At 47.4% G+C, this 69661-nt stretch overlaps 4 protein-coding genes and 1 pseudogene across 10 annotated transcripts; 2 read left to right on the forward strand and 3 right to left on the reverse strand.

Annotated features, from left to right (window-relative positions):
• Nucleotides 1-16587: 16587 nt before the first annotated feature.
• On the reverse strand, nt 16588-23466 carry LOC136505998 (uncharacterized). 7 transcript variants are annotated; one of them, XR_010771371.1, is made up of 3 exons: nt 21094-23466; nt 19481-20088; nt 16588-16956 (listed from the first exon to the last, which is right to left on the reverse strand). XR_010771371.1 is itself a non-coding variant. In XM_066501122.1 (2 exons), exons 1-2 carry the CDS (start codon nt 21859-21861, stop codon nt 19993-19995), a joined length of 864 nt encoding a protein of 287 aa, XP_066357219.1. In that variant the 5' UTR covers nt 21862-23466; the 3' UTR covers nt 17266-19992. The 7 variants fall into 7 exon arrangements, 2 of the variants coding, with proteins under 2 accessions (XP_066357219.1, XP_066357220.1); XR_010771373.1 differs by having other exon boundaries at nt 16588-16959; XR_010771372.1 differs by having other exon boundaries at nt 16588-16987.
• LOC136505999 (uncharacterized) lies at nt 20225-20718 on the reverse strand. Its single transcript, XM_066501124.1, has one exon. It carries the CDS (start codon nt 20713-20715, stop codon nt 20365-20367), a length of 351 nt encoding a protein of 116 aa, XP_066357221.1. The 5' UTR covers nt 20716-20718; the 3' UTR covers nt 20225-20364.
• Nucleotides 22431-23156, forward strand: LOC136503180 (secreted RxLR effector protein 161-like). The gene has a single exon (XM_066498338.1). The coding sequence runs from the start codon at nt 22431-22433 to the stop codon at nt 23154-23156; it is 726 nt and encodes a 241-aa protein (XP_066354435.1).
• Nucleotides 23467-24532: 1066 nt separating the features above from the next.
• LOC136503181 (uncharacterized) lies at nt 24533-26313 on the reverse strand (annotated as a pseudogene).
• An 18215-nt stretch (nt 26314-44528) lies between these two features.
• Nucleotides 44529-49591, forward strand: LOC136503285 (DEAD-box ATP-dependent RNA helicase 27-like). Its single transcript, XM_066498413.1, has 12 exons — nt 44529-45111; nt 45347-45532; nt 45822-46007; nt 47217-47300; nt 47406-47447; nt 47530-47619; nt 47905-48216; nt 48367-48405; nt 48488-48592; nt 48792-48860; nt 48928-49053; nt 49254-49591. Exons 1-12 carry the CDS (start codon nt 44677-44679, stop codon nt 49431-49433), a joined length of 1854 nt encoding a protein of 617 aa, XP_066354510.1. The 5' UTR covers nt 44529-44676; the 3' UTR covers nt 49434-49591.
• Nucleotides 49592-69661: the final 20070 nt, after the last annotated feature.

The following is a 69661-nucleotide window of genomic DNA, read 5'->3' on the forward strand; positions in this document are numbered from 1 at the left end:
TAATTTTTAGAGTCTTTTGTTGAAAAAATAGTTTTAGATTTTAGGGGAAAATTATAATTTTCACACATAAGTTTTAAGTTTTATTTTACCGTATTTTGACACAAAATTCTAGTGTTTTCAATCTATAATTCACCGTATTTCGTCTCACGCGGCACAAAGAAAAATGTAATAATAAAAATAATTATTAGAAAAACCTAAGATCTTGTGCGGGCCCATATTTTGGGGGTAAATGACTGCCAAAAAATTTTCAAGCCATTTCGACATAGGCGGAGTCGACGTGCTTCACAGAGGTATATAGAATCTTTCGTCGAACCCTATCTATACACCTAGGTTCTCTAGGATTTTGAGGTCCATGTGCTTTCCAGCGTTGGATTGGTCTCAAACTTTTTCTCAATACTGTAAATGCCCTGTGTGGGGCCATCACCAAGTTTGAGATTTTTCTGAGCTGCTTCGGTGCTTTTTGCACTTTAATTGAATTTCCGCGCTAATTCACCGATTAATTATACATTGAACTGAGTCCACCCCCGAAAAGATCCGGAATGATGCCAAACTTTGCCAAATGGTCTCTTATGCCCTAGGTGACAAATCTCTGTGGAGGTCGATGCAAAATTCTAGTGTTTTCAATCTATAATTCACCGTATTTCGTCTCACGCGTCACAAAGAAAAATGTAATAATAAAAATAATTATTAGAAAAACCTAAGATCTTGTGTGGGCCCATATTTTGGGGGTAAATGACTGCCAAAAAAATTTCAAGCCATTTCGACATAGGCGGAGTCGACATGCTTCGCAGAGGTATATAGAACCTTTTGTCGAACCCTATCTATACACCTAGGTTCTCTGGGATTCTGAGGTCCATGTGCTTTCCAGTGCTAGATTAGTTTCAAACTTTTTCTCAAGACTGCAAATGCCCTGTGTGAGGCCACCGCCAAGTTTGAGATTTTTCTGAGCTGGTTTGATGCTTTTTGCACTTTAATTGAATTTCCGCGCGAATTCACCGATTAATTATACGTTGAACTAAGTCCACCCCCGAAAAGATCCAGAATGGTGCCAAACTTTGTCAAATGGTCTCTTGTGCCCTAGGTGACAAATCTCTGTGGAGGTCGACGCAAAATTCTAGTGTTTTCAATCTATAATTCACCGTATTTTGTCTCACGTGGCACAAAGAAAAATGTAATAATAAAAATAATTATTAGAAAAACCTAAGATCTTTTGTGGGCCCATATTTTGGGGGTAAATGACTTCCAAAAAATTTTCAAGCCATTTTGACATAGGCGGAGTCGACGTGCTTCACAGAGGTATATAGAACCTTTCGTCAAACCCTATCTATACACCTAGGTTCTCTGGGATTCTGAGGTCCATATGCTTTCCAGTGCCGAATTGGTCTCAAACTTTTTCTCAAGAATGCAAATGCCCTGTGTGGGGCCACCGCCAAGTTTGAGATTTTTCTGAGCTGGTTTGGTGTTTTTTGCACTTTAATTGAATTTCCGTGCGAAGTCACCGATTAATTATACGTTGAACTGAGTCCACCCCCGAAAAGATCCAGAATGGTGCCAAACTTTGCCAAATGGTCTCTTGTGCCCTAGGTGACAAATCTCTGTGGAGGTCGACGCAAAATTCTAGTGTTTTCAATCTATAATTCACCGTAATTCGTCTCACGCGGCACAAAGAAAAATGTAATAATAAAAATAATTATCAGAAAAACCTAAGATCTTGTGTGGGCCCATATTTTGGGGGTAAATGACTACCAAAAAAATTTCAAGCCATTTCGACATAGGCGGAGTCGACGTGCTTCACAGAGGTATATAGAATCTTTCGTCGAACCCTATCTATACACCGAGGTTCTCTGGGATTCTGAGGTCCATGTGCTTTCCAGTGCCGGATTGGTCTCAAACTTTTTCTCAAGACTGCAAATGCCCTGTGTGAGGCCACCGCCAAGTTTGAGATTTTTCTGAGCTGGTTTGGTGCTTTTAGCACTTTAATTGAATTTCCGCGCGAATTCATCGATTAATTATACAATTATTGATGAAGAACTTAAAGATTTACGTTAAAATGATGTGAAAACAAATTTTCTGTCGAAAACCAATAGATTTAATGATTTTAATTAAAGTCTATATTTTTGCATTAACAAAAATAGTGATTATTAGTTGCATTATGTTCAATATTTATAATTAAAAAGACAATAGTTTAGGTCACATATTTTTCTTGTGTGCAGAAAATCAAAATAAATTTTATTACTTTTTTTAAAAAAATATTATGCCTAGTATTTAATTTACTAAGCAAATAATAAGAATTTAACATTTAAATAAAAAGAAATATATATAATACACTAACCAACCAAAAAAGTGGCGCGAAGTGAATTTTCCAGCCCCCTTTAGTCCCGGCTTCGATCACGGCCCGGGACAAAAGGTGGGCTGCATTTGTCGGCCTGCCAAAAATTATCTTTAGTCCCGACTGGTGGTTGGAGCCAGGATTAAAGGACCTTTAGTCTCGGCTAGTTATTGGAGCCGGGACTAAAGATGGACCTTTAGTCCCGGCTGGTGGTTGGAGCCAGAACTAAAGGTGACCTTTAGTCCCGGGCAGTGTTAGGAGCCGGGACTAAAGGTCCCTCTCCTGTATACGCCAGCTCCCTTCTCTTCCTCCTCTCACTTCTCGTCTTCGACTTCATCGTCATCAGCGAGCCGCGCCACCGCCAACCACCGCCGATTCGGCTCCCCGTCACCAGATCGTGGATCCCGGCCACCCCGACGCCACCCTCCTCGCCAGAGGAGCCCCCGACACCGCGCCCGTCACCGGAGGAGCCCCTGAGAGACGCCCCACGCGCGCCGCCTCTCGCCGCGGCACCCATGCCGGCCTGCACGCGCCACCGGCCTCCCCACCGACGGCGCCCCCCCCCCCCCGCAGGCACTCCACGACGCCGGCACGCGCCTCCCCACCGACGACGCCCCCCCACGGGCACTCCACGACGCCCGCGCGCCGCCTCTCGCCAGCATCTGCACGACGCCCCGTGCGCGCCGCCTCTCGTCGCGGCCCACGCCGGCCTCCACGCGCCACCGGCCTCCCCACCGATGGTGGCCCCCCGCGGGCACACTCCACGCGACGCCCGCACTCGCCTCCCCGCCACCGATGCTGGCCGGCCGCCCCGCACAGGCACCACCGCCCCCGATCATCAATAAGTATATAATTATTTATAAATTTTATTTTTTATATATCTATGAAATGTGTATGAAATTATATGGCTAAACCCTAAACCACCCTATATATATGTAATCCATTAAAATTATATATATGACATGTATAATTTTTACTTAGGAAAAAATCTATTGTGGAGTATGAAAAAAATTATATATCTATGAAATGTCTATGAAACCCTAATTGCATAATTATTGTTTTATAATTGTTTAGGCTCTCTATGGCCGACCCGAGAGACGATGACCTGGAGGCGGAAATGATGGATATTAGCAACGCCGGCACTGAACATTATGCCGATGTTGATAATGACCAGCAGGAAGACAACGAGAGTCAATACTTGAATCTCGATCATATTGTTGAGGAAGTTATTCATGAAGATAATTCCAGCGAGGTATATATTTCTCAATATCTAGCTCTCATTTATTTATTATGCATACATGTAGCCCACTGGATCGACCTTCGTTTTATAATACTTTTTGTGTTTCTATGCGTACATAGCCGTCTGGATCGACGACGACGACGGGGAACACAAAGAATGTTCGAGGGGCCAAAAAGCCATTGGAAGGCCGCTACATCATCTCAGAATTCAACGTGGCTATAGGCGAACCACTAGGACAATATGCACAGAAATTCATGTACCACTGTGGGTACCTTGTAAGGGACAAGCTTCCGATCAATGCCCGTGAATGGAAAAAATAACAATGCTCCTCATATTAGTTATGTCTCTGATAAGGACAAGGAGCTGATTTGGCAAGATGTTCTTGCACATTTCACGCTCCAAATAGATGATTATCATGAAGACGTCACCCATGAAAGGTTGACAGAACGAGTTAGGCACTGGACAATGAAGAAGATGGCCACCCAATTCCAATCTTGGAAGAAGCAGCTGTACAAATCATACGTCAAGAAGAACAAGACTCCAAATTGGAATGATAAGGGCCCAATCGCGAAGGCAAGGCCCTACTGGGAGGAATTTGTATAGTACAAGACATCAGAAGAGGGTGTGGAACGGGCGAGAAGGAGCCAAGAGAATTCCAGACAAAAGCAATACCACCATAACATGGGATCAGGTGACTACACGACTTCCGTTCCCAAGTGGCAAAAAATGGAAGCAGACCTTTTTGCCAAGGGGGTCATACCTAAATCAGCACCGTGGCCTGAACGCACAAAGCGTTGGTTTTTAGGTCTTGGGGGAGGATTGGACCCAGTCACTGGGAAGCTCATCCATGGCACAAAACTCAAAAGAGCAACAGAAAGGTTGATTCAAATTCTAAAAGCTAGAGATAGTGGACTGTTCCGACCCAACAGAGAGAAAGATGAACTGACATATTCCATCGGGACTGCTGAGCATTGTGGACGAACTAGAGGCAAAGGGGTCGTTCCGTGGGTGCAAGGTTTCCCTAAATGGATCGATTTGTACAGAAGCCGCCAAAGATGGAAGGATGAGGAGGCAGAGAGGATCCACATCTTGCAGCAATATGTTATTAAGTCACGGGAAGCGGTGCTTGAATCACAAATGCGAGAAAAAGAAATGCAAGCGAAAATGCAAGAGGAAGTCACAAGGCAAGTGCAAATACGAGTGCCCACGGGATTACAACAGCTCTGGGAATCAACATTAGCTCCGATCAGTTGAGAAGCAGTTGTGCTTCTACGGAGCTACCTGATGCCATAAAAGATGCAGAGCTACGCTTCCCCGTGGATGACGTTACTGAACCTTTTACATCATGTGAGCTGCACATTCCAAAAGATAATGACACAGTGAAGGTGGCTATTGGTGTTGTAAACCCTATCGACAGTACCAAGACACCAAGAATCCATGGGGCAGTAGTACCAGCTGGATATGCTACCGTCTCGGTGGATAAAGCTATTGAAGGTTTTAGCGATGTGCCTCTTGACATTCATGGAGGTGATGGGGAGAAGACCGTGGGAGAAGCAGAGAAGTCATTCATTGCATGGCGCAAGCGCTACATCAATATTCACGGGAAGCCGTTGCCGCATAATAGGTACAGATGAAAGTGAACGAAACAATTTTTTTATTAATTTTATATTGCCTCTTAAATAACAATTGACTCATTGTCTTCTATACGCACACAGCAGGGCCTCCCCCAACCTAAGTCCAATAGTACAATCACCAGACCAACATAGTGCTCTGGGTGGCGGTTACGACAGGGTAGAAGACAGGACTGCATCCCCACCATCTCCAAGACGGTCTCCACCGCCGCTGCCACCACCTCCAAGGTGTTCCCCAACGCCGCCTCGAAGGTCTCCAACGCCTATTCCCCCACCATCTCTAAGACGGTCTCCACCACCACCACCACCGCCTCCAAGGCGTTCCCCAACGCCACCTCAAAGGTCTCCAATGCCTGTTCCACCACCTCCTCCCATGAACCAGGGAAGACGGCTGCAAACAAATAAGCCATCTGCCCCGCCAGCGTAGACGACCAAGAAGGCCCCCATGAAACCAAGGCCAATTCCATAGAAATTGCTTGGTGAAATGAGTAAAGAGGAGTTACATGATGCGGTTAAAAAAACCGTTGAAGCATTCTTCTCAGGCACAGGGAAGAGGAAGCAGCAGGAGCAGAAGCACTTCCACCTACCTCCAGCTAAACTAAGGCGGATGGTGGAAGGTGAGCAAAAAAAGAGGCGGCAAGCTCGTAAGCCCTCGCCACCATCAGACTTTGACCGCACTCTTAGCAAGATAATCAAGAAAGCTGCTAAAGCAGGGAAAACTGTTGCACAACTCGGAGAACAAGAATTACAATCAGTCCCTCCTCTAGTTATTGCTAATGAATATGGTTCAAACATAGATATGCTGGATATGATGGAAATACCTGCTGATAAAGAAGTGGATATGGCAGAACTTGCTAACTTTTATGCTATGAGAGGTATCGACCTTGGCGATTTCCTCTTCGAAAGTGTGCTGGTAGCGGATGAATGGCAGAAATATGAGCATGGCAGGAGTCTATGGAATTCTAAGACCATCAATGAACTAGGTACACAATTGTTCAAGCTAAACACCTTGTACCTCGACGCGTGTCACCGGAAAGAGTTCTATATTTCTATCAGAATCAAAGACGACCATTGGTTCCGTGGCGATGACGTTATGTACATTGAGTTAGCTGAATTACACCAACTAGTCCACTGGAACTCTCTTGATAAGACTCTCATCAGCTGCTATTGTAAGTGATTCTTTCTACTAATTAATAATAAGTCGCTACGTACATACATGTCTGTGTTTATTATCCTCACTCTATATATGATGTAGGTTTGAGATGGGAGAGTGCAAAAAGAGAGGGTGTACTGATATTGGTTTCATTGATCCACAAATTGTATTAAAAAACCCTAAACCCCAACCAACATGGAAAGCAGAAACGGAGGCCAATATCAAGATGTTCTTAGAGAAGCAACGTGACAAGAAATGTATACTCTTCCCCTACAACTTCAGGTAAGTGTTCATAATGTCGACGATCGTGTATCCATATATATATATGTTCACTGTACCTGTGAGCTAATTAATGAGTGTTAATGGATATGGCAGTGAACACTGGATATTGATGGAACTCGATCTGGAGAAAGGTCTTCTAGGCATCTGGGACTCGATGAGAAAAGAGCAAAAAGAGTTCCAAGAGATGATAGATATTATTCAGAGATAATTGCAGTCTCACTAGCAAAACTATTCTAGTCTCTCTGCATATAAATTAATGGTCCAAATATTTTTTATGTTATTTGGTAGTTGTTGAGAAAAGGTCTGTCAGGATCACCATATGAAACGCAAAGTGCCACTGAAAGTAGTGCTATACAAAGTAAGTACTATATACCTACCTTAGTTCAATTTTCCTATGCTCGGATGATGATAAATCTTTTTCTTGTAAAGTGGGTTCTGCTGCAGCCCCAGGGGACCAATCTCTGTGGATACTATGTTTGCAAGTTCATGAGAGTGTGCTAAAAAAGAACTAGTCTAGAGGAAAAAAGGGTAAGTGTACACATATATATATATTCTTCATACATATATTTATATATATATATATTCATGATAGATACAATTTATTTATCATTATTCTTGATACATATATATATATACTAATATACTTTTTCTTTATCTCATATCTCAAATTGAAGACTCGTTGGTTGAAGAAAAAAATCCTGGACACACACCATCTCAAAGCAATCCAAGAGACAATAGGTGGATTTCTGAATGATCAGGTCTTAACTCCCGGTGGCGAGTTTTACTATGACCCAAATATGTGATGATGAAAGCCAAATTTCATATTGATCCAAAGAACATGTGATGATGAAATGTACAATTAATGCAAACTTTACATGTGACGATGAAATGTAATATTATGTTTTAGTTTACTTTTACTTGTGTTGCTTGCGTGCATTGATCGAGCGAAAACTTTACAGTATGCGTGTGTATATGTATATTACTTTGCAACAAATAATGCGTATTCGAAAACCAAATTAAAACAAAAAAGAATCATTAATTGAAATAAGCAGGAAAAGAAAAAAAAGACCCTTTAGTCCCGGTTGGTAATACCAACCGGGAATAAAGGGGCCAGCCCAGGCGCTGGAGTGGCTACCTTTTTAGTCCTAGTTGGTATCACCAACCGGGAGTAAAGGTCCACTTCTATTCCTGGCTAGTAACCCTTTATTCCTGAACTCCTATTCCCGGCTGCGTAACCGGGAATAAAGGGGGTTGGCAGCCGAGAATAGAAGCCCTTTTTTACTAGTGTGAAGTCCCATGTATAATTTGTAGCTGGCCAGCATGTGATCTTATGTGGGTATATGGCTTCCTCAGATCTAGAGACAGAGCTCGGCTGAGCACACCAGGAGATCTCCCAGCTTCGCAAGGAGAGGGATAAGGCGGCTCAGCAGGCAACAAAGTTAATGGAGGAGCTGGAGGGCAAGTCCAGAGACTCAAATTTTGTTGTTGGAGTTTGATGATGTGCCAATGCGTTTGTTCTGGTCACTGCAGACTATCGCTGGGAGGCCCAGGCATAATTCCAGGAGTATGGAGCACAAATAGAGGCGTAGAAACGCAAGTTCGAAGCAGTGGTGGTCGAGGTCAAACCCATGCTCGACTGCATCGACGACGAGCTGCCGGAGCCCTCAGTGATGCTGCCAGGAGATAGGCCTCCCCACCTGGATGCCTTTATGGAGCAATGTCGCAAAGCTTGGGAGAACTTCAAAGGCTTCAACCGGGATGTCGTCTGATCTGTCGCCAATCATGTTCTAGCTGTAGTTCGCTCACACTACCCCGTGATCAACTTGGATGTGGTGGGATCAGGGTTTGCGAGGGGAGCCAGCTTGGAGAAGAAAGAGCAGCTGGCGGACGTCGTGGAAGAGGCGACATCCAAGTTGGTGAGCAACGTCGACTTGTTCGGCGAGATGGGCGATGAGGCCAGATAGACTGTGCCTGTAAAAACAAAATGGCGACCAGTAAAAGTGCTTAAGTGCAATAGAAAAAAACTTATGATTTGTTGTGGTGATGTTGTATATAAGCGATGGTTGCTTATTTCATTATAAGTGTGTCAGATATTGTTAGGCGATCGAGTATCGATTTAATTGCTCTTAGTGCATTTATATATGATATAAGTTGCGGCTGGATAATTAGTTCCTTATCGAGTACTCAGCCTTGGCTAGCTCGTGACCCGTAATGTCGAGCGCTGGAGCCCATGCACATGTAGGGAGTACAAGCATGACCAAGCGGCCGCTGCCGACCACCCATGACGCAGAGCGCTGAGCTCATGCACGTGTAGGGAGAAGTTGGTGATAGGGCCTTCTCTAAAGAACATAGGCCAGAACGTGGCTATCGGTGACCTGGAGTTTAAGGCAGATGGTGAAATGTGGAGTTCGCATGGAGCATGTTTGGAGACCATTAAACCGTCGAGTAAAAAAGGAGAAATACGTGAAGAACAATCATGTGGAGAAATACCAGAGACACATTATGGCGACAAAAACTTTATTCATTATGGAGTGAAGAGTACATATCTAGAGCGTTTCAAGGATAGAAACGTATAAGGTGCTCGATGTGCCATGAATTGGGGATATCGACTCCCTCCATGTCACATAGCCGGTAAGAACCTAGTCGGGTAACCTCTTTGACCATGCAAGGCCCTTTCTAGGGGAAGGAGAGCTTGTGCATCCCTTTGGTTTTCTGCTTTCTACGAAGAATGAGGTCACCGACCGCAAATGAACGACCTTTGACATTGCGATTGTAATATCTTCGCAGGCCTTCTAGATATTTGGCCATGTGGATGCAGGTGATCAGGCATTCTTCTTTGGCTCTATTGACGTCCTGTGTCCGAGTTGCTGTGTCTTGCTCTTCATTATAATGCTCCACCTTAGGTGCTCGGAAAGCAATGTCCGCAGAAAGTATGGGTTCTAAGCCGTAGACCAAAAAATATGGGGATACACCGGTGTTGTGACTAGCTTGAGTTCACAGTCCCTAAACCATAGCTGGGAACTCTTTGAGCCATCTGTCCGGATGCTTTTCCTCTTTCTGGTATAGCCTCTTTTTGGGGGCATCGAGGATCATGTCATTCGCCCGTTCAACCTGGCTATTGGCTCTAGGATGGGCAACAGAGACGTATTTGATGGAGATGCATCGGTCTTCGCAGAAGTCCCAAAAATGGTGACCAGTGAATGTAGTTCTGAGGTCGGTGATGATGGTGTTCGATAGACCAAATCTATGGATGATATCTTTGAAGAGCTCGACTGCCTTCTTTGTAGTAGCCGAAACAAGCAGTTTGTATTCGATCCACTTGGAGAACTTGTCAATGGCAACATACATGTACCGAAAACCACCTGGCACAGGCTTGAAAGGCCCGATCATGTCGAGTCCCCAGCATGCAAAAGGCCAAGAAGCTAGGATGGTCTATAATTCCTGCGCTGGCACGTGTATTTGCTTGGCAAAAAATTGACATCCTTCACAATGTCAGACGAGGTCTTCTATGTCAGAGATGGTCGTGGGCCAGTAAAAACCAGCTCGGAAAGCTTTACCGACCATGTTTCTAGAGGTCACGTGATTGCCATAGGAGCCAGAGTGAATTTCGAGAAGTAATTTCACTCCTTCATCTTGGGAGATGCACTTCTGCAGTATCCCTTCCTTGGCGCTTTTCCTCATCAATTTCCCATCTACCAGCACATAATGCTTGCTGCGTCAGATGAGTCATTCAGTTTTAGTCTTGTCGGCGGGTACATTGGCGCTGGTTAGGTACTTGATGAACTGTTCCCTCTAATCTATGACCGGCAAAGGTACTGTAAGTACCAGTTGCTCGGTAGGGGGAACTTCTTGAACTTCCTTCTCTTACTTAATAGACGACATAAAGAGGTCTTGAACGAAGACCCCAGGTGGAATCGCGGCGCGAGAAGAGCCTATCTTAGATAGGTGGTCAGTGAGTTGATTTTGGTCTCGTACCACGTGGTGGTACTCGATACCGTAGAACTTTCCATCAAGTTTCCTGATCTCGGCATAGTATGCGTCCATCTTCTCACTAGAATAGGACCAATCTTTGTTGACTTGGTTTATGACTAGTGCGGAGTATTTGTATATCATGAGGCATTTGACACCAAGCTCGACGGCTATACGAAGTCTGTGGAGACATGCTTCATACTCCGCGGCGTTGTTGGAAGCTAGAAAATGAATTTAGAGGACGTAACAGAGCTTGTCCTTAGTGGGAGTAATAAACAAAACGCCAGCATCAGCACCATTGATGTTGAGGGCGCCATCGAAATACATTATCCAGTGCTCAGGGGAAGCAGCGGGGATGGGCTCTTGGATCTTAGTCCACTTAGCGGTGAAATCAGCCAACTCCTACAACTTAATGGTCGGCCTGCTTCTGAATTCTATGGAATAAGTGCCGAGCTTGGCTGCCCACTTGATGAAGCGTCCATTGGCCTCTTTGTTATGGAGGATGTCCCCTAGAGGGAACTCTATGACCACGACGATCTTGTAGTACTCAAAGTAATGGCGGAGCTTGCGCGACATGACCAGAATGACGTATAACAGCTTTTGAACCTAAGGGTAATGAGTTTTGGACTCATTAAAAACATCATCGATGAAGTAGACTGAACGTTGCACCTTATAGGCGTGTTCGACCTCCTCACGCTCGACGACGATAGCTGTGCTAACGACGCGAGAGGTAGTGGCAATGTAGATCAATAGGGTTTCATCTGGTTGAGGCGCTGTCATGATCGGAGGCTTCGTTAAAAACAACTTGAGCTGCTCGAAGGCCGTATCATCCTCCTCCAACTAGGAGAAGCGCTCGAAGGCCTTGAGTAGTTTGAAGAACGGTAGTCCTTTTTCGCCGAGGCATGATATAAAGCGACTGAGAGCAGCCATGTACCCTATGAGCTTCTGTATATCCTTTACACAGGTCGGCCATTTCATATTGGTAATGGCAGAGACCTTATTAGGGTTGGGTTCGATGCCGCGGGCGCTGACGATGTAGCCTAGGAGTATGCTAGATGGAACTCCAAAGATGCACTTTGAAGGGTTCAACTTCCATCGGTACCTTTTTAGGTTGGCGAACGTTTCTTTGAGGTCGGCGATGAGATTATCGGCGGTTTTGGATTTGACGACCACAACGTCGATGTAAGCTTCGATGTTGCAGCCTATCTGTTGGTCAAGGCATATCTGGATGGCCCTTTGGTAGGTCACCCCGGTGTTTTTGAGTCCGAAAGACATGGTGGTATAGCAATACACGCCGAAAGGTGTGATGAACGATGGTTTGATCTGGTCGTCCTCTTTGAGAGATATCTAGTGATAGCCGGAGTAACAGTTGAGGAAGGAGAGGAGTTCATAGCCGGCGGTGGAGTCTACAACCTCATCTATCCGAGGCAGATCGAAGGGGTCTTTAGGGTAGTGTTGTAATCAATGCACATTCTCCATTCTTTATTCTTCTTTTGAATAAGAACTGAGTTTGCCAGCCACTCAGGATGATACACTTCTTTAATAAATCCGAATGCTAGGAGCCATTTTATTTCTACCCTAATAGCCTCCTTCTTGTCTAGCATGAATCGTCGGAGCTTCTGCCTAATCGGCTTAGCAGTCAGCGAGACATTCAAGGAGTGCTCGATCTTCTCCCGTGGTACTCCTGGCATGTCTGCAGGTTTCTAAGAAAACACATCGGCATTGGTATGTAGGAAGGAGACGAGCACGCTTTTCTATTTAGGGTCGAGATGAGCCCTAATCTTGATAGTCTTGGTGGGGTCATCAAGGCCGAGGCCGACCTCCTTTGTTTTGTTAGACTTGGCGGAGGCACAAGGAGGCTCCCGTGCTAGGATCTCTAGGTCATCGGCGGGCACCGTCTTGGCGTCGGTGACCATACTGGCCATCTAGATGGAGAGGTCGGTGGCTTTGGCGAGGGAGAGACTCTCTGTTTCGTAGGCATAGGCGATGGAGAGGTTGGCCCATAGAGCCAGAACTCCTACAGGCAAAGGCATCTTCAATACCATATAGGCGTAGTGTGGTATGGCCATGAACTTGGTCAGAGCTGGCCGACCAAGTATGGCGTGGTAGGCGGTGTTGAAGTCGGCGACGTATAAGTTGATGTGCTCGACACGGAAGTTGCTAGCCATGCCAAATTATACTAGGAGGGTGATCTCTCCAAGCAATCGGGACGCCCTTCTAGGTACCACCCCCAGAAGGAGTCAGAGGGAGTGAGGTCTTCTACTCCAAGGCCTAGCTCCTTTAGGGCTCCGGGGAAGAGCAGGTTCAGGGCGCTTCCGCCGTCGATGAGTACTTTCCTGAAGAGTACTTTCTTGACGGTTGCAACAAGAACGAGGGGGAAATGCCCTATTTAAGGGATGTCCACCCAGTGGTCGGCCCTGCTGAAGGTGATGGGGACCTCAAACCAGGGGCGACAGCTAGGGTCGGTGATAGCATCTTCTGTGTTGACAGCGAGCACACGGTGGGTGATGAGTTTTTGATCTCTTCCATTCTCGATGGCGGCGAGGCCCCCGAAGATAGTGGCGACCACTTTGTCCTGATCCTAAAAGGCGTTATTGATGCCCCCAGGTGGTCAGCGATCTCTGGCTTCTTTTTAGCCTGGAATTCCTTAGCCAAGCCAAGGCAGTCCTTCATCTTGTGCTTGCTATTCTTGTGGAGGGGGACGGGCCTTCGAGGATTTTCTTGTACTGCTCATCGTAGTTGCGTTTGGCGCGAGGTTCATCAACGGTGGTGATGATGTTGTTTAGTCAGCGGCGGCGATACTGACCAGCTTTAGACCCTTCTGGATGATCACGGCCATTGTCTTGATGGTGGCCGCGGTTGTCATAGTGGCGATCACCGTGTTATCGTTCGTCGGGGCGGTCGTCGCTGCGGCGAGTTGAGCGGTGAGTGCCCGCATCCTCGTTGAAGCAAACTTTGGCCTCTTCAACATTGGCGTATTGATCGGCGATCATGATCATCTCGTGAATCCCCTTTGGCAGCTTACGATTGAATTTGGAGTGGAGGTCACGGTGATGGAGTCCTCAAACGAAGGCGGTGATGACTTCTGCTTCCGTGATGTTGGGAATAAAATTCCTCATCTCAGAAAAAATGTTTGATGTAGCTATGGAGGAGCTCAAACAGTTTCTAATAAATACAATTCAGATCATGCTTGGTGCCCGGCCAAGTACACGTAGCCATGTAATTATCGGTGAAGACCTTCTTCAATTGTTCCCAAGATTCAATGGAATCTAGGGTGAGGCTCGTGAGCCAGTTCGTTGTGGTCGACATGAGCATGATAGGAAGATAGTTCACCATGACACTGGTATCTCCCCTAGCAGCACGCACAGTGGTGGCGTAAGCTTGTAGCCACTATGTGGGGTTCATTCGACCCTCGTAGGGCTCGACCCCGGTGATTTTGAATCCATGAGGCCACTAGAGTGTTCGGAGTGCTCTCGTGAATGCTCGGGGCCTTCAGGATCGTCACCGTTGGGATCGGGAGCATTAAGTGGCTAGAGGGCTTCATCCGGATTACCGAATTCTTGCTTGTATTCTTGATGTCAGCGTACCTCCTCCTCATGCCGAGAGAAACGACACCTATCGATATGACATCGTGCATCTCAGAGGTTGTTGATGTGTGCCCGAACATCTTGATCGACTTCTTGGTCGTGTTGACGAGGGTTGTTGACATGGTTCCCCCTAGCTCCCCCTAGAGGGGTTGTCTATCGTCATGACGCTGCTCGGTGAAACGGCTTCTGCCGGGGCGACGATTGGATCTTGACGCTGCGGATCGGCAATTTGAGCTTGTCGAGTAGGAAGGCCCCTAATCCTGGTAGATCTCATTGACCTAGCAGTGCGTAGCTTTAAGCATTGCGGCGACCTTGGCGACCTCTAGAGTTTGTTCGAGCTGAGCGAGCTCATTAGCAGCCACAACCAAGTTGGCGCTTGGGGTCTTGGAGACATCATGGCCATTGACATTGATGAATTCGTCATCGAGGTTGCGGCGGAGTGGGCGTGGCCTCCCTTGCGAGTTGAGTTGTTGAGCAGCCTTGGCTAGCACAATGGCGGCCTCATTCGCTCGGCGCTGCACATGGTTGGCGTTTTTGTTGATACAAGCTACGCAGTCCTCATTGGTTTCTCCATCCCGCGGAGGGCTATCGACGCTGACATTAAAATTCCCGCTTCCACGGAAGGGTGGAAAAGGAGGTTGGACGGCAGCGGTTTCGACGACAATCTCCTTGGAGCCCTGGGACTCAGAGTATGGATTTTCCTCCAGGATGGTGTGGAGGGATTCTTCAGAATGTTGGCCGATCTACAGCATGTTGATAGTCGATGAGCGCTTATCGGCGATCGGGTTGGCGAGAGGATAGATGTCTCCAATCTAGTCGGCGAATTTGTCCCTTAGGGCATCCTGATGGATGGTGGCCATGAGCCCTGGAGTTTCCCGATCGGCTTTTGATAGATCAGAACCGGAGGGTTGGCGGCGCTGAACCAGAGTGGTTAGAGCCGATTTCGCGAGGGAGAGGCAGTCGCCGAGATTCTGGCCGACCTGATCGATGGATGCGATCAGATCATCATTGCCGACCTGCTTCCTCGAGTAGCGGGGCAGCAGACGACGAGTTGTTGGTGAAGACGACCTTAGAGGCGGTTCCGAGATCGGATCTGCTATTGCAGGTGTTGGTGTGGTCGGCGCAGAATCGATCTGCACTAGCTTGATGATGTCTCCGTCTCCGTCAGCATTGATGACCCAAGAGATCGATCCGACCGTAAAGATCTGGCTGGGCATTGATGACCCAAGAGCTTGGAAAGTGTACCATCTTGTTTGTCATGGAAACAACACGCACATACCCTACCTGGCGCACCAACTATCGATGGAATATCGTCGGCAGTCCTCCGAGGGGTATCCCACGAAGGTAGATTTATCGGCAGAGGTGCGCGTAATCAAGAACAAGAAGGCAACAGAGACACAAGAGTTAGACAGGTTCGGACCGTCGGTGCGACGTAATACCCTACTCCTATGGCCTGTTGGTTTGTATTAGTTATCGTATGATATTACGTGTGTTTTGAGGGGGTCCCCTACCCGCCTTATATAGCTGGGGGTAGGGTTATAAGTCGGTTAGATCTAAGAGATAATCGGCAAGTAATAACATATTACAGGAATCACGGGATCGAGCATATCCTAACAGATCTCGTAGCATCTTCAGGATATCGATTTTGACCGTCTTGCGGTACACGCCGAGCAGTACCGTGCATCGTAAGTATTCGTCTTGTGGGCTGGACCACCCCTAACGGCGCGGCCCATGTAGTCTGCCGTGGGTATCCGGGTCGTACCCCCACAACAAGAAACAGGTAAAAGTGTCACATATTTTGTTGATCCATATCCAACAGCTTATCCCAAACTACAATACAAAGGTGAACATATGAAAAGTCACTATATTCCAAATAACAAGGCACTGGGACGTGTGGTAAACCATTGTTTCTTTACACTACGGGTAAGTGACATCAATGGTGCAAGTACAACACACATTCCTTACGCCTTCCATTCCTACGAAACACCACAAACTATGCTTGTACAAGTAGATGAGTTTGTTTCAATATCTCCCTCATTCTCACTACGGGTCTCTTGGAATATAACAATAGTTATGCTCTTGATTTTGAACCTAGCTACTTGTTTATGAAGAGTACTTGACCCTCTGCTATTTATGCAATAGCTATGTAAGCGACTCAGTCACAAACAGTGCACCTAACAGACAGCAACCATGAAAGGATGGGGTACCAACGTAATAGTATTTCAATTGAACATCTAACAAAGTACATAAATATATACTAGTTAGATTCTTCAATGAATCGATGACTTTCTAATGCTTTGCTTTTTTGTTGGGAATAGTTCCACATTGCTTGTTAAGAGTGGAGTAGCACAACTTATAAGTGTTAGAGAACAATTTATTCACCGGACACTTAGGAATAGAGGTCCAAAGGCACAGTATTGCGCAGGAGTGTTGCGCCCAACATTGCTGAATAATGTTTTAAAGAAAGAACATTGGATGAATAACGCAACTTGTAATGTATCGACAAATGGTAGCGGATAATAGGGCATGCGCCTGCGATAGCTTGGTGAATCTCATGCACATCATCAAACAGCGTCAGAAGGTAAAACTAGCAGAACTTAGAGCCCGTTTGGAGGGGGCTTCTTCTTGCTCTGGCTCCGACACTGGGCTTCTCCTTGCTCCGGCTCTGACCTATAGCACGGAGCCGGAGAAGCTTGAAATCGTGGCTCCACCTCTTCTCAGTTCATTTTCTGCCCCGAAATCCAAAACGACTCCACGATACAGTACTGCTACAGTGCACGAGTTAGAAACATTGGCCTGTATGGTCATGTTTGCTCTTCATCAGAAAACCATGTTAGCATATATATATATATATATATATATATATATATATATATACTCCATCTGTATCGAAATATTTGTTGCTGTTGATTTTTCTCACAACTTTTGACCATTCGTCTTATTCAAAAAATTATTGCAAATATAAAAAAAGATAAGTTATGCTCACAATACCTTTGATAATAAAGTAAATTACAAACAAAATAAATGATAGTTACATAATTTTTTTGAATAAGACGAATGGTCAAACGTCGTGATTAACAGTTAACAGCGACAAATATTTTGATATTGAGGTAGTATCAAATTTGAGTGGCAACCCCATCTATCTCTCGACCTTCAATATTAATCATGCTATAGGATTACAATCTTGTGGACACAACTGGGGAGTGGGATAACTTATTATAAGAGAATAATGCGACGTACTTTGTGTCATCTTGAATACAGGGACAGAAACATCAAGCAATTGCTTTGTCCTACAACTTGAGAATTCCCATCGCCAACCATACTCAGAGTAGACGCCATCACCTGAATCACATTTTTCGGTGTAGTCATCCGTTTTAACTATTATCTATACAATAGAAACTAAATATGTTACGATGCGCTCGAGCTGTTGAGATTTGTTAACAGACCGCTACGAGAGTGGACCTTCAAGTTGTGGAGATTTGTTAATTAGTTTTGGAGGCTCTAATACTTGTGGGCCTGTGCCGTAACCCACTCTGAATCTGTGCGAATCTATACGGCCTTGGTGTTTTTTTTTTTTGTGCACCATGGACCAAGTCCATGAGATCAGCATGAGATCAAGCTGATGAGCTACGAAAGATGTGTCATCATGCTCATAATCTGAACTAATTTCTAATTGAAAACTATGTCATGCACTTTGCTTCCCTGTATCGTTTCGTGATATTGTCTCCTTGCAATCATGCCCATATCCGTGTCCTGTCCTTGGTCATGTTGTCCTGATTGAAGAATAATAGTACCCACTAACCACTTAGTTGTGGTTTGATTCCCCCACCATAACAAAATTAAAGGAGGATTTCATGGATTGGTTGCTTTACTGATCACGACTTGCTACCTGCTCTGCTCGCACATATCATATTGGACTTCGAGGCCCTGTTCGGCTTACTTTATATTTGGTTTGTTCGGCTTGTTTTATCAGTGAAACAGTGTTTTTCTCTCACAACAATTCTGCCAGAACAGTGTTTTCAGCCAGTTTCAACCAAGATTTAGCAAGCCGAACGGAGCCCAAAAGTTTATGCCCATACGCCAGACCGACACAGCAATCATCTACCAAAACACACACCGTACCACAAGAGCATATCCACACATATGCAGGCTTTGCGCTTGGCTAGACACTCGTAGTCACACCCTGATTTTGTAACGCGCTAAGATATACTTACAATTATACATCAGAATTAAGGTTCCTGCATCTGTTCACCAATACTTGTTCTTGCATGTACATGTACTATGCACACAAGCTGGACGAAAACATAAAAATAATTGCCGATAGAAATGATTAGAACGAAGGAACAAAAAGGCGACCAAAGGAGGGTGAATAGAAGCCTCAAATTTCTTTCGAAAACTTAAGCCGCTGTCCCAAAATCAAACCCCAAAAGCAAGCATACGAGGGAAGAGAGATCCACGAGCCAACTAGGTGGCTGGATGTCTATGACGATGACCAATAGACATAGCGGGACCCTCAAGAAACAAACCGAGCCGAGCCCTCGACGAATCACCTCAAAGTCGAGAAGACTGCACAGGCCCAGACAGTCTGCAGACTGGGCGTGGACTGTCCGCGGCAGGAGGTCTGGACTATTCGGGGTTTGCTCTGGACCGTCCGCCGACAAAACTCAGAAAAACTGAAGATGAGAAACAGTTCTGCCTAGAAATTTCACCATAGTTGCGGACTGTCCGCAGACAATTTTCTCAGAAAACAAACTATGAAAAACAGTTCTGGTCTGCACTGTTCACTACAGCGACGGACTGTCCGCGCCTGTGCTGAAGCAACACAATACAGGCACCCGAACTTCACTGTTCCCGGTGAGGGGCGCGGACTGTCCGCAGTCTGCAGGACAGAGCTCCCGAAAATCGCCAAGAACACAAATTTGCCCGATTTGCGACCAAATCAAAACGAACTTCCACCAAAATTGAACCAAGGTATCACAAGGCAGTAGGAAAGCTACTCCTAAGAGATCATCGCTTAAAGATTTGTCAATCGACGGAAAATTTGGATCACGCGTAGAACACCACTATTTCAACTCCGAAAATTGAATCACCCCGATCTATGAACTCGTAAGGTTTCAAACAAATCCTTTCGGTGGAAAGGTTCAACTCACGTCCTAGTTCATGCCAAATCAATCGGTTTGACTCAAAACAACCCACAATTCAAGAATCAAACGAAAACGTGAGAAGGGGTGGAGAGGGAGAAACAAGAACGCAAAGAACACAAGCGAGAATTGCGCAAAGAGATCATACCACGAATCCCGGAGGACACGAGGAGTATAGGGCCTCCATTCCTGCAACAATCTTCGGTTCAATTACACGGATATGGTGCTAAAACATCCAAGGACCTCTTGACTCTAGGGAGAGGGACAGAGACTAGAGAGGGGAAACGTAGAATGGTGGAAATAAAATGGCAAGAGGTGAGGGTGATTGGGGCACACTCATCCTTATTTAACAGGGGTATCACATAGTCCCAAATTGCCCCCGTATAAATAGAGCGAACCACCTAACCCTAAGGTATTATGGTCTAACTCTATCTTTTGTCGATCGGACGCCACGCTTTCTGTATAGATCTGCTTCGCCTCGATGCAACCTCTGTGATTCCGCCACGTGCCGCCCCGTCCCTCCTCGGAACCTTCGCCCGGGTTTTGAGGCCCAAACCCGAAAACCGTCCACCGGTGGTTTTGTGGCCCAAACCACCAAATCCGCTCGCGAGTAGCGTACTCCATACGCGTCCCCCCGCTCCTCGACACGTGTCACCGCTGTCATCGACTGTCCGGGCGCCAAACTTTCCAGAGCCTCCGCTCGACTTGCACGTCCGCCATCTTGACTCGGTGAATACGGTCACTCCTCCGTGTACACTTGCGCTTGTCAACCCAAGACGCGAATCACATTGATAATCACTCATCACACTAATCACATGGGCACATATTAACCATGTGTCCGCGTAGAATTTATTCTTGCAAAAAAACTAAACGGTTTCAAGACACTGAAAGCAATAGAACATATAAAATCAGCTTTGCGTAGAATGTATCCCAGCAAGAAATCACAAAATTATTACAAGACACTTAGAGCAATAACAAGGCAGACATCATACAAATGATCATCATGCCTTCGAGGATGCAAGGAACGCTCCTTCAGCCGCTGCTGCACTGGTACTTCTTCTGGCATCCCCGGCTTGGGCGGGTATACGGATCCCCAGGCGCCGGGCACGACCTTATGCAGGCCGGACTGTTAGCTCTCAACGCTGACCCTTCAACCGCGCCGGCGAGGACACGGCGGTGGAGGTGCAGGTCCACGGTGAGCTCCGGCGCCACGGCATCCTCCAGCCTCGTCGACAGCAGCTGCCGCAGCACCGCAGCCTCTCCGGACCAAGACTCCGGGCTGCCGGCGAACGTGGCCTTGATCCCGCCGCCGGCGACGGGGTTGTCAAGCGCGAGCACGACGCTGAGGAACGCGAGAAGAAAGAGGCACACCTTGCTGGCCATGCTCTCTTTCTCTCAAGTTGTGCTCTGTAGGTCTGTAGGCTGCAGCTGCTCCTGGTTGTTGCAGAGCCTGCTAGAAGGACCCCTTTATAAATTGGTGGCTTGGTAGTTGGTGTCGAGTGGTATCCTTCTCGTGGGCCGACAGGATGTTTAAAATATTTTTGGAGCTGCTCCGATCCGGATGCTAGCGTCGGATGGTGAAACACCAGTAAAATTCCCACCGCAACATATGTTAATGTTGCATGCAACATCAAAAAAAATTCTGGCACAAAGATACACACAAAAAAAAACGCCGTAACATCTATCTTATGTTGCACGCAACATTTCAACTAGAAAAAGTCCCACTGCATCAACTCATTTGAAAAAATAAAACGGACTCACCAGCCCCCGCGTCGCCCCCGCCCGGGCGACTCGGGCGGCGACCGCCCGTCCCCTCCGCCACCACCCCTTCCTCCGCTTCCCTCCTCTCGCCGCCGCCGGAAGCCCGCGGCGGCCCCTAGGACGGCGGCGGCGGGGTCTTCCCCTCGACCACGGGCGCCTGTCCCCGGCGGGGAGACGGGCAGCTCCGGTGGATCTGCCGGCCATGGGCGACGGCGGCAGCTCGGAAGTGTTTTTGAGTTCATGGAGGCCGGATCTGGCGACGAAGACCCCGACGAGGCAGGTGCGGCTGGCGAGGAAAGCGCCGAAGGTGATGGCCGGGTTGGCGTGGCCGCCGGAGATATTTAGGATGCAGGTGACTGCGGTGGCCACCCCGACGGAGATGTTGAGCGTGAGGTCGTGCGCGAGCGTCACCGCCACCAGACCGCCGCTCTTGTGAGGCGGGATGCGACGAGGCGGAGCAGCACGGCCGCGTCGCCCCGGGTTGGAGTCGTCGGCGACGAGGAGCATGGGCAACGAGGAGCACGGGCGCCGCGTGGGCCGCGAGCGCGGTGCGGGAGCGGGCGAGGGTGGGTGGTCGGCCCCCGAGAGGTGCGCAGAAAGGTGGCTACAGCGGCGGGCGAGGAGGACGCTGGTCCGTGCGGCGGCCGCAACGGACTGGAGGTGATGAAGGACGACGACGTGCATGTCGCCGGGGAGCACGTTCGAGGAGACCCTCGCTGGAGGCGCTGATGCGGACAGCGACGGCGACAGCGGGATGGTGGCCGTCATGGGCGGCGGTGTTGCGACGGCCGGAGGCAGACGGCAAGTTCAGTGCAGCAGCGGTTCGTGGAGGCTGGCCCCCGGTGCGGAGGCGAGGTGGCGCTGTGGGGGGGAAGGAGACCAGCCAACGGTGGCGGACGGAGTGCGGCCGGTCCGGCGTGAGGTGCTGCTCGTCGGCGACCCAGGTCTGCAGTTTTGCGGCGCCGCCATGGTGGTGGGGCCGGAGGGTGCGAGGTATGCTCGTGGCACCATGGTGGTGATACGGGATGTGCCGGCCATCCATTCTGGTGCAGACGTCGCAGAGGCGACGGGGAGCGCGAAGCTGCCGCAAGCGATGCCTGGCGGCAAGTCGTGAGACGCCGGGAGGCGCGCCGCCGCTGGGAGGAGCGCGCGGCCGAGAGGAGCACGGCCGGGAGAGTGAGCGGTGGTGAGGAGGAGTGCGGCGGTCGGGAGGAGCACGGCAAGCGGCCGCGCGACGTCGGCAGAAGGAGAGGGAAACAACTTTGTGTCAGAGTTCTTATGCTCTGAAAATTTTAGAGCAAGCAGGAACGGAAGGCTGCAATTCCTGCCATGTCCCGATGGAGAACAAGTTGAAGCTGAGCAAAGAAGATAAATCCCCTCCAGTTGATGCAACAAAGTATAGGAGTGTGATTGGCAGCTTGAGATATCTTGTGAACACAAGACCAGATATTGCTTATTCAGTAGGCATTGTCAGTAGACACATGGAGAATCCAAGGGCGAGTCATTGGGCAGCTGTGAAGCAGATACTACGGTACATTGCTGGAACACTAAGTTATGGAGTCAGATACACAAGATCAGGAATCTCTGAACCCAGTCTGCTTGGTTTCAGCGATAGTGACTTGGCTGGCGACATAGATGACAGAAAGAGTACCAGTGGCTCAGTATTCTTCATTGGCATGAATCTGGTTACATGGGTGTCACAGAAACAGAGGGTAGTTGCTCTTTCATCCTGTGAGGCTGAGTATATTGCAAGTGCTAATGCAGCGTGTCAAGGCATTTGGCTCAGTCGTCTGTTGAGTGAACTGCTCGGTATTCAAGCTCCAAAAGTCAGACTCCTAGTTGACAACAAGTCTGCCATAGCTCTCCCAGTTCATCATGAATGGAGTAAACACATAGACACAAGATACCACTTTGTGAGAGAGTGTGTTGACAATGGCAGCATTGACATTGATCATGTGAGCACGCAGAACCAATTGGCAGACATCCTGACGAAGGCACTTGGCAAAGTCAGGTTCATTGAGCTACAACAGCAGCTGGGAGTAGTTGATGTGCAGCGGGATTAGGGGGTGATATGTTAGATAATCCCGTGCATGATCTTGCATATTCATTTATGTAATTAAGTAGTGCATGTTTACTTCCTGAACTATAGCTAGCTGCATGTGTGATGAGAGGTGTAGAAGCCAGAACCGTGCTGTGTCCACGGTGCGGCCAGGATTTGGTCACCGCCATGCTGTGTACGAAACGCTCTCGCGCTTTAGGCGGGCACGGCACAGGTGAGCGCGCATGGCGGGGGGATCGTGGGTCTCAGACCTTGTATACACCATGAATAAAAGGCAACAAAGAAAAACCAGAATAGCTGCAACGTTTGGCAGCGCCATTCTCTTGCGTTCAGTTGAGATCCACCGAGTTCGCGTGCGTGAGTGAGTGAGCGACGTCGTGCGCGTGATCGCCGTCGTTGCCGATCACCGTCGAGCTGCAGATTCCGGCAGTCGGCGCCAACATTTGGTATCATGAGCCCAAGGTCAGAAAAGCTAAACCCACACCCCGATGTGTGACTAAGGGGGAGATTGTTGGGGGTTTAGTCCCACATCGTGTAGCGATGGTGGGGGAGCACAACATATAAGGTGGGAGAACCCTCACCTATAAGGCTAGTCTTTTGGGTTGAGTAAGGCCCAAAGGCCTTATATGTTGTAGCTCCGGTGGACCTGGGACCTGTGGGAGCGTAGGCTCGTGTTAACGAGCCGGGCCGGCTATAAGCCAGCTCCAAGATCGTGAACTCGGTGGTCACCATCGGTTCCAACACCCCAGGCGAAAGCCCTCACCGGCCTTCGTGCTGGTGGACATGACGGCGGCGTCCTAGGATGTCATCTTCCCCGTTGGGGGCGTCATGTTGGAGCTACGACCCTACTGCGCGGGGTTCTCTAGGTGAAAACCCTGTCTAGATCCTAGACGAGCGATGGCGGCGCCATTGGCAGCGTGCCCTCCTTGGAGGCATCGTGTCTGAGACCCGACTTGGTTCGTGGCACTGCTAAGCCATTGTCACCAGAGGCGGGCACAGGATTTGGACCATGGGTATTCAAAATTGCAGATGGCAAGAAAAAAAATTGACAACGTAAATTATAGTTTTATAACACAGAATTAAGTGGCAGCATCATTGATTAATAAAATTGATCACAACTTGAAATTGTCCGGCTACTAATGATCAACATATCAAAGTGGCAACATGTGAAATAAATAGAGGATAAAACATCAAAATGGTAACAAAGCTTACAACTTACAAGCTACAGGACAACTTTCCGATCCTTAATGCTTTGAAAATGAGCGATGATGTCCTTATCCTTAGCTTGCATGAAGAATTCCCTTTCAATCAATGTGACCAAGCAACCATTCAAATATTTCTATCCCATCTTGCTTCTTCTCTTGTTCTTTATCAAATTCATTATAGAAAAGACCCTCTCAACACCAACAGTTGCAACAGGGAGAACAAGCACCAATTTGAGAAGTTTATAAACAATTTCATACCGAGCAACCTTTCCTTGTTTAACTAGCATCATAGACAACTCTGCTAGACTTCTCAAATTTTTGAAGTTTTCATCATTTCTAACATCATTGATATAGTGGTGCAACTGAAAACGAAGCTGGTTCATTTCTTTAAATTCAAAGTCATGTGGATAGAACCCAGCAAGCTTAACCAAGTTCTCAACATTAAAAGCAACAAATGAATTGGATGGATTGAATGATGACATGCATCTAAGTAGCTCTGTGTTTACCTCATCAAACCTATTATTAAGCTCTTGAACTTGCCTATCAATGACACCCAAAAACATATCAGCATGAAACTGGTGATAATTAATGGCATCTCTATAGAACTACTTTGATCTTTGTATAGGAATATACTTCCCATTCATGTCAACCGCTTTAACATTGTGCTTCTCACAAAAAGAAGTGACCTTGGTAAGGAATTCTTGTCATCCAGAATCTTTTCTCAAAACATCCAGTTCTACCTTTGTGAACTCCAGAAGATCCATTGCATTTACGATATCATGCTCCCTCTTTTTCAAAGCATTGCACAAGTCATTTGAGTATCCAAATATTTCATTCATTAAGCGTAGCAGAAAAACAAACTCAAAGGACTTAAAAACTGTGAGCATAGTTTGAGCCCCATTAGCCTTAGCCCCTTTACTTTCCTTCCCAATGCTAAAGAGAACTTTCTTGATTGAAGGATACAAGAACATAACATGCATTACAGTTCTGTAGTGAGATTCCCATCGTGTATCACCTGGCCTTGCTAAGCCCATCTCTTGATTCAATCCTTGCCCGGTTTTAATTTCACCCAATTTCAATGCTTCAATCATGTATTCAGCTTGAGCAACGCGAAGCATGCGGATCTCTTCATCACTACAATTTAATTCATTTAGGGATATAACTTGATCATCTTCTATTACTGTAGGCTCAGGTACTAACCACTAACAAAAAAAAATATGGGAACATATAACAGTGAAATAAACAAGTGCAGCAAAATCTAACAAATACATTAATAATAAGAGATATTTGGATTGATACCATTACAATTTTTGCGGATCAAAGATACACCACTACAGTTTACCTATTCCGAACCATACCATTATAATTCAATTGATCTCTCAAGTTTGCCATTTTGTACACTTGAGACCCCGCTGTAGGGCCCATCAGCAGGTCATTGTATTCTCATATTGCCTAAAGTGCCCTTCTACCATTTTGTTTCTATGTGCACGTGACATGTGGGCCCCATGGGACATCTTCTCCTTCCTTTCTTCCCCACGGAAGTTCGAAGTCGCTGCCCGCATGCCAGTCGTCCCTTGTCGCACAGACGCCCACCGCCGGACTCGTGCCCGCGCAGGAGCTTATCGAGATACCACCGGTGCCACCCTACCGCTCTCCCTCTCGATCGTGGCTCTGCCTCTGCTTGCTGCGCCGTGTACGTTCGACGAGGCTCCACGGCCGGTGGCGGTGGCTGCACCCCGCGCTCAAGTGCGAGGCTGGCCTTCTCGACACCAGTATCCTGCCCAGGATTGTCCTGCTTGAGTCGCGCCGGAGCTGGTCAACGAGGTGGCCACCGTCGAGGACAAGGCCCGGTACGTGCAGTTCGTGCCACCCGTGCCCAGCCGCGCCGGCGAACATGAGCGAGATAGCGAGCGCCGCCGAACTGTAGCCGCTGCTTCCCCTCGCGTCGGCGAACATGAGCGAGGCAGCGATCGCGCGGGCGGGCTGCCGTGTCAGGCTCACGCATGCGCGCTGCTGCTCCGCCACCGTACGAGTGCGCCATGGCCGGCGACTGCGCGCGAGCGGGCCGCCAGGCAAGTGCGCGAGCGAGCTGCCTTTAGAGCCAGCCGATCCGCTGCCGGGCTGTGCGCGGGGGCTGCTGTGGCGCCACCGCCGGCGAGCGAGCGCGGCGGGCTCACATGCGGGTGCGCCACCGCGGGCGAGTGCGCAAGTGGGCCAGGGACTACATGGCCGCAGCCACGGCGGCGGCTCGCCCGCACGCCTACAGGATCTTGGCAAGAAGCCATCGCCAGCGCATGCCCGGATCAGCAGGACAGAGCCAACGGTGGGCAGTTGGGGATGAAGATGACGTGGAGACGAAAATGGTGAAGGAAGGAGGAATGAGATGACCTGGGGGTCCACATGTCAGTGAGATACAGAGAGAGAGGAAGGTGGAAGGGCAGTTTTGTCCATACGAAAATACAATGACACCATGTACGACTGTAGGTGGGCCTAAGTCTTTCCCTAGCGTACACCGTGGCATATTTCTAAGAGTCAAAGAATTGTAATGGTAAGATTCAAAATAGATGAATAGTAATGGCATTTCTCCAAATTTTGAGAATTGTAATGGTACCGATAAAAACACCCCTAATAACAAACCTAAAAACAACTAAGGAAACAAATGCATTATGTACCTCTTCTCTAAGTAATTCACGACATTTCCTTCTATTTGTGGTCAGGCTTATGGCACTTTGAGCAACGGTTACGTTGAGTGTCCTCTACGAAATGTGTCCCGACCTTACTCGCTGTTGATCTACCTTTAGCAGCTCGGTCTATTTCCATCTTGAAACGTTTCCGCCTCCTGGGTCCTCTACTCTTCCAAAACAATCCAAGATCAGCCACATACTTCGGAACATCATACAACGACCATTGTTCTTCGTCTAGAAATTGCTTAAACTGCAGATTCCAAGTGGTCATAAGGTTTCTCAATGAGAACTCAGTTGCCAAACGGGGAGGGACCTCAGCATCAACACATCTAATCGGACAAGCCATAATCATGTGAGAACAAGACCTATGGTACATGGTTGGTTTCCCACATGAACATTTGTTCTCATTGATTATTACTTTGTGCTTTGCAACACATCGGTCTTCACCACTAATGTTAGTTCCACTGCTCTCTAAAATCTCATATGCATTGTTCGAAGGATCGAAACATGCTTCTTTTTGTGTTTTAGACTTCTTCGAGAAAGATAGTTGTTGAGATACTAACAATGGCCAAGGTTTGTTTGCTATCCATAGAGATCTCGCATGTTTTTTCCTCGTAACAAACCAAGCATTCAACTTGTAGAACGTGAACGAGGCAATAGCAGTCACAGGCAGATCCCGACAACCTCTAAGAATACTATTGAACATCTCTGCCATATTACTAGTCATGAAGTCCCATCTCCAACCTCCGGTGTCATATGCAAGGGTCCACTTCTCCTTCAACGCCATCAAATCAGCAAGGAACTGTCTTCCACTATCATTTGTGGCTAACTTCAAGGCGTCTAGCTTCTCATTGAATAACCTAACCTCATGCTACCTGCAAACCTCCTCAAATAACTTGAAGTTGTCCTTGGCCCCATCACGCCTTATCAAATTCTATGCAAGGTGTCGTGTGCACTGCCGGTAATGTATTTGACCATAACATGGCAGCTCTTCTTCAACAACATTTAGAATGCCAGCATGCCTGTCCAATATGACACAAACTTCACGCCCTGGCCCAATAACCACTTGTCTTACTACTCTAAGGAACCAACACTAGCTATCTGTGTCCTCCTTATGAACAATGGCAAATGCCAATGGGACAAGTTGGTCTTCTGAATCAGTTCCAATACATATAAACACTGTTCCTTCAAATTTTCCTGCAAGAAATGTGCCATCAATTGAGACAACGAGCTTGCAATGCTTGAATGTTTCGATGCTCTGGCCAAAAGCCCAGAATGCTCTACCAAAAACTTGCCTCCCATTCCTCGTTTCACCCTCCTTAGGCAAATACTCAAAGTGCATCCTAGGATTTACAACTTTCATTGCATTCAACATTATAGGAAGACGCTCATACGCTTGTTCTCAATCTCCAAATATAATTTTAAGTGCACGTTGCTTTGCCCTCCATGTTTTCCTATACTTGACATAATAATTGTAACGCAGGAAGATGATCTCAACCAACGCGGACACCATAATGGTTGGCAAATGCTTCACCACTGCGCATAATTGCCTAGCGATGAACTAGAATTAAGCTACAAATGGTTCTCTTATGCCTCAGCCGTGGCGCAAATATGTGGTTGCTTCACTAAAGTGATCTTCCATGCGCCTGCCTTTGTTTTCCTGGCGCATACTCTCCAACCACAATTTGGTTCTTCATAAGCAATAGTGTACCTTGACGCCTTGCATGAATTAATGACCTTGTATGGACGGTTGTGCACAATGGAGTACTCTTGCAACCATGTTTTCATGTGATCCATGGCAGCGAACAAAATGCCCTTCCTTATGATATTGCAACCACTACCACCAGGTACTGTTGTATCACTTGGTCCTTCATCAACTACTACCATATGCCCATGGCTAAGGTCCTCGAAATTAGGAACTAGTGGATCCCTCCTAGGAAACACCCTCCTCAATATCTCTATTTCCCTTTCATCAAGACGACGAACAGGACAATCATCATCAAAGTCTTCAGCTATTTCATCTCCAAAGGTTTTATTGTCTCCAGCTACCTCCATATCAAACTAGTTCATAGCCCTAGCATCGCCAAAGTCATCCTCCCCACTAAGATCAGCTTCTTCACTAATATCATCTATAATTAAATCATCACCACTAGCATCGTCCAAAGATTCTTCTCCATCAACAACTCCATAAGACTCATCATCATCATCACTACAATAATTGTCATCACCACTGCCTCCCAAATTGTCGTGATCAATTCCAACTCCGTCACAACAACCTTCATTACCCTCCGCCTGTCCTACCCCTTCAGTGCCGCTAGAGGATGGTTGTGTCAAAATTATTTCCTCTTCTAGTGAACGACCATTCTCTATGCGAACATCAAATGATGGGCATGCTTCAATGTTCTCAGTTCTACTGCCATACTCCTTAGTTACCACCAAATCCAAAGATCGCACTTTGGAGGCCAATACAACTACCTTGTAATCATTCCATTCGGACCCGCTTCTAATTTTGAGCAACCTCTTGATGCGTGGACCCTTACACGACCCAACATCAATGATCCCTTCAAACTTAACATGCACGTCTCCTTCGGACCAACCTGACCTTACTTTCACTCAGTCCACTAACTAGCTCAAAGATGGAGACTTAGAAAATATCAATACATCCTCAAACATGTCCCCAAATTCAACACTATTATCTCTTGTCCTAACAACACATCCTCCGTGGATGCAAGCTGTGGGAATATTAACCCCTATACCCTTACGGCTAAGCTTGGGCTGGCCCGGATCAATGGGTTCAGTCCACCCGAAAAACGACGTGCGGCTCGGTTCACCTGATCGGAGTTCCACACAAGGAATCAAGATGGATTTGGCGACCAAGCAGGATCCTGGTCGGTTAGAATAGGAATCCTTGTCCGGCCACATATGGCAATTGTAACTGACTAGGATTAGTTTCCGGATCTGTAACCCTGCCCCCCGGACTATATAAGGTGGGCAGGGGACCCCTCTAAAAAACATCTCTCATTGACATACAGCAATACAAATCAGACGCAGGACATAGGTATTACGCCTTTTCGGCGGCCGAACCTGGATAAAACCTCGTGTCTGTCTTGCGTCACCGTCTTGTTTGGGGCTTGCGCATCTGTCTGCCGATAATCTACTACCTTGGGCATACCCCTAGGTAGACTGCCGACCATATTTCGTCGACAGTGGCGCGCCAGGTAGGGGGTGTGCGTACTGCTCTCCAAGCAAACAAGACGGTCATCATCTCCGGCTCCATGGCTACGCCCAACGGCCTCACGTTCATCGTCGGCCAGATCACTTGGACTACCGGCCCTGGCGTCTCTATCGCCATGACCGCGGAGGAGGCGTGGATCCAACCCGCGTCGACGACTACTTCACCTGCATCGGCTACGGCTCCGACCACGGTGAACACGGCTCCGACCACGGTAAACACGGCTCCGACCACGACGAACACGGCTCCGACCACGATGGACCTGGCTCCGACCACGGTACATCTGGCTCCGACCACGCCCATAGCCACGCCGACAACCTGTCGTCCGCTTCCCCGCTACAGAGGAAAGCAGATCGACGACACCAACCTGCACGACTCCACCGATCGGGTCGGCATCAAACTCGCTGAAACCCTAGCTCTGGTAAGTACGATTCAAAGCCAACCTAATGAACAGGTAACAGCTCCCCACAACAGATCTATCCGACCGGCTCGGGCCAGTCGTCCTACACGGCTTGGAACAGATCTTGTGGTCGTATCTACTCCTGAGGGGCACTCCGCTCGTCGCCAGCCAGCCTTCGCGATGGGTCTCCGACTCTGCGAGTACGAAGTCCCGACGGAGAACCACCAGGTCCAGCCCTACGGCCTGCGAAACGCTGCCTCCAGCTACGCGTACAACCTACGACGCCGCTCGGACCTATGTTCTATCCACCGATCTCGGCCAAAGCCATGCAACATCGTAAACATGGTCCGGATTGAAGATTATCAAGAAGGATCCGTCCACACAGTCCGAGAGGGTGACTCCAGCTCCTCATCCGGCATCGCATCCAACGCATCTGTCCACACCGAGCTTCAGCGTCATGAAGATGAAGGCGTCAAATATGATCTGGATCTACCAGACCACGCCCCGGGTTTCCCCCAATTTCCACCTTTCCCGCCAAGACGAGGGGATTTGATCCACGTTGTCAGCAACGACGAGCCGCCAGCAGTTGGCGAAATAGAACAAGAAAAGACTGCACGCGAAGCACGCAATATCGACCGGTTTAATCGCCGGCAAATCGAAGTTGAAGCAGACCAGGAGGCACGACGCATAAGACTCCGACCTCGTGACCTCAACGATGCTTTCGATAGGGTGGGGGACAAACAGGTCTTCAAGACCCCAAGCGCCAACGTGGCCATCGCCATGGCAACAATGCAGCGGTTGCCCAACACTCCCGAGACCCAAGCAGTCCATGATGACATACAAGCTTATCTGACAGCTGCTATGGCTCAAACCGCGGAGATGAATCAAGCCCGGGCCCCATCCGTTTCTATCGAATCAAGCCACAGCCGCCAATACTCGAGTCGCTCACAGCCACTCAACCAACGTGGCTCGCGCAATAACGACCCATCAGACAACCGTCAAGGCGGAAACGGTGGTCATGATGGTGGTCGGGACGACAACCGCCGTCGGGAGGATAACCGCTACGACGTTCGAGACGACAACCGCCGAGATAACCGCGACAATCGCCGTGATAACCACGGTCGTAGGGCTAATCCAGATGGCAATCGAGATCGCCGCGATGGCAATAACGATCTCCGCCATTACCTCGGCGGACGTGATCTGCGCGCTCGCATCAACCAGAGAGCCGACGATCATGCATCCCATGAAAGCTATCGCCGTATGGAGTATGACACCGCCCACGGTCCGCCGGGTCTGAAGCAGTTCACTCCACACCTGCGCCAAGTCATATGGCCCAAGAATTTCAAGCTCGAGAAGCTTCAGAAGTACGACGGCAAGGAAAACCCCGAATTATGGGTCATGCTCTACGAAACTGCGTGCCGCTCAGCCATGGCCGACGAGCACGTCATGTCTAACTACTTCCCAGTCGCTGTTGGTCATGCAGGTCACCAATGGCTGGTTAGCTTGCCAGCGAACTATTTTGACTCTTGGCAGGAGCTCAGGCAGGCCTTCATCGACAATTTCATCGCTACTTGTGAACAACCCGGCAACAAGTACGATCTGCAGCGGATCCGAGATCGGAAGGATGAACCACTGCGCGAGTACGTTCGGCGTTTCTCGGAGATGCGCATCAAAGTCCCATCAATCTCCGACAATGAAGCAATCGAGGCTTTCATCACCGGCCTCCGCTTCCACGACGCCCTAAGAGACAAGCTCCTCCGGAAGAGACCCGAATCAGTCACAGCGCTTTTGGCCACCGCTAAGAAATACGCGGACGCTGACGACGCTAAAAAGATAATCGTTGAAGAAGCAGCAAGGGTTCCACGCTCCGACCACCCCCCACACCGCGACGATTACTGCGGCAATCGTGGTCGGAACGACAATTTTGACCATCGCAACCAGCGCAACGACTCCCGCGACCACCGTGATCAACGTAATCAGCGGCGCAACCGCCGTGACGATTACAGAAGCAAGCGCGCTCGGGAAGACGACGGCGAGGTCAATACCGTGAAAAAGGGCAGCGGACGTCGAAACTACGAGGACGACTACGCCAAAGCATTGAAAGGACCCTGCCAGCTCCATCCCAAGTCGAACCACACCATGGAGAATTGCCGCGTCCTCAAGACTATCTATACGCGTCAACAGGCTCCGGATACGTCCGACAAGCTTAACGACGCGGGGGGAACAGCGCAACGAGGACAACGACGACGACGATGCAGATCCTCGTCATAAATACGTCAAGCCGACTGATCACGTGCACACCATCATCGGCGGCAAGGTGTCCATTGAGACCAAACGAGAACGCAAGCTGCTCGCCCGCGCTTGCTTGAACGTGGCAAAGACCGACAACCTTCTCACCGATCCGCGGCTTCCTCCGTGGTCTCACCGTGAAATCTGCTTCAGCAGGAAGGACCAATGGGCCGCCATACCCGAGCCAGGGCGTTTTCCTCTGGTCCTCGATCCTTGTATCAACAAGGTTCAATTTGATAGGGTACTGATCGACGGCGGCAGCTCCATTGATATACTGTTCAAGAACAGCCTGCCCGCTCTAAAAATAGCCCAGGCGGACCTGAAGCCGTACGAGGCACAGTTCTGGGGCATTCTCCCCGGACAGAGCTCCACACCTCTCGGGCAGATCACGCTACCTGTGCAGTTTGGGACTCCGGACCACTTCCGCACCGACTACGTCAACTTCGTGGTCGCTGATTTCGATGGCACCTACCATGCTATTCTTGGTCGACCGTCGCTCACCAAGTTCATGGCCATACCTCATTACAGGTATCTAGTGCTCAAGATGCCCACTGAGAAAGGAGTTTTAACCCTCAGGGGTAACGTATATGCAGCTTATACCTACGAGGATGACAGCTTCAAAATAGCAGAGGCCCATGACCTCTCTATTCGCATGGCCGAGACCATGCTCGACGCTAAGAAGACCCCGGCCGACCACTTGGAGATCCCAGAGCTCAAGGCTCCGTGCAAGAACATCAGATCCAAGGAGCACAAGACGATCCAGCTGGTCGAAGGCGATCCCAGCAAAACGGCCCTCATCGGGGCCGACCTAGATCCCAAATAGGAAGACGCGCTCGTCAGGTTCTTGAGGGGCAACGTGGATGTGTTTGCATGGAAACCTTCCGACATGCCCGGTGTACCTCGGGACTTGATTGAGCACTCCTTAAATGTCAACAGCAAAGCCAAACCAATCAAGCAGAAGCTACGACGGTTCGCTCGCGACAAAAAGGAGGCAATTAGGGTAGAAGTTACACGGCTTTTGGCAGCCGGATTTATCAAAGAAGTGTATCATCCAGAATGGTTAGCCAACCCGGTTCTTGTACGCAAAAAGAATAATGAATGGAGAATGTGCGTTGATTACACCGATCTCAACAAACACTGCCCTAAGGACCCCTTTGGCTTACCTCGCATAGACGAGGTCGTAGATTCAACCGCCGGTTGCGAGCTGCTTTCCTTCCTCGATTGCTACTCTGGTTATCACCAGATCGCTCTCAAAAAGGACGACCAGATCAAGACATCGTTCATCACGCCTTTTGGCGCCTATTGCTACACGACTATGTCGTTCGGGCTCAAAAACGCCGGTGCTACCTACCAACGCGCTATACAGGCCTGCCTCAACGACGAGATAAAAGACGGCCTCATCGAGGCTTACGTCGACGATGTAGTTGTCAAAACCAAGGAAGCACATACCCTTGTTGACAATCTGGAACGCACCTTCGCAGCCCTTAATACGTTCCAATGGAAATTAAACCCAAAGAAGTGCATCTTTGGTGTCCCTTCTGGCATACTGCTCGGCAACGTCGTCAGTTACGACGGCATACGCCCTAACCCGGAGAAAGTCAAAGCTGTCTTAGACATGAAGCCCCCAAAAAAGGTGAAGGATGTCCAGAAGCTCACCGGTTGCATGGCTGCTCTAAGCCGTTTCATATCAAGATTAGGAGAAAAAGGACTACCGTTCTTCAAACTGCTCAAATCGTCCGAGAAGTTTGAGTGGTCGGAGGAGGCAGACGCTGCCTTCACGCAGCTGAAACAATACCTCACTTCACCTCCGGTACTTACTGCTCCCAGAGAAGATGAAACTCTCCTACTTTACATCGCGGCAACCGATCGGGTGGTTTCCACTACAATAGTGGACGAGCGCGATGAGCCGGGCCACGCCTACAAGGTACAGCGGCCAATTTATTTCATTAGTGAGGTACTCAACGAATCCAAGACCAGGTACCCGCAGATTCAGAAACTGCTCTACGCCATATTGATAACATCCCGAAAGTTGAGACATTACTTCGATGGATATCGTGTGGTGGTCATGACCGAGTATCCTTTGGGGGACATCATTCGCAATAAGGATGCGAACGGGCGCATCGTCAAATGGGCAATGGAGCTATGCCCCTTTTCCTTGGAATTTGCAAGCCGTACTACAATCAAGTCTCAGGCACTCGTCGATTTCATCGTCGAGTGGACAGACTTAAGCACGCCTACCTCTTCGGGATCCGACGAATATTGGACGATGTACTTCGACGGTTCTCTCAACATTGATGGTGCGGGAGCAGGAGTTCTTTTCGTGTCACCATCCAAGGAGCAGCTCCGGTACGTCCTTAGGATTTATTTCCCAGCATCTAATAATGCCGCCGAGTACGAAGCATGCCTGCATGGTCTACGCATTGCGATCGAGCTTGGAGTTAAACGTCTCTATGTCTACGGAGATTCGGCTCTAGTCATCAACCAACTCAACAAGGACTGGGACACGACCAGTGAAAAGATGGACGCATATTGCAAATCGATAAGAAAGCTGGAAGGCAGGTTCTATGGCATCGAGTACATACACGTGGTCCGGGACAAGAACCAAGCAGCAGATGCGTTGTCAAAGTTAGGATCATCCCGAGCCAAAATCCCACATGGCGTATTCATCCAAGACCTGCTCACGCCTTCCATTGAAGACGAAGATTCAACGACCAACAAAGTTTCAGACCAGCAATTAGTGGCTACGGTTCCGGCGCCAAGCACAATCGAGCCGCTTCCGACCACTCATGAGCCGGACTGGAGAACGCCTTTCATCAAGTACTTGACAGATGGTAGCGGTTATGCCGATCGAACAGAAAATGAGCGCCTGATGCGTCGTAGTAAGCAGTATTTGCTCGTCGATGGCAAGTTATGGCGCAAAAACGCTAAGGAGGAAATCTTGATGAAATGTATAACCCAGGAGGAAGGCGAGCACCTCCTAGACCAAATCCACTCTGGCTCCTGCGGCAACCACGCGGCCTCGAGAACACTGGTCGGTAAGGCTTTTCGAGCAGGGTTCTATTGGCCGTCAGCAGTGGCCGATGCAGAGAAGCTAGTCCGCCGCTATGAGGGTTGTCAGTTCTTCTCCAAGAGAATCCATGTACCAGCACATGAGATCCAGACGATTCCAGCCTCTTGGCCCTTCGCATGTTGGGGACTAGACATGATCGGGCCTTTCAAACCAGCTCCTGGGAAATTTACGTGCGTCTTCGTGCTAATTGATAAGTTTTCTAAGTGGATAGAATACATGCCTCTGGTACAGGCATCATCAGAGAAAGCTGTCGCATTCCTCGACCAGGTCATCCATCGTTTCGGCGTGCCCAACAGTATCATTACTGATCTGGGTACTCAGTTCACCGGGAACGCTTTTTGGGACTTCTACGATGAAAGGAGCATAGTTGTAAAATACGTCTCGGTGGCGCATCCTAGAGCTAATGGACAAGTCGAGCGGGCAAATGGCATGATCTTGGATGCGTTGAAGAAGAGGATGTACAGAGAAAATGATAAAGCTCCTGGAAGATGGCTCAAGGAGTTACCAGCCGTTGTCTGGGGCCTCCGAACTCAGCCCAGTCGTAACACCGGCGTCTCACCATACTTTATGGTTTATGGCGCTGAGGCAGTCCTTCCACCAGATATAGCTTTTAGATCAGCACGGGTAGAGAACTTCGATGAAGGCAAGGTCGACGAAGTACGGGAGCTAGAAGTCAATAGCGCAGAAGAGAAAAGGCTTGATTCCTGCGTACGCACGGCCAAATACCTTGCTGTTTTGCGCAGGTACTACAACAAGAACGTTAAAGAGCGTTTCTTCGTGGTCGGGGACTTAGTCCTGAAGTGGAAGACGAACCAGGCTGGTGTCCACAAACTCGCAACCCCATGGGAGGGACCCTACATGATCAAGGAAGTCACACGTCCAACGTCTTACAGGTTAGCTCATCTAGACGGCACGGACGTACCAAACTCATGGCACATCGACAAGCTTAGACGATTTTATGCTTAACTACTGAGATATGTACTCTACTTACATTTTCGATTTATTTTAATAAAGCAATTATGATTTCTCCGACCACTCTAATGTGTCACTACGAATTTTATGGATATTCTGACTTAGCCAGTACAAGCCGACCACCACTCCTTCTACGGTTTTCGGAGCAGGTCCTGTCTCTGGTTCCTCCCAACACGTGCACGGGATCCGCTCTCTACGTTGCGGGTGATTGGCAGGTCCCCCCTGGTTTGACTTGTCCGTGTCCACGTGTGCACAGGTCATGTTACCTCACACTCCGACCACATGCCAACCAGGGCCGCACAAACCCCTCGGGATGATGTGTCGAGCAAAACGGTACAACTAAACCGAACGTTAACACGTTCCCACTTAGTTACACCAACAAAAAATTTCAAGCTTAAACGCGTTTTGTATAAAGCAAACAAGCTTGTAATAATATACAGTTACGTTATTACAAGCTTGCCTGAAGAGGCTCAAGTTTACAATAACACAACTATGTCCTCCTTCTACAGCTCTAAGCCTATTACATTGGCTGGTCGGCGAGCAGGGCATTTACTGCTCGTCGCCTCTGATACCCTACTCGAGTCTTGAGGACTCTTAAGCTAATCAAGCTGAAGGAGATGGCCCCGCCGGTGCCTGGCTGGTCGAGACCGCAGGCTTCGTCGGTTGGCTTGCAGCCGACGGCATTTCCGGCTGACTTGTCGATGGCATACCCTGCACAGGTGTTGTCCCACCTCCGCACAGGTTAATATCGCCAATTATCTTTGACGACAAGTCCAGCTGGGCCGTCCGAAGTTCTTCGGCCTTGTCTGGGTCTATCTCCTTCGGGTACCCAGCCTCCAAGCGTTTGAGATCGATCAGGGGGTAGTGAGCACGCACCATGCTTAGCACATGGGCACCAGTGTACTCACCCGCCTCCTTCACGAAGTCTTGGAACCATCCCCATGCTTGCTTGCATCTCTCGACCAGTCCGAGCTGAGGCGTCCTTAGCTCTTCCTCAGTGAGCACCGGGTCGATAAGGTCGAGGACGGGCACAATGCCAGTTGCCATTTCTTGGCACCGCTTGCTCCACGTGTCCCGCTCCTCGGTGGCCTTAAGGCATTGTGCTTTCCAGTCGTCACGCTCCTTGATCACGGCCTCAAGGTGCCTCTTGGCATTGACTTTCAAAACTGAAAACAGTACAAGACATCAAACGTGATGATACGACAAGGCAATGTGGGCAATTGTATGAGAAAGGTGGTCTGGAGTGCTTACTTTTCAGGTCGTCCTTCATCCTGTTAGTGTGGTCTTGGAGTTCCGACTGGCGGCGTACCAGTTTCTCGTTGTCCTCCTTCAGGCGACCACATTCTGCAAGCGCACGGCTGTTCTCTCCCTGGAGGCGGGTCACTTCAGCTTCTAAACCTGCATTACATCTATTACTGTCAAAAACAAAACAACACAAGTCCCGCACTTGTTATGATACGGTGAACACTTACCTGTTTTCTCCTGTTTTTTGCTTTGGAGCTGGCCGACCAGGTTTTGGTTCTGTGCCTCTTGGTCTGTCTTCTCCTGGTCGGTGGCTTCAAGTTGGCGCCGTAGGCGCTCCACTTCAGCCGTCAGCTCCTTGTTGGTCATCACGATTCCTTCTATCTGGTCGAAGCACCTTTTGCGGTATCTTGCAGTTTTCATCAAGTCCTGCACACAGACAAGCCACGTCAGACAGTTCGACTACACAACAGGGTCAAGGACTAAAGCCAAATATACCTGGACTTCAGTCACCAGACGCTTGGCCACCCGTTCGACTCTTAAGGTCTCTTCGACCTCTGGGATTTCCTCGTGCATGACCCATTCGTCGTTCCGATAGCGCGATACATATACATGTTGTCGCCTATCTTGGGGACGGCCCAGGACTTCTTCTACTTCGTCCTCTTCAGCCTCCTGTTCGGGAGGCGGCACTGGTCCGGCGTTTGCAGACTCCACGACCACCACGGCTTTCCCACGAGCCGTCGCGTCGGTAACCATGTTCCGGGCAACTTCTGGCTGCTGCCCCTCGGCTAGATCCAGCTCCCTTGGCGCCGTGGTAACCGCCTTGTCAGGGTTCGTGCTTGGAGCACTTGTATTCTGCTCGGGGACCGGCGTCTGGTCGTCCGCCTGCTGAGACCCAGGCGGAGTCCCTGCCGTGGGCTCCTCCACGGCTGGTTGCTGAGCAGTTGGTCCCACCGTTGTTGGTGAGGACGTTCCGCACCTAGCTAGCTGGTCGGGGTTTTCGGTGGACTGAGATCTAATGAGTTCAGAGGCAAATTTAAACGACAATAGCATCCAGTACAAAATGCTAAGTTTACATCAAAAATATGGATACTTACAGTTTCGATTTGCGGAAGGATGTGGCGAAGGAACGTCTCCTCGACCGTCCCTGCTCAGCTTGCTCGGCAGTTCCCACCGGGATTTGATCAACCTCCGGTACGGGCGTCGGAGTATGATGCGGCATGTTCCCTTCGTCCGTCCTCTGTGCAGCAGTGGTCGGTGCTGTGACCACTGCTGGTCCAGAGGAGCCACCCTACTCTGTCAGTCCCACCTGCCTTCTCCTCTTTCGGGGGACGAGCCGGAAGATGTCAGCATCCTCTGCTTCGTCGTCCGACAGGGGGAAGATGGCTTGGCGCCGTTTGCTGGCAGCCGGACGCTTGCCAGCGGCTCTGGTCGAGGCGTCTTCTATGGTCTCGAGTACCGCCCAGTGAACGTCGTCGGTCCTGGTGCTGGTCTGGGCGGCTAGGCCGGTAGCTTGTGGCCATTCTACACCAGGGGGAGGCGACACGAACACTCCCGCCCGGTCACGGCCATTATACTGTGACACAAAATGAAGGAAAAGACAGTTATTTTCTTGATACAACATGACTCTACAGTTAAAAGGAAACGTCATTTACCTTTGGGGGAGGTCGAGCCAGCTTGAAGGCGTGCTCGATGGCGTTCAGTGCAACATAATTCGGATCGGCCAGATTGAACAGCTCTCCAATCCTGGCCTTGATCTCCGTTTTATCGAGCGGCTCTTTCCTGGTCCTTGTCGGATCCGCGCCACCTTGGTATTCGAAGCCAGGATGAATCCTTTTCTGGCATGGCTGAATTCGTCGGCTAATGAAGTTGCCGACCACGCTCGGGCCATCAAGCCTTCCCCACGGGATCATCCCGAGCAGTTCGGCTATCTGTTCCAAGTTCTCGGGCTTCTCCGACCAGCTGTTCTTCTTCTCTGGAATTAGCCCCACGTCGCACAAAGTGATGGTGTTCGGCTCTTCACGGATGTAGAACCATTTCTTGTACCACTCGTCCAATGAGGTGTTCCAGGGACAGTGCAGGTATTGGGCTTTCATGCCGTCACGCAAGTTCAGATAGACGCCTCCGGCGATCTTCAAGCCACCACTTCCCTTTTTCTGAAGGCAAAACAGGTGGCGAAAGAGGTCGAAATGGGGCTGGAAGCCACCATACGCCTCGCAGAGATGGATGAAGGTAGAGACGAGAAGAATCGAGTTGGGATGCAGATTGCAAATCCCAATCTCGTAGTATAAGCAGAGACCCTGAAGGAAAGGGTGCACTAGAATCCCAAAACCCCGTTTGAAGAAATCTTCAAAAACCACAATTTCACCTGGTTGTGGATCGGGGAAGCTTTCTCCTTCGGGTGCACGCCATCCCGCAAGTGCCTTGTTGTGGAGCACTCCCATGGCGACGAGGTCCTCGATGGTCTGCTCGTTGCTCCGCGACTTCCACCATTCCTTCGCCATGACCCCGCCTTTCTTCTGGGCGTCTCTCTTCGCCATTAGTTGGTCCTTACTAAGTGGGTGGATGCGGGAGACCGAGGGGATTGGTGATGATTTTTGGGGGAATAGGGTTCGGCAGGAGGAAGAAGAAGGTTGCGGCGGCGGATGACAATGGGGAATGGTGAGGGTAACTTACCAGACCTACATTATATAAAGCAAAAGGGCACCGTCGTTTCGTTCGCCCGAGAATATTGGGAGTCGTGCGCACGCGCCGCAGACGGTTGTTCACACGACCTCGAAATCTACGCCAATAAACGCGCTCCTTCGTTAACAGTGTACGCGCCTCTTCGTTGATGGTGTAAGAGGGCCCACACTGACACACCTCAATACAGGTGTCAACCGACTGTTTGCCAAAAAAAAAAAGAAGACAGAATGACGTACTATACCTATTTACTTTTTCGACCAGACGTGTCAGACTGGTCAGATTGGACTTGGCAGAGAGTGGAGAAAAATAAATACACCAAATAATAGTAGAAGCAGCGCACGCGATCGTGGATTTGCCCTGACCACTACTGTGCTCGGGGACTGCCCTGACCACTACTATGCTCGGGGACTGCCCAGACCACTACCGTGCTCGGGCACTGTCCGGATCACTTTTGTGCTCGGGGACTGCTCCGACCACGGTTGTGCTCGGGGACTGCTCCGACTATTATCGTATTCAGGAGCTGCTATGACAACCGCTGTGCTCGGGGACTCTCCCGACCACTTCTTGGAGTTTTGCTCTCCTCAGCTACATGTGATTTGTACTCACATACAGTTGAGAGACATTTATTTGGACTTTGCTACAAGGCTCATACTTCGCCTTCCAGCAAGCTTGGCGACTACGTCGGTACGATGCAAATGCCGGTGTGTTTTGTTTGGCATGTACGGCAATTGGATTCTTAACTTCAGCGGAGTTTCTTTTTTAGACCCTGGCACCACATGCCTGTGTCACCTACTACCAGGCTCGGGGACTAAGTGGGCACACTTCATCTTGCGGTGAATGTGTTTGTTTAAATCGACCCCGGTGCTTTGAATGATTAAAAGGATTATTAATATGCTCGGGGACTGCCCCGACCACTGCTTGAATAATGGTTCTCCTTGGCTACATGTGATCTGTACTCACATACAGTTAAGAGACATTTCTTTAGACCTTGCTACAAGGCTCATACTTTGCCTTCCAGCAAGCTCGGGGACTACGTCGGTACGATGCACCTGCCGGTGCATCATGTTTGCCTGTACGGCAATTCGGTTTTCAACTAAACTATGAATTCTTTTTAGACCCTGGCACCACGTGCCTACGTCACCTCCTACCAGGCTCGGGGACTAAGTGGGCACACTTCACCTTGCGGTGAATGTGTTTGTTTTTCGACCCCTACGCTTCTGATGTTCAAGAATGCTATGCTTCAAGACCACTTACATTTCTTTTCAGAAATACAAGTGGGCACACTTCTCAGGACAGAAATCTTTTCTTTTTTTTATAAGAGCACCATACATTCTTCGGACAACCTACTTCTCCGGTGATGACGGTGGTCGGAGGCGTCAAGGTTCCAAGCCTCGCTTGTCGGAGAAGGTGAAAATGGCGTGTCGCAGCATAATACATGATGCTCGGGGACTAGCTGTGGGGGTATTAACCCCTATACCCTTACGGCTAAGCTTGGGCTGGCCCGGATCAATGGGTTCAGTCCACCCGAAAAACGACGTGCGGCTCGGTTCACCTGATCGGAGTTCCGCACAAGGAATCAAGATGGATTTGGCGACCAAGCAGGATCCTGGTCGGTTAGAATAGGAATCCTTGTCCGGTCACATATGGCAATTGTAACTGACTAGGATTAGTTTCCGGATCTGTAACCCTGCCCCTCGGACTATATAAGGCGGGCAGGGGACCCCTCTAAAAAACATCTCTCATTGACATACAGCAATACAAATCAGACGCAGGACGTAGGTATTACGCCTTTTCGGCGGCCGAACCTGGATAAAACCTCGTGTCTGTCTTGCGTCACCGTCTTGTTTGGGGCTTGCGCATCTGTCTGCCGATAATCTACTACCTTGGGCATACCCCTAGGTAGACTGCCGACCATATTTCATCGACACAAGCTCACTAATTTATCCATCTACAACCATCACACAACAAATATTGTCACATATCATCATCTCATAATTCAAACTAGACAAAATTATCAAATAATGATATGCAACGAGTGAATCAATAACATTTCAAACTACAGCTGCCAATGCATTACAATCAACACAATGCAAACAACAATTTGATAGGATTCGATATTTCCTACACATAACCCATCATTCTACATGTCATGGTCAAATATTTACCAATAATAGCACATCTGCTTTTTTCTTATAACCTCCTAACCCACCGCTATCAACAAAACCCTAGTGCCAAGTGACAAACTACAAGTGAAACTAATCAAAACTACACAACTCATTCAAAAATATCATACCGCATCTAAATCTAAACCAAGAATTTCACATATACTTGAACAACCATAAAATACCACCGTACCCAACATTCTACAAGTATCCAACCAATGCAACCCATTCCAACAGGACAAAGTAGGGGAGGGCAAGGGCCATTACCTCGGGGAATCGTCCTCAAGCCGAATTCGGCCGCCGTAGTGAACCAATAGGGTAGTTAAGGTTCGTGGGGGGCGGTGAGGAGAGAGAGAACCAGTGGCGGGATGAAAGAATGGAGAAGGGAGGTGAGAAAGAAGGGGGTCGCGGGCTTTAAGTGGCCAAACCTCGGCGCTAAGTCGACCCGCGCCGAGTTCTGGCCATGGGTGTTAACTGAGCCCACACCTAGGGTTCGGGCGTGGGGCGCGGAGGAAACAGAGAGGCATCGGGAAAAAGAATGAGGGAGAGGAGGAAGGAGAGGGACGCGCCGGTTAGATGCCCACAGCTCGGAGCTGAGTCGTTCCACACCGAGGTCTGGACCTCGGCGCTGAATCGTCTGACGCCGAGCTCGGTGGGCCCAACTGCCTACGAACCCTACTGTTGATGACATGGCCTAACCTCAGTGTCCACTGACACAGCGCGGAACTGCATACCACTGTGTGATGCTCTGATACGCCGTGGTTGTGGTCTATTTTTAGCAAATGTTCCGACATGGTTTATTTGTAAAAATTGTTTTTAAAAAGGATCAAAATGCAAAAATTTTACGGGACGGCGTCTCTAGGAAGGACAAGGTCGAGGAGGATTCCAGAGACATCGTCCTTTATTTTTTTTGATCGGGACGTCGTCGTCCTTATCAAGGCTGGTAGCAGAACAGTGAAACAGCACCCCACGGGGACCGTTGGATGGCCAGATCGGAGAAGAAGAAGAAGATTAGCTGTATTACATACCTTTCTTCAATTCAAAGCAAGAACTCACCAAATTGTTCTGAACCCTGTCCACCGTCGTCGCGTCGGCGTTTGTGTCGTGCTGGAATGATCCTCATCTTCACTCCCGTGGTTACGTCGGAGTCGTCCTTCCAATCCTGAATCTCATTGATTTGTGTGAGGAACAAGAACGAGATCTGGAAAAAGTTTTAGATCCAAGGTTCCCGACGTGAGAAAAAAATTGGATGCATACAGTATCCAATAATCTTTTTCCCCCACTTCAAAGTTTATTAATCTTTTTTTAGCACTATGTGGACACACAAGTTTAAGGATCGGTATGGATTTGACTCAGTTGTTGTGGAAAACACGCACAAAAGGCTCACCGCTATTGTTGGGCCGGTCGGGCACGCTTCCATGGACCGCGGCAGTTTGTTCTTGATCGGCCCACAAGCCGGCTTTGCCGTTATTATATATACACACACATACGAGCCGCCGTAGCGAGCCGCCGCCGCCGCTGCCTCTACCCAACATCTGCAACCCTAGCGCCGCCGCCGCACGCCGCCACCGCCCGCCGCCATCATGTACCGTTCGACTTTAGCCGGGCTGAGTCCTGCAGCCCCCGGCGCCTCCATGTACCTGAGCTCATGTAGCCGCTTGGCCCAGCCGTCGAAGAGCCCCGTTGCTCTGCCGGAGTCGGGAGAGTCGATCAACGACGCCGCCCGCGTGGAGGGGGAAGGGGAGCGGAAGAATGAAAAGGGGAATGGGATGGAGAGTATGGCGAGGGAGAAGAAAAATACACATGAAAAGGAGGAGATTCGCAAGGGGATGCGGAAGCAGAAGCGGGACGAGGATGAGATGGTGATGGAAGAGAAGGAGAAGATCGCAAAGAAAGAGGAAAATGTGAAGAAGGGCAATGGTGGAGGAATTCTGACTAACAAACTTTTCTCAGAGCTCTACATATCCGAGCTCACTGCCAAGGCGATCAGAGAGATGAACTACAGCCACCTCACCGAGGTCATTCTCGCCTACGCCTATATATTTGCAATTGCATCGTTTTTTTCTGGATATGTATTTCTGTTCTCGGTGCATTTACATAACTACATATAGTTGAATATTTGTGCGAATGATTGCGTTAGTTGAATATTTGTGCGAATGAATGCGTTATGTGTGCTGATCTGCTCTTTGCTTCACTATTTGATTCTGGCATCACTGTAATGGCATGTATGCGTGGTTCTTTTCATGATTGCAGATTCAAGCTAGATCAATACCGCATCTCATGCTAGGTAATGATGTGCTGGGTTCAGCCAAAACTGGCTCAGGGAAGACCCTTGCCTTCCTTATACCAGCAATTGAACTGCTGCACAAAGCGTGCTTCATGCCAAGGAACGGAACTGGAGTTATTGTAGTTTGCCCAACAAGGGAGCTTGCTATCCAGGTATATGCATGACGCTACAGTATTAATATTTAATTCCATTTTACATGTTTTGTGACTATTCAACTTGCTTTGAATAAAACAATCAAAATCAGATATACCGACTGAGATAAGACTATCCTTTTCTGAGATAAAACTATCCTTTTCTGAGATAATGCTGCTTAAATATAATGCATAAAAGAGACTGTTTTATGTCCTGTATCTAAATGTTGGATGTTTGCTGAAATTTCGTTTGTAGGGCCTCACACTTGAGTATCCCTAATTATGTGTTTCATTGATTCTTTTGTGCTAGACACACAATGTTGCCAAGGAATTAATGAAGTATCACTCACAAACTCTTGGTTATGTAATTGGTGGCACTAACATGAGAAATGAAGCCAATCAACTTGTGAAAGGGATCAATCTCTTAGTTGCAACTCCAGGCAGGCTTCTGGATCATCTGCGAAATACTAGTAGTTTCAACTACAAAAGGCTACAGGTAAAGACATTTTGGCTACTATCATTTTTTCCAATCTTCAAGGAAATACTTCTGTTGAAATAGTGTGCATATTTTAATTATCACATTAAATAGCAAATACAGCCAGTAATTTCATACTTATCTACTCTACTTGCATTTCAGTCACCTGATTACTCCCTCTGTCCTGAAATGTAAGGCATCCAAGTTTGCCTTAAGTCAAACTATGCAAAGTTGGACTAAATTTGTATAGAAAAGTATCATCATGTCCAACATCGAAGATGTACATTATGAAAATGCATATTATGATGTATAAATGTTAATTCTTTTCTATAAGCTTGGTCAAAACTGGCATAGTTTGACTTAGGAAAAACTTGGGTCCCTTATATTTCAGGATATATATATATATATATATATATATATATATATATATATATATATATATATATATCAATATTTGTGTTTGTCTTCCACTTTGTTACCCATGACTGGAAGTCTACCTGTTAATATTGAATTAAGTATAAATGAAATTCCAGCATACATTATGCAATGTATATGCAAAATTGTATAAGCTAATGGTTTCTATTTTTTTTATAAAATCATTAATTCATCATTAGCCATGTTATGTGGGTTGTTAAGCCCATGGGATATATTGTTATTATTTTGTAAAACGAATCGGGAACTAGTTGCCATGAGTAGAATTGTTGCATCTGTATATAATTTTTTTCTTCCATATCTGTCATGAATACTTTCTTTTCTGATGAAATGAATAAATAATTGCACAAATATATTGTTGGGAAGGGGTGGAATCGATTATGTCTGGCTCATGTTCAATGGGTCCTGTTTGGCGTTATATTATTTTTTATTTTGTGTAAAACGAATTAAGTGGGAACTAGTAGAAGTCTTGCATCTGTAGATAATTTTTTTTCTCCCATATCTGTCATGAATACTAAATTTTACTTCTAATGAAACGAATATATAATTGCACTGTAAATATATTGTCTGGCTGGGGTGGAATCGATTGTGCTGCCCACTCATAGCTTGGCAAATGCAATATCTTGTTAGCTGCGTTGGGCTGCCCCATGGACAAGTCCAGGCTTGCTGGCTCATGTTCAATGGTCCTATTTCTCAGGAAAATGACATTGAATTTCATGAAAATTGCTGCTTAAGCAGTGGATGTAATTACTGACCTACATGTACCCTATTTTTGACATGGCTATTTGTATGTTGCAGTGCCTTATAATTGATGAAGCTGATCGCATACTTGAGCAAAATTTTGAAGAGGATATGAAACAAATATTTAAACGACTCCCTCAGGTATGTGATAATCTGACAACTTCATTTCATATGCAGAGTGCAGCATTTAACTTTTGTACTGAGATTACTGTATTTAGTTCTCAATTTGTTATGCATCATATGCAGGATAGGCAGACTGTTCTTTTTTCTGCCACACAGACTCAAAAGGTTAAAGGATTAGCATATTCAATCTTGTCCCTATTTTTGTGTCTGTGCCATTGCTTATTGCTTATGTGTTTTGATCCCATAGGTTGTTGAATTTGCGAATTTTACGTTTGGGCAAAATGAAGAAAGACAAAGGAAACTTGTTTATGTTGGAGTTGATGATTCTAAATTAAAGGTGTGGACTGCTTCACCATGCTGTTCCAACTCTATTTTAAAAAAAGGACGTACCCAGTGTAGAGAGCTCCCGCTCTGTGTGGGGTCTGGGGAAGGGTGTCAGTGGCAAGCCTTACCCTCGCTTGTGCAATGCGAGGAGACCGCGACTCGAACCCAGGACCTTCCGGTCACAGGCGGTAAGACTCTACCACTTGCACCAGGCCTACCCAGTGCAGAGAGCTCCAACTCTATTTTAAAGATTTTTTTAATTTATTTTGTATGAGAAATAATTGTGATGCTCTTACAGCCTACTGTTGAGGGCTTGCAGCAGGGTTACTGTGTCATTCCTAGCGAGAAAAGGTTTCTGGTTCTGTATGCATTCCTAAGAAGGATGCAGCATAGGAAGGAGGATGTGAAGGTCATGGTGTTCTTTTCATCCTGTAGCTCAGTCAAGTTCCATGCAGAATTTCTAAATTTCCTTGGGATAGGGTGTTATGATATCCACAGGCAGCAGAAGCAGCAGAAGCGAACTAGTACCTTCTTCCAATTTTTGAAGGAGAAAAATGGCATCTTATTATGCACAAACGTGGCAGCTCGTGGGCTCGATATTCCTGATGTGGTAAGGTTTTGACCTGTGTTTTTATATCATTTGTACCACTTCTTTCTGTACCCCTCAGTAACCTAAGGATCGTTTGTCTTGTTTAGGACTATAATTTTACCACTTCTTTCTGTACCCCTTAGTAACTTAAGGATCGTTTGTCTTGTTTAGGACTATATTGTGCAATTTGATCCTCCAGATGACCCAAAGGTAAGTGGTTCTGAACCTTCCTAAATAAGTAAGTTATCTAATTTCTCAAATTTGCTAACTTACATTGGAATTTAATTTGTAGGATTACATTCACAGGGTTGGTCGTACTGCCCGAGGTGACAAAGGCAAAGGAAGTGCATTATTGTTCTTACTACCGGAAGAACTGAAGTTTCTTATTTACCTACAGGTAATGTCCCCTTCCCTCTCTTCTCCCTCTATATTAATAGGAACCTCTTAGTATATGGTCAAAATAGTTGTGGAAGGTAGTGCTTCGAAGTATTGATATGTTTAGTATCTTTTTAGGATTTTTTCATCTCCAATTATGATTCTCCAAATAGTAATCATAATTGTATAGTCGGAGTAACACATTCAATGTTTGCCTGCAGGCAGCCAATATTTCTCTGACTGAATATGTTTTCAGTGAAAAGCATGTGCCAAAATCGCAATCACAACTTGTGAGTTGTCTCTTTTTCAATTCAGTCTTTTTGTTTTAATGTGTATTTAACTTGAGTTTTGGAGCAGGAGAACATTGTTGGGGGGAATTACTTCCTAAACCAGTCTGCGAAGGAAGCCTACAGGTCCTACCTTTTGGCTTACAACTCACATTCTATGAAAGACATTTTTTATGTCCATCAACTTGATCTCAAGGTACATAATTGTGAATTTATTTCTTAGACCTTGTTTTGTGTGCATTTATCTTTGCTCTAGCTATTATATTTAATATTTGATGTTGCCAAGCACACAATGAATGCAAAATGCAAATTGTCTGTTTTCTAAGTAGTATTCTTTTTTTGGTTGGGTTCTTTTTTTGGTTGGGTGGCTGTGTCTAATTCATTGATGTCTTTCAGAAAGTTGCTGCATCTTTCTGTTTCAAGAACCCTCCTAAAGTCAATCTGGACCTGGACAGTAGTGCATCTAAACACCGAAAGATGAGGAAAGTGGACGGTGCAAAGAGGCATGGAATTGGTCCTTCGAACCCCTACGGAAGGAGAGGCTGTTACGATTCGATGCAGTTGGCAAGATTCTAGAAAGGATATTAGTAGGAGATAAGTTCCGGTGTTGGAAATTACCATGTCATCTAAATATTGTGTTGTGTTTGAATCTAATTTATGTTAAATTAAATTTCAAAAACATGAATGATGTTTTGTGCTCTTAAAATGAGTGTAATGATTACATTTTATGGTTACATTGCTTTCTGTTCTCTTTATTCTAAATTATAGCATTCTATAAATTAGGAGACATATTATGCTTTTCTAGATACATAGCATATGCTATGTACTTAGATATATTAGCTATGTACTTAGATATATTAATGAGTATGGCCTTAGATATACACTGTGATGTAGTTAAAGTGATTGTATTTACCAAAGACAACGTCTACAAATTTGGAACCCTCGGTTTGGAATGAGCTCAGCAGAATTAGGATTGAAATGAGCTGTCCTCAACTCTCTAGTGGGACCCATTAGTGAGCACGAAATGGAAAGTGTCCTCAGTAGAGAAGGGCCAACTCCACTCACTCTCTCACCCCCCCCCCCCCCCCCCCCCCCCTCTCTCTACATGAAAAAGGATGAACAAGGTGAACTAGAGAGATAAAGTGAGAGAGATAAAGTGAAGAAGAGAAGGAAGAAAGGCAAGGAAGGATAAACACCATCTACAAAAGATCTTTCTAAAGAGATTCGATTCGAAACTCTTATATGTCCAAGGTCAATATGAAAATTGTTTAAGAGGTTTTCCCTTTGCCCGTGTCAACAAACAATTCGAAATACCTCGACTTTTTCAGAACAGGTCCGAGTCAAATAGCAATGATTCGAAGCACTTCTTTTTCCATTACACTATTTCAGAAACCTAAGGACTCGATCGTATGGATATGGAAAATACAGGATTTCCGGTCCTAGCGGGAAAAGGAGGGAAACATATACTCAATTTAAAGTGAGTAAACAGAATTCCATACTCGATCTCATAGATCCCCATAGAATTCTGTGGAAAGCCATATTCGATGAAAGTCGTATGTATGGCTTGGAGGGAGATCTTTCCTATCTTTCGAGATCCACATATGGTCTTCAATCCCTTAGGAGTCCCCTCACGAATGAATGTGGGACAAATATTTGAAAGCTCGCTCGGATTAGCAGGGGATCTGCTAAAGAAACATTATAGAATAGCACCCTTTGATGAGAGATATGAGCAAGAGGCTTCAAGAAAACTTGTGTTTCGGAATTATATGAAGCCAGTAACCAAACAAAAAATCCATGGGTATTTGAACCCGAGTACCTAGGAAAAAGCAGAATATTTGATGGAAAGAACAGGAGATCCCCAACCATCATGAGCATCTCTGTTGGCGGTCCTTAACTCACACTTTTAACCGCCAACATTCACATAAAATGAATACTAAAACTTAGAACTATGGCTTACAACTAATAATCTCCACAAGTTTCGGTGATTCATCACTTGCAGGAGGACAACTCTGGAAACCACCATAAATGGGCTCTACATCATGCATAATACATAACCCAAGAAGAGCCAAGAAGTCGGGGCCCGTTCAGGAGGATAAATAGGCCAAATCACAAAGCAAACCATCTCCAAATAAGGCCCAACTTGTTGGGGTGGCCCCTAGGCATTCCAGAAGCCCAACAGGACCAAGAACAGGCCGAACAGAGGCCCGTTAGGAGTGGATGAGCTAGGGGCACGACCGCGCCCTTTCTGGCTCCTCTCGGGCCCAGTTTTCTCCAGGTGGCCCATGTCGATAGACCTAAGACGGTGGCGGGGTGTGTCGGTGCAATTAATGCGTTGAATAACGGTGATGAGGTCGGTTTGAGGGAGTAAAGGGGGGATATTCCTTGGACATTCTCTCCCCCTCCTATAAATAGAGGGTCTCTCCTTTCCTCACAACAACATTCCAAGGGAGAAAGAGCACCACTTGAGCTTCATTTCCAAAGGGCTCTGCCCTAGTAGCCAGCTAGAGTGAGAAAGTGAGATGTGAGGGAAGAGAGAGGGGAAGCGCCGGGCTTGTCGGTGTCTCCCCGAGCTTGTACCTTGATGAACACCTGCTTGGCTCCTTAATGGGATCTTGGCTAAGTAAGTGTTCGTGGTTCTTATAGTTTTTATGCCTTTTGTTTAGTTGCGCTTTACCTTTACTTGTTTGTGGGTTCATTGTCCGTTCTCATAGCCAATACTCTAGTGAGAGGGTCCTTGATAAAGACGGATTGCCCTTCGAACCACTAGAGTAGTAGTCGGTAGCATAGACGTGGTGTCTAGGCTATAGGCTACCTTCGTTTGCCTCGTATTCCATGATTGAGGGGTAGGCGGCAGGTGGTGACAGCCCTGTCCGTCCCTTGCAATCCCCCACGTTCGGGTACGGCGTAGAGCTACAGGCTGACATCGCTTGGCAAACCAGGTGATCTCCAGTGCCCGAAGCAAGCAAGTAGAAGTAGAGTTTCGCTATTCATAAGACCTAAAGCTATAGGAATCCATCTATACCCCTTTCCAACTCTACCCTTATGTTGTCCTTGGATGCTCTAGGTCTAAGAAAGTACCTCTGTTCCCTGTGGAAAATATGATACCCTAAATACTTTCGGGTGAAGGCTACAATGATAATTCCGTACGCTTGCGAATTCTTCTATATGTGTTAAGAAATACCAACAATCTCCATCTCCCTCTCAAGAGCTCTCTTCTCATGTTGTTCATATCATCTATCAAACCCTAACTCATGTTTCTCTCCATGCATGGATGAAGTATGAAGCTTGATAGTTGCTCCATCATCCCAAGAGTAAGCTCAAGATCATCTCTTGCACAATCCTCTCATATAATTCCTCTCTAATGCATTTTTGTGGATTTTTGCAAGAAATCTCATGAATGGCCAAATCCATCTCTTTTGCGTGGAAGCAAGGTTGAGCAAGACCCCACCTCTAATCTTGGTGGCCTAGAGGTCACCAAATCTTGATAAGTTGCCATGCTCAAATTCATGAATTGATCATTCATTTTCTCATGATTAAATTGATTCCTAAATCACTAGTTGCATATGATAACTAGAGCTCAAAGCCTAGTGTGTCACCTAAACACCCCTGGGAACCCTTCACACATGCATGGTAAACATCATCCATAATCTAGGCTTGAATCACAAATGAACAATATGAACAATGAAGAACATAGGTTTTGTCGACGTATTGATGGAGCATCCGCCGCAATTCTTCGTCGCCATGGCCCTCGTTCTTCAACTTCTTCGACGGTAGCACCGGCGATGGGATAAGGCCTTCAAGATTGACTTTCTTCTGCATTTGGGGTGCAGCAATGGCTGCTTGTCTTTAGTGCTAGTGGAAGTTTTGCGAAGATATAGCGCCTTTGGTATGTCTGGGGGTGCTGATTACACTTTGTAGTCGTCCATCTCATGGTATTTCCATGGTGGGCTTCATCGGGCTGCCGCGGTGCCGAGATGTTGCCATGGAAGATAGCTTCCTCGGTGGCCCTCAGCGACTACGCGTTGCCTCGGGGTGTTTGGAGATCAGCACACCGAGGTATACTCGATGGAGCTATCTGTGCTGTGTGTATCAAAATTCAATGGCTTGGGGCACCGGGGTGATCCTCTATTCCGTTTCTGTGGAGGAGTAGGACACGCGGGTAGGTCTCCTCATGCTTTTCGCTGCAACCCTTGCCTACGGGGGGGGATGCAAGTGGAAGCTTTGCGAGGTGGGTGTCGCGTCGGCTCTCTTCATCAGAGCACCTACAACTACAACTCTGTTGTTTCAAACTCCGCTCCATGCCCCTTCTTGGGTGATGTTAGTGGAAGTTTTGCGATGTCACAGTTGAGTATAGGTTGTTTTCTATACTCGATAGGTCTTTGTTATTGTACGCCCAGTAGTCTTTGATACATCATTTTTATTGTACACCTTTAGAATGTAACCTACTGGACTTATGAATAAAGATTTATTTTTTAATGAAATGTTGCCTCATGTGGTTGTGGTACTTTTAACTGTATATCATTTTATTTTTTAACATTTGCATTTTTAGACATATTATTTCTTTGATTGACGGTTGCCTTCCCCACTCGTGTCATATCATACGCTGTACCATTGTATAAGTTGCTATTGTCATATAGTCTATTAAGTCGTCTTAAGTTATGGGGCACTACAAATAAAATTGAAACAAAACAACATAAAAGCAAAAGCAAAAGCAACAGAAAAGCAAAAGCTAACTAATTCACTCATGCATGTAAAGAGTGAATTAGTAGTTTCTTATTTCAATTTCCCATGCAAACAATTGAAATTTGTAGCGAAGCCTTCAATCCTCGCTGCATCAGAAAAATGAGAGAAAACACCTTGAGTTGCACATATACATGTGCGCAATTAGAATAGTGGTACTTGGATGGCTTGAATAATTTTCTCTCTTACCCCTGCCCCCTTCACAAGAACAACAAGCACAAGATGAAGGATTGCCTTGGTCTGGCCAAGGAGTTCCAAAACAAGAAGAAGGACAACCACAAAGACGACGCTAATCAGGGACGCCGACCACCTGGAGGCAACAATAACGCTTTCCAGAACCATGACAAGGTGGTCGCCACCATCTTCGGAGGAGTCGCCGCCGCTAAAAGCAAAAGGGATCGCAAGCTCACCGCCTGCCGAGTGCTCACCGTGTCCAAAGAAGATACTATCGCCGACCCCAGCTATCGCCCATGGTCTCATGTCCCTATAACCTTCGGCCAGGCCGACCAGTGGGCGGATATCCCATACACATGGTGTTTCCCCCTCGTGCTGGACGCAACGGTAGAAAAGGTGCTCTTTAGAAAGGTCCTCGTCGATGGTGGAAGTGCCCTTAATTTGCTTTTTGCCAAAGCCCTAAGAGAACTGGGCCTCACCATGGCAGCCCTCACCCCCTCCGACTCTTCTTTCTAGGGGGTAGTGCCCGACAGGGCATGACAACCTCTCGGCGAGATCACCTTGCCAGTACAGTTCAGTACGGTTGACAACTTCCGCATCGAGCACATCAACTTCTAGTGGCCGACTTCAACACCGCTTACCATGCTATACTTGGTCGACTAGCTCTGGCCAAGTTCATGGCGATCCTGCACTACGCCTATTTGGTACTCAAGATGTCCGCTCCTGTAAGAGTCTTGGCTCTATGCACCAACCTCTCTATCACCTATGCCTACGAGACAGAAAGTCTCGCTCTCGTCGAAGCTACCGACCTCTCCATTCAGATGGCAGGCCTGGTAGCTGACTCTAAGATGATGCCTCCCAAAGACTAGGAGATTCTAACGATCAAGGCTCCCCACGCCTCTGCCAAGCCTAAGGAGATCAAGGAGGTCATCCTTGGCCTCAACGATCCCTCCAAGACCATCAAGATCAGGGTCAACCTCGACCCCAAATAGGAAAGCGCGCTCATCTCCTTCCTAGGTGCTAACGCCGATGTGTTCATATGGAAACATATGGACATGCCAGGGGTACCATAGGAGAAGATCGAGCACTCCTTAAACATCTCGCCGATTGCCAAGCCGATCAAGCAGAAGCTCTGATGATTCATGCCAGACAAGAAGGAGGCTATTAGGGTAGAAATAAAATGGCTCCTAGCAATCAGATTTATCAAAGTGTATCATCCTAAATGGCTGGCAAACCCAGTCCTTGTACAAAAAAAAGAATAAAGAATGGAAGATGTGCGTTGATTACACCGATCTCAACAAACACTGCCCTAAAGACCCCTTTGGACTACCTCGCATAGACGAGGTCATCGACTCCACCGCTAGCTACGAACTCCTCTCTTTCTTAGATTGTTACTCCGGCTATCACCAGCTCTCCTTGAAAGAGGACGATCAGATTAAAACTTCCTTTATTACTTCGTATGGTGCGTATTGCTATACCACCATATCCTTTGGACTCAAAAACATCAGGGCGACATACCAGAGAGCTATACAAATGTGCCTCGATAGACAGATAGCCCACAACATCGAGGTTTATATAGACGACGTGGTCATCAAGTCAAAAACCACAGCCGACCTCATCGCCGACCTTGAAGAAACCTTCGCTAATTTGAAGGAGTTTAGGTGGAAGCTCAATCCATCTAAGTGTATGTTTGGCATTCCTTCTCGCATCCTCCTAGGATATATCATCAGTGCCCGTGGCATCGAGCCGAACCTTGAGAAGATATGGGCCATCACCAACATGAAGCGGTCGACCTACATCCAAGGATATACGGAAGCTTACGGGGTGTATGGCGGCCTTAAGCTGTTTCATTTCACGTCTGGGCGAAAAGGGTCTCCCCTTCTTTAAGTTGCTCAAAGCCTCCGAGTGTTTTTCATGGTCGGACAAGGCTAACGCAGCCTTCGAGCAGCTCAAGCTTTTTCTAACAAAGCCTCCTATCATGACAGCTCCACAACCTGATGAAACCCTCCTGATCTACATCGCCGCTACATCTAGGGTTGTCAGCACAGCCATCGTGGTCAAACGCGAAGAGATCGAACATGCCTACAAGGTACAACGTCCGGTTTATTTCATTAGCGAAGTCCTTAACGACTCCAAAACATGCTACCCTCTAGTACAGAAGCTGTTATATGCTATTTTGATTACATCTTGAAAGCTTCGCCATTACTTTGAGTTCTACAAAATTGCGGTGGTCACCGAGTTCTCTCTGGGTGACATCCTCCATAACAAAGAAGTCAATGGCCGCATCATCAAATGGGCGGTAGAGCTTAGCACTTAGTCCATTAAGTTCAAAAGCTGGCCAACCATAAAGTCTCAAGCATTGGCTGATTTCATCGATAAGTGGACTAAGATCCAGGAGCCCGTTCCCACCAATCGCCCCGAGCACTGGACGATGTACGTTGATGACGCTCTCAATATCGATGGTGCTAGAGTAGGCATCCTGTTCATTACTCCGACCAAGGAAAGGCTCTGCTATGTCCTTCGAATCCACTTTCTAACCTCCAATAACATCGCCGAATATGAAGCGTGTCTCCACGGACTCCATATAGCCATCGAGCTCGGCGTTAAACGCCTCATGGTATACAGGGACTCTGCTTTGGTAATCAATCAAGTAAACAAGAACTGGTTCTGCACCAGCGACAAAATGGATGCTTACTGCTCGGAGATCAGAAAACTAGAAGGAAAATTTTATGGCATTGAGTATCATCATGTGGTGCGAGACCAGAACCAACTGGCCGACCAGCTATCCAAGATAGGCTCTACTCATGCTAAGGGCCCACCTGGGGTATTCGTCCACAACCTCATGACACCATCCATCCATGAGAAGAAAGAAGATCAGGAAACTCCCCCCAACGAACAGCTCATCCTCCCCGTGTTAGGATGTACCGCCGACTGGAGGGAGCAATTCATCAAGTACCTCACCAACATCGATGTCCTAGCCGATAAGGCTAAAATAGAGCGTATTATCCACCGCACTAAGCACTACATCTTGGTCAGCAGGAAGCTGATGAGAAAAAATGCAAAAGGAGAAATTCTGCTTAAATGTATCACTAGAGACGATGGAGTTAAGCTACTCCGTGAAATCCATGTTGCCTCCTGTGGCAATCATGCTGCCTCCAGGAATCTAGTCGGCAAGGCCTTCCGAGCAGGTTTCTACTGGCCCACAGCCATCGTCGATGCCGAGGACCTAGTCCGGTACTATGAAGCACGCCAGTTTTTTGCCAAGCAAATACACGTACCGGCACAGGTCTTGCAGACCATCCCTGCATCTTGGCCACTTGCATGTTGGGAACTTGACATGATTGGGCCCTTTAAGCAAGCGCCAGACAGTTTCGGGTACGTTTATGTTGCCATTGATAAATTTTCAAAGTGGATAGAATATAAGCCCCTCGCCTCAACCATGGCAAGAAAGGCCACCGAGCTCTTCAAAGACATCATCCATAGATTTGTCCTTCCAAACAGCATCATCACCGACCTCGGGTCAACCTTCATCGGCCACCATTTTTGGGACTTCTGCGAAGATCGATGCATTTCGGTCAAATACGTCTCAATAGCCCACCCTAGAGTCAATGGCCAAGTCGAACGGGCAAACGGCATGATATTAGATGCCCTTAAGAAGAGACTGTACCAGAAAGAAGAAAAGCACCTCGGTAGGCGGCTTAAGGAATTGCTAGCTGTAGTCTAGGGACTGCGCACACAGACCAGTAGTAATACCAGCGTGTCGTCGTATTTCTTGGTCTACGGCTCTGAGTCCACGCTCCCTATTGATGTTGCTTTCTGAGCACCAAGAGTGGAATATTATGATGAGGAGCAGTATGTAGAAGCCTGAATGGAGGACGTTGATAGAGAAGAAGAAGAGCGTCTCGTCTTGTGCGTTCGAACAGCCAAATATCTAGAAAGGTTGAGGAGATACCATAGCCGCAACGTTAAGGGACGGTCGTTCGTGGTCGGCGACCTCATCCTACAGCGCAAACAGAAAACAGAAGGAATGCACAAGCTTTCATCACCTTGGGAAGAGCCTTATATGATCAAGGAAGTCACCCGACCAGGGTCCTACCAGCTGAGCGGCCTCCAAGGAGTGGATGTATCCAATTCTTGGAACATCGAGATGCTGATATGTTTCTATCCTTGAAGCGCTACAACAAAGATATGTACTCCTCTTACATACTCTGAAAGTTCAATAAAGTTTTTGCCATGATATGATCTTCACCGTATCTCCATGTGTTTTCTTTTTTCACGATTTCTCCACGAGTTCACCACCACTTAATGCCTTAAACAAGCACCAAATAACTCCACAAAATCCCCATAAGCGCCTTTTTCTCTCCAACTCACCGACATCGACGTTCTAAGCCCGAGCACCTTAGAAAAGGCCATGTCTCTGATCTCTCCCTACACGTGCCAAAGCTCTAGTGCTCTATGTCATAGGTGGTCGGTAGCGGCTCCTTGGTCACGTTGGTATCTCTTACACATGCACGGGCTCCAGCGCTCGACATTACAGAGTGCAAGCTAGCCAAGGCTGAGTGTTCGACAAAGAACTAACTGCTCGAACAAATTTTTAACACAAACATGTGAAAGTTAAACAACACCTAAATAACAACGCAACACATTACTCAAAAGTTACAGCGCAAACATTAAGCATTTCTTGTTGCCTCCAATATTTACAAACTAGTTATTATGCAGGTACAATTTCCCCCTTAGTCGTCGTCTGCCAGCTTCGTCGACTCCTCCTCCACGTCGTTCTCTAGCCTCTCTATTGCCTCCAAGGTGGTCCCCTAGGTGAAGCCAGCCCCTATTGCCTCGAGTCTGATCGAGGGGTAGTGGGATCGGACGACACCCAGGACATGGGTAGCGACTGAGAGGACGACGTCCGTGTTGAAGTTCTTGAAGCTCTCCTAGGCCCCTCAACACCTATCAATGATAGTGTCTGGTTGGGGGTGGCCTAAGACGAGGTTGTGGCTCTGAGGACTCTGCCGAGGTCAACACAGTCAAGCACGGGTTTTGTCCCGACTATGACCGCCTCCACCTTCGCCTTCTCTGCCTCCACCTAGAGCTTGAAGTCCTCAAACTGTGCCTAGGTCCATCGATGATAGTCTGCAAAAACTAGGTGGTCACCATATGATTACAGTAGCATCGGCTCCAATAACACTGACTTACCATCTAGTTTCGCCGCCTGATCGTCCACCGCCTTCTTTTCCTCTTAGAGCTATGTAGTGGCGTTGCGTGATAGGCCGAGCACCTCCTCCAAGTCTGTGCATGGCTAAAAGTTATTTGACATCATGATGAACACATGTTTGAACCAGGGAATATACGTTATCTCTCTTCTGGTCGGAGACTATCTTTAGCCGCTCGGCTAAGGAAGCTAGTCGGATCTCCAAATCTGTAGCATTCGTCTCCACTAGATCTAGGTCATCTTGGGCCTTCTTGATCCCATTCTCCAGGTTGATAACAGTCGCCTTTAGCGCCTTGTTCTCTTCAATAAGGGACATCATCCTATCAATGAGCCGATGGCGATGCTCCGACATCTGCAGTATATCCTGCAGCAAAGACAACATAAGGAAAACGCCACAAGGAGACACACAATCCTATTTACCTCAACTCACCTCAATCTTTTTCATGGCATTATTGAGGGTGGAGCAAAGGTGTCTGACCTCTAGCGTGGTCTTCTCTTCTTCGACCACCACCACCTCCTTTCCCCCCTTCCGGAAGATGCGCACGGTCTGCGACGGTGCTTCCTCACGCTCGATGACCTCCATCCCCTCCTTGATAGCTAGCGTAGGCGCCATTTCTTGGCCCCCTACGGCACCACGAGGCCCACCACCTCCATTCCTGCTACTGGCTCCTCTAGGGCGGCACGTAGCTGCCCACCGCCATCCGGCACCACACTAGGAGCATTGGACGCCTGCCCGTTCTAGTCGGCAGAAGCAGCCGGCACATCAACACCGCTGCTCGGCTCCCCTTGAGTGCCCGTGGCGACATCAATATCCACTGTCGGCGCCGCCCCTTCAGTCATAGGGGTGCTTTCTTCGGCACCCCTGGGTTCTACTGCTACTCTCAAGGGCACCATATCTGCCTCGGGCACCTCGGTCACCTCCGCACTGTGATTCAAGGATACTCACTTCAACTGCAACCCAAAGCCAGAAAATAATGAGACAAGCGACAAGTAGCAATTACAATTCTGAGACGTGGTGTGTCTTGTGAAATCACCTCGACCTCCCAGTGTCACCGAGCCTTGCCACGGTGTTAGTCGGCTCTCACGCAACCTCCGTGGTCGGACACACGGGGCTGGTCGGCTCCTACACGGCCTTTGGGCTCGCGTGCGCGGGGCTGGTCAGCACTCACATGGCCTCTGGGCTTGCTTGTGTTTCAGCCCGAGCTGGCTCTGGTGTCTTTTCGGTCGCCGTCTCAACGGCGGGCACCGAAATGGTCGGCGTAGGAGCGGCCACTGGGCTCATAGGCATGGGGCTAGGAGTAGCCTCTCTCTGAGTTGGTGCCAGTGTCTTTTCGGCTGACGCCTCTATGGTGGGCGCTGGGGCAACTAGTGAAGGAGCGACGGGAGCGCCATCGTCATCCGACCACTCCGTTATCACCGCCCTCCATGGCTGGGAGGAAGCCCCCATCTTCCTTTTGTTGGCAGGTGGTGGCTCCCCCTCGACCACCTTTTTTCCCTTGGCCTTCGTCGAGACCAAGGGAGATCGTTTCCTCCGACCTCTAGCCACATCGCTGGAGGTAGCCGAGCTACTTGTTAAACTCCCCTGTGACTAGGGATTGCTTGGCCACATATCTACAGCGGCCAGCCACTCCTCCATTGGGACGACAGAGAAGTACACCGCCCGATCCTGTCCATGGATCTTAATGGCACACGTTAGATCGCCGAAACATACATTAATGGGAATTTCTGAAGATAAGCCGCATCCTTACCACAGGTGGAGGGTTTACGTAGCTGTAAGCCTTCTGCTATCCCAGGAATGAGTACGGCGATCTCGGGGCAAAGAGGTCTCCGGCGTGCTACACCACCTCATCTCTTGATAGTACTTCACTCCTCTCGCGAGTAAAGTCTGTCTGACCCTTGAAGTCATAGCTAGGGTGGGCCCTTTCCTTGCAAGGGTGGGTGCGACGGAAAAGAAAGTTCATCGCCACAGCCACCCCATTGATTTTGACCCTCTTCATGAGGGCGACCAGCTCTCTCACCTGAACCATGTTGCTACTCCCCGGCTTCACTGACCAGTTTTTGTTGGTCACAGGGACCTGGTCGACGTCATAGCAGGCGAACATCTCATCCTAACAGATGTAGAACCAATTGGCGTACCACCTCTTTAGCGAGGTGCTAAGGGGAACCGAGATGTACTCCTCGACCATCCCATCACATAGTTGTAGACACACACTGTCGACCACCTTCGAGCTAGCACCTCCCCTCCATTTGAGCCAGAAGAAATGACGAAAGAGATTGAAATGGGGGAGGATGCCAAGGTAGCACTCGCAGAAATTGATGAAAATTTAAAGGTGGAGGATGGAGTTTAGGTGCAGATTGCAAAGACTAATCCCATAATACACAAGGAGGTCCCTAACAAAGGGGTGGACTAGGACGCCAAATCCACACCAAAGAAAATCTTCGAAAATCACCAATTCGTTGGTGTGAGGCATAGGGAAGGGCTCACCGGTGGCCAGGCGCCATCCAGCAGTCTCATGGTCCGGGAGAACTCCCGCCTCCACCAGGCGGTTGAGCTTGACCTAACCCATGGTGAAGGGCACCCATGCCTTATCACGACTCGACTCCTCTAGCACCTTCTTGCTGACGGCGGCGCTCGGCGCCATGGCTTTTCTCCTCGGATCTACCTTTCTTCGCTCGGGCGTGCGCGATAAGATCTAGGAGCATAACAGTTGCGAGGGCGACAGGCTCGAGAGAAAGGAGGAAAATGATGTGTCGCGGCGGAGTGTGTTCAGCAACTGACGGAGTGGCAAATTTATAGAAAGCCGAAACCATCGCTTCGTATCTCTAGGTTTTTTGGAAAACCGCGCCCCATCGCACCCGTGTCTCTCCGAATTCTCCGCTCTAGTTTCCTTATGCTGCGCCTAGGCCTAACACAATAGTATCACCTAGGCCCAGGTTGGACCATTTTTTATCTTCGTATTATCCCGCATTGGGCTTTACGGATCTCTTCTACACGGCCCAAGAGGTGGACTGTCAAGTGGATTAGTTATTAGCCTTTTTTACTCTAGGAAATATGGCGCGCTCGCGTCGCCACGCCCGGGGACTAGTCGCCTGCTCGACTGGTCAGAATTTGTCTCTAGTTTTTGACCCTAGCATCACGTGTCATCCCCACCTACTGCTAGGCTCGGGGACTAAGTGGGCACACTTCACCTAGCGGTGAATGTGCGTTCTTTGACTCCGGGCTACGCTAGTGGGCAGGCCGCTTGCTCGGCCTGGTTCTTTTCATCATACAGTATCTAAGTGGGCACACTTAGTCGAGTTTGAAGAATTTCAAAATTTTGAATTTGAGCTCCTTACATCCATCTGATAAACCTTACTTGAGTTAAGCCGAGCTTGGCTGATCGGATCATGGCCCGCAGTGCTCGACGCCGCGACCAACAACTGCTTGGCTAGTCGAATCTTAGCTCTCAGCGCTCGGCTTCCCTGCCTTCGACTGCTCAGTCGCTAGAAGAACTGCTCGGCTCTGCTCAAGATGGTGTTGTTCAATGGATACAAGACTCTAGGGGACTAGCAGTGGGGGTCTGACCCCGGATACCCATGGCAAGGTATATGGGCCGCGCCTCTAAGGACGGCCTAGCCCACAAGATGGTGCCTTGCGGGGCACAATGCTCTTCGGCAAACATCCACGGGACTCCAGAAGCATATCCTGAAGATACGACGTGATCTATTAGATATGTAAGGATTCCGTGATCTTTATAATCTGTTATTACTTGTCGGTTATTTTCTAGATCTAACCGACCTATAACCCTACCCCGGCTATATAAGACGGGTAGGGGACCCCCTCAAAACACAACATCTTTATACGATAGTCAATACAAAACAACAGACCACAACATTAGGGTATTACGTCGCGCTGGTAGCCCGAACATGTTTAACTCTTATGTCTCTATTGCCACCTTGTTCTTGGTCACATGCACCTCCTCCGAACAATCTACCATCATGGATAACCCCTCGGTGGACTGCTGAGCATCATCAGCATCTTTTGTCGACACTCGCCCCTGCCCCATGCTTTGAGCTCCCACCCGAGCTGAAGCCGCTGCCGTTGAGGAGCACCGTCGCCGTCACCGCCCTGCATTTCCCTCCGGTCTGCCTCTTCCCTCTTCCTCTTCTTCTTTTTCCCTACTTCTCTCTCTCTCTCTTCTCTCTATGCCACGCTAGATAGAGCACTGCCGACACCGCTAAACAGCGCACCGCCCGGTGTTTTGCTCTGCGCCCCTGCCTTTCTCACCTCCTCCGCCCCACTCTGCCTCTTCCTCGCCTGACGCGGGACGTAACGCCGCCGCACAGCCAGCCACGCCAGAGCCTTGGACCGCCGTCGAGCCGTGTGGCCTGTGCCCTTGCCCTCTCATCTCTCTTCTCTCTGCCTTGCCTTCCCTCTCCTCTCTCTCTCTTTCCCTCTCTTTCTTCCTCTCACTTTGTCTCTTTTCTCTCTTTACTGGTTGACCACCGAAGAGGGAAGATGAGGAGCAGACATACGCCCGCACCTGGCCTGATCCAGAAGCTACGGCATCCAATGAAGGGCACCGACCACGTAGATCGGTCCAATGGGAGCTGGCCACCTCACCCCATGGACCCACGCGTCAGCTATAGAGGTAAAACACTAAGTACACACGGGAAAATGTACATAGTAGATTAAAAGGAAAGCTTTTTTATTACATAAGAATTTCTAGAAAATTCTAAAATAAACTAGAATCACTTTAGAGCCTATATGAATAATTGCCACACCTTTTTCATTAGATAAAATTATAGAAATAATTTGCATGTTCATTTCCATTCGCGTTTAGCCGATAAACTTTAGTAATTTATATCTTTCTCGTTTTAATTCTGAATTCTAAAATTCTTTAACCATAAATCATCTAAAATAAAACCCTAAATAATCATACCCTTAACCCTAATTAGTGGTGTCCATTTAAATTCTAGATATGATTGCTTTTCTTTTTCCATATTTAGATAGTAATTCGTAAATGCGTTTATTAATTAACACCCCGTAGCCTTATATGTCCATGTACATATATACACTATACTTTGTATATAAATACATGGGTAAATGCAACATATAACATAGTAATATATTTGCACCCCTGCAAATATATACGCGGTAGTTATTTATACGCGATAGGATATATATGTAGACCTGCATAGATAAATAATGTATACGCCGATAGTTACACCTACCCTCCCTCACGTAGGTAATACAATACCCTTCGTTGTAGTAGTAGCCAACCGTATATTCACGTATGCGCATGTACCATACTTGAGTATACCCTCATCCGACCACATAAAATGATAGGATACATTTACATACATGGATATGCCCGATACTCGAGTATACGCATATATATGACTAACTTTATCTTCTGCCTTCTCTTTAACCTAACTAACCCGAGGCACATAAATATGCATGTGTGTATGTGTCGCTAACTCGCTGGACCTATAGAGACTGGTTAGGTCATCTATGATGACTTGGTCAGACTTTCTCTTTCAGGTTCACATAATAGTGGAATATGATAATGTGGTCTGGTTCTCCGCCAAACCAACCACCCACTCTAACCTAACCCGTAGAAGCCCTACCCTATGGATGGAATACCTCCATCCAAAGCTTACTTCAGATTGATGTAATAGTGATAACCTTAGATAACAGCCCATCATCTGATAGGACCAACTCATGTAGGATCGTTGATTGCCTATGCTTGTTTGACATGCCTTGCTTGTTATTTTCCTTGTTTGTGTTTCTTTTCTTGTCGACGTTGATCGCATAGGATAGAAGATGGGGAAACAACCCAATGGACCCTAGGAGCACGGCTACACCAAGACACGGGAGCAAAAGACCCGAAGGATCAGAAGCCTTGGATATACTCATCAGCAAACGGATGCAAGTCCTAATTCCCACCTATCCCCTACATTACTATTCCTACGACTACTCTTCCACCACCTCTACATTTTGCTAGCCTCCATCATAAATCCACCGTACCCCCTTCCCCATCAATTAATAACCTTAACATATACTACTTAAATCCTCAATTGTGAATTAATATGAAATCATTATGAATCATGAGATTGTTTATGGTTACCGTGTTATGGATATTATGAACCTGATGATAATGACTATGGAACTTAAACTGGTAAAATTGGACTAAACCCGACAGGGGGCGAGTGAGGGGTAATTCTTGTGGTATGGATTTACCTTGGTAGGATTGCCTGGTGAGGGTTCCTATTGGGAGATACTCGTCTCGGTCACATAAGGACCGGTTCATAGTCCTTCTCGCCTAGTGCGATATTACGTACAACCACATGTCTATATGGGTAGACTTGATCTCACACCCCGTTGGGTTGAAGTATAATTTTTACTAGGAGGCCGGTGTTGGCAGCGAAACATCAGGAGAAGGCACGGATGCTAGGTGATCTTCCGTGGCCCGATTGGTGTGGTTGCTTTGTGATCTTCCATGTTAAGCCCCTTGGATTGTTTTGGCCGTGTTCGAGCCACTGACTATATTATTTTAGGCCGGGTATGAGCCTCTGTTATCATTATCGATCATGTAATGATTGGGTATCATCGACGCCGTTATGTTGGGATGATTAGGTATCATCCGTTATTGTATGATGGGATGATGTGGTATCATCCAAGAGTATGAGATGGGACGATTAGGTATCCTCCCAAGATTAGTGTGGATGTTATGTGACCTTCCACGTTGTTCGATAGTGTGGATGCTATGTGATCTTCCACGTTGTTCGATAGTGTGGATGCTATGTGATCTTCTACATTGTTCGATAGTGTGGATGCTAAGTGATCTTCCACGTTGTTGGTGTGGATGCTAAGTGATCTTCTACATCGTTTTCCAACCCCTGAGAAGCCGTGGTAGAGTTATATGGAAATCTAGTGTAGCACCCAAGCGGACACGGGATCTCGTTAGGCCTGTTTCTGCTAGCAGTACCTTGTAAGAGACTACGCCTATCATGTGGGGGAATCTGTACAACCTCTGCAAAGTTCTAGAATCTATTCGAATAGCCACGTCCTTGGAATGGGCAGATGCTAGGATGGGATACTATGATTAGACTTCAACAACTGTGATACTTTGGAAAGACGTATTTATGAATTTGGTAACCTGTACTTAACTTGGGAACTGGTGAGGATGGTAATACCCTGCTAGGGCCCAACCTATAATTATGACTACTTCACTCTACTACATATACCTTCACCCTTACCACTAACCACCTCCTCATATAGTCTCCATCCACCTTCCCTCCACCCAAAAGTTAGGGCTTGCTGAGTACGTATGTACTCAACCCCCTCTTCTTTATGTTTTTAGGAATGAAGCTACCAAGGACTACGCAAGGATCTGACATCAGGAGGAGATTCGAAGACGGAGTCGTGCGACTGCATGAAGGAGCTACGCTAGGACTACGACACTGCAATATAGAAATACGCTATAGAAATAAGTCTAGGGTTATGTTCGCACTCCAAGTTGCCTATAGAAATGAAGCCACGTTGTTATAGGACCGCTGTCTTAGAACTCTGATATACGATATAAGGCCAGTGCCTAAGCTATGTAATCCGAACCATGTAATATGTTTTCCCCATTAGAAATAAAAGTATGGTTTTTTATATCAATCTTGTTCGAATTGTACGTATCAGTTACTGATCCAGGGACTGATATATGATGCACAGAGGACCCTAAATTAGGGGTCCGACAACTAACGCGTGAAGGCGTGCGTGAACGCCAAAGGAAAAATTTTCTTGAGCTTTGATCGCATTTTTCTATTCCTTCAAAAGTGCAATTTACTTGCCTTTCCTCTGGTAAGTTTCTCTTTATTTCCTTTGTTTCAAACTCAGCCCCAGCATTCCTTTCCTCTGGAAACCAAACCTCCATTTTTTCTATGTTTTTCCTATGTTACAAACAGGCCTTAAAGTTTGTTGCACCCAAATACTTCATGGCACTCTAAAACCAAAGTATTTCACAAAACTATGGTATTTTTTTTAAAACTCCAAATATACTTTGTATCCCAACAGGGCCTTATATGTTTTCCTCCGGAAACCGTTTTGATTTGGTAGGGATCTTTCACCCTGTTCGCTTCAGCCAGGCTTATTCAATCAGCCAACAGTGTTTTTCTCTCACAACAAACCAACATCAGCCAGTCCAAACCAGTCCAGAAACCAACCAGCGAATACGTCGTTTGTGTGCACCGACATTGAAAAACATAAAAATAGTGATTATGATCAATTTTCTCTAGAGATCTATTTATGTATCTTATAATGATAACTTATGTGTTCAAAAATACAAACGACTCCTCACGAATTTGCTCTGCTTCTCCCCTGATTTCATGTTCCTACCAGAGAGAAACGGTTTGAAAATCCCTGACATGTGTCATCGTCCATCGTGCAAAGGACTACCAAAGCATCAATGCAACAACTCATTGTAAACAGCTGTCCAACCTTATCCGAGTGGCCATCTTTATAAACAAGATTTGGCGAAACGATTCGGCCGGGCACAAGCTGGATTCTTTTTATTATTATTATTATTATTATTATTATTATTATTATTATTATTATTATTATTATTATTATTATTATTATTATTATTATTACTATTACTATTATTATTATTATTATTATTATTATTATTATTATTATTATTATTATCTGAGAAGACAGAAGACGCAGGTACTAGCTGTGCCTGTACAGAGGACACACCTGGAATGGGCCAATGGGAGCGCAGGCCCAAAGCCGACCCGGATCCAGCGAAGAACCAACCAGTTTGTCTGGACCGAACGGGCGCGCACGTACTGTACTGTCTGCAGTCTTCTACTGCCGCGTGGGCTGGGCCCCACGTTGGATGATCGGACGACTTGAAGCCCCTCCCCGTCATCTATCGTGCGGTCCAGGTTGGCCGAGCATCTCCAGCGCATTCCAGCTCCTGGAACTCGCCCTTTTTTTCCAAAAAAAAAAGAGAATGATTAGATGTTTTCTCTGTTTCCCTTTTCTTTGGCTGTGGACCACTAGTTATTGTGCCTGTGGAAGGAATTATTTCTCACACCATATATTTATTTATATATATATATATATATATATATATATATATATATATATATATATATATATAAATAAAAGTGCATCCTTCCATGTCACGCTTTCTAGTCTAGCCCATGACAACTGGAGTTCGGGAGATGCATAACTGTCTGTGAGATTTCTTTTTCATTATTTTTCATTTACTAGACAGTGTGCTCGTGCGTTGTTACGTGACAACTAAATTTTTATATTAAAAATACACAGATCGCACTATAAGATAACAATACTGTGAAATTAAATACCCAAATTAAAATGACATCAATCGAAAAAATAAAATTCGTAAAATTAACACGGTCACGAAGAACACGGCGTTGCAAGCTCACCGACTCTACTATATAGATCTTTCTAAATTTTTGTTGACTCGGATAATTAACAAATAAGCAATGCCCCGCCACATTTTTGTTGACTATTCACTGTGTTTTTTTAAGAAAACATGTGATGGAGAGACATTGTTGGGTTTTAACTTTTTTTTACATCATCACTAATCAATTGAAGAGAGAGGATCATAATTTTTTTCTTGCCTGCCTACATCAGATTGTAACAATTCAGGGCAAGTTCGGTGAGAAATACCTCTTTTTCAAGGTTTAACTTCAGTGAGAAATCATCATTCTTTTTCTTGCCTGCCTACATCAGATTGTTAAAAAATAAACAAAGATTAATCCACAGACATTTTGCAGTGCAGAGATAACTTCGTGACCTAGCTTGGTGTTGCTGTTACGGGAACACCAATTCAATGAGCGAGGTCTAGAGGTGCAAAGACCTTATGCCAAACATCTAAATACCATCCAGTGTAATAAAAAAATTTAGCAAGCCAAAAATTCGGTGGCCATAAAAAAAGTTGACAAGAGAAAAATATCTAATATATTTTACCAGTAAAGTATCTAACATTGGTACACCAAACTCATGAATTGAGACTATCAGTAAATATATAAGGCTCGAGCTACTTGAAATGAGATTGGTACAGACAAAGGGCTAACTATGCTAAAAAATAATGACATCCAATGTGCAGGCACACAATATCGAAAAAATAGATGATTAACTATATAACAAGAACGTCTGCGGCATAATGAATTAGACGGGCGACGTCAATCGGTCTATATATGCGAAGACGACGGCTCGGGTGCACGACTCAGGTGGCGTCTAGGTAGCGGCGCGGTAGCCGAGGATGTCGGCTCGGGTGCATGGCGCGGGCAAACGGCGAGGACTACAGCGCAGACGTCGTGGAGGCGGCGGTGTTTCTAGGTGCACGATGCGGGCGAACGGCGAGGACTACGACGCGACGTCGTAGAGGTGGCAGTGTGGCGCACGGGTGAAAGCTCTAGTTTGGTTTTGGTTAATTGATGAAACCCTAAGTGCTAACCTAGTTTATCAAAGTGATTATGAGATAGGTAGCACTACTCCAAGTGATGAAGCAATGACAAAGATCATGACAAAGGTGATAGCATGGTGATGATCAAATGCTTGAACTTGGAAAAGAAGAAAGAGAAAAACAAAAGGCTCAAGGCAAAGGTATAAAATGTAGGAGCCATTTTGTTTTAGTGATCAAGACACTTAGTGAGTGTGATCACATTTAGGATA

This window comes from Miscanthus floridulus, chromosome 14 (genome assembly GCF_019320115.1).
Source record: "Miscanthus floridulus cultivar M001 chromosome 14, ASM1932011v1, whole genome shotgun sequence".
In the NCBI taxonomy this organism is placed as follows: Eukaryota; Viridiplantae; Streptophyta; class Magnoliopsida; order Poales; family Poaceae; genus Miscanthus; species Miscanthus floridulus.

Bases quoted from the DNA above. Each gene is read 5' to 3' on its own strand.
- LOC136505999 (XM_066501124.1), bottom strand. From the start codon at position 20,715: ATGGCCAGCAAGGTGTGCCTCTTTCTTCTCGCGTTCCTCAGCGTCGTG.
- LOC136505998 (XM_066501122.1), bottom strand. From the start codon at position 21,861: ATGACGGCCACCATCCCGCTGTCGCCGTCGCTGTCCGCATCAGCGCCT. The intron at 20,089-21,093 runs GTGAGTCCGTTT...GACAAGCGCAAG, and splicing joins CGGGGGCGACGCGGGGGCTG to TGTACACGGAGGAGTGACCG.
- LOC136503180 (XM_066498338.1), top strand. From the start codon at position 22,431: ATGGAGAACAAGTTGAAGCTGAGCAAAGAAGATAAATCCCCTCCAGTT.
- LOC136503285 (XM_066498413.1), top strand. From the start codon at position 44,677: ATGTACCGTTCGACTTTAGCCGGGCTGAGTCCTGCAGCCCCCGGCGCC. The intron at 46,008-47,216 runs GTAAAGACATTT...TGTATGTTGCAG, and splicing joins TCAACTACAAAAGGCTACAG to TGCCTTATAATTGATGAAGC. The intron at 48,593-48,791 runs GTAATGTCCCCT...GTTTGCCTGCAG, and splicing joins AGTTTCTTATTTACCTACAG to GCAGCCAATATTTCTCTGAC.